Source organism: Borostomias antarcticus (genome assembly GCF_949987555.1).
Source record: "Borostomias antarcticus genome assembly, chromosome: 12".
NCBI lineage: Eukaryota > Metazoa > Chordata > Actinopteri > Stomiiformes > Stomiidae > Borostomias > Borostomias antarcticus.
In genome coordinates, this window is record NC_140245.1 from 20895602 (window position 1) to 20967690 (window position 72089).

Here is a 72089-nt window from a genome sequence, read left to right on the forward strand (position 1 = left end):
GGTGTCCGTTGGTGTTCTGACATCAAATTCGCCGCAAAGTATGAATCCTGTAGGGTTTTATTGATCATTTTATGAAATCCATTGACTTGTATTGAAGCGACCGTTGTAGATGTGTAGATCAATCCGCAGAGGGGATTCAGGAAGCAGAACTACTTCAAGCCATTGCACGAGATTGGAATCAGTTCAAGTGGAAGTTTACACATGTATGTGCTGCGACTAAATAGTTCTATGCTAAATATGAAAAAAAAGCCTTTCCAGATGAACTACAATCTTACTTTATGGCGAATTATGTCAGAACGCCAACTAACACTTCGGTGAGTTTCTTGTCTTTGAAATTGAGAGTTTAACATGTTTTTTGAATGATTTTTCACGGTGCCCACCCACATCCATTGTATGACCAAAAACGGTGGTAGAGCAATTATCAGACTTTCTCAAAAGTGCTAGTTTTGTCAACGTTTTGATCTGAACCATTGTATATGATCATACTGTAAGTAACCTTAAAACAGGGCTAAACATGCATTTTCCCTTTACTACTCCTTTAATGGCACTCTATCAAACAGTAGATTTAAACTGCGGTGTTCCACAGGGGAGCTGCCTTGGCCCGCTCCTTTATTCCATAGTCACAAATGATTTGCCATCTGCTATTAGGGAAGCATCCCTGACAATGTACACGGAGGATTCTACTCTTCATTATGCCGCTCCCACATGTTTTGAGCTCAACCAGGTTTTGACTAAGGAGCTTAGCATCATATACAATAGGATTAAGGTAAATAAACTTGTGCTGAACACATCTTAAAAGGTTACCATGATATTTGGCTGTAAGCATAAGCTAGCCCAAGATCCTAAGTCAAATCTTGTCATTGAGGGTGAAGTCATTCAACAAGTAAAGAAAATCAAGCTATTGGGACTCTGGCTTGACAGTACTCTGTCTTGGTCCGACCATATTGATATTGTTTGTAGAATGGGTGTAGCAGTAGCTGCGGTGAGAAAATGTGCAATTTGTTCCACCATCTTTGCGAAATCAAATTGTTTGCTCATTGGTTCTCTGTCATATGGATTATTGCTCAGGGGTGTGGTGGTCATCTGCCTCTAAATTTCTCAGGAAGTTACAAATAATACACAATAAGGTAGCTTGACTGTGCTGCTCATCTAGGGCTAATGTGGCTGAAATGCATGTGAAACTAAAATGACTGAGTGTGGAGAAAAGGTTGGCAGCCAATTTGCTTGTTTTCTTTCATAAGGTCATTCACACCCAGACACCTGAATTCATGTTTAAGACAATAAAATACTGTATTGTTCAAATACACACGCATGCTACCAGAGCGGCCAGCAGAGGGCAGATGACTACCTAGAGCAAACTCTTTGAAAAACACTGTCCGGGTTTCCCGATAAAGAACCTTCTTAAGGAACCCTTCTTAAGCAACCTTTTGTATGGGAGTTAAGAAGTATTTTGGAATTAAGTGCTTAACTCGTTCGGGAAACCCGGCCACTGTCTATTACAGGGCTGTGATGGCATGGAACAGTTTTCCAAGTGACATCCGTTTAATTAGTGGTAAGGCTTGTTTTAAAAAAAGACGGAGTATTTGAGTTACGTGCAGTCTGACTTCAGAAACTTGTTTTGTCAGGTTTGTTATTCATAGTCATTCTAGTCAAAAAGCTTGTGCAAAAACATTCAACATAACAGTTGCAAATTTGCTTTTTCAATTAAATCAAGTTAAAATTCCGTTTTCCCACCCCATTTGTCTTTGTATATAGGGAAATGTATACAGGGAAATGTTGCATTTTGCCTTTATTATTTTCGCAGAATGCACCAGAATGCTTGATTTACATGTGAAAATCACACAAAAAAATCTTCTGGGGGGGACCCCCCCAAACTTACAGCCCCACCTACTATTTTTTTCACCAGCCGCCACTGCATATAGCCCTGAATAGTATATTAACTTTGCGTTCAAGTTGTTTTCTTCTTATTTCAAGTAACACCATAGTAAAATGAATACTGCCTATTTGGTGGGGAAGGATTTTTTTTCACTCTGGGAGGCTCAGATGAAAAATGTATTTCTGTCAGAGGGAGGGTCAGGCCTTTTTATTCCCCAGCACTCTGAAGTCCTCCAGTCCAAATAACGAACAGTCCCTAATGGGTTAAGGGTTAAGATTGTTAACCCGATCCTGCGGCCGTTTTCAGTTAAATGTTTTTTAGTGTTTTGTTTTTTTAACCAGACAAACCATCAAGAACAATTTCTTATTTTCAATAGCGGCCTGGAAAAAGGCAAAGCCTCTTGAAATGGTTGTCACTTTATGTTTCAGGATGCCTCGAACCAAGATCAAAAGTGTCAGGCAAAAACAAGAAGCGGCCAGACAGCGGATGCGTGTGAAACGAGAACAGGAGACATCAGAGCAGAAGGAAGGGAGACTCAGCGCTATGAGGAGAAGATGGGCAGCAGAGGCAAAACGGGCAGAAACACCAGCAGCTCAGGATAACAGGTGGTGCTTGTAAGGTGTTGTGTGTGTGTGTGTGTGTGTGTGTGTGTGTGTGTGTGTGTGTGTGTGCTCAAAAATAAATAGCCTAACTATGACATACTTGGTACACATTTTCCTCCCAAGGTACCCTGGACCTATTTCGATTTTGGGGCGGATCCGAATTATGGGGCAGACCCACAAATACTTTTATCTCTTTCATTATGAATGTATAGTAGCCTAGTGTTGTCACGATACCAAAATTACAACTTCGATACGATACCTGCTAAAAATATCTCGATACTGATACTGAAACAATACCACGGCAAAAACAGGAAAAGTAGGCTAATGAAATAATACAATGTCAGGTGTAGCCTACTGATCTCAGTGTTTGCTGTCTGCTGAGGCGGAACAGGAATGGGAACTGTTTAAACATTTGTATTATTTTATTCATTAAATAAATTAAAAAAACTCTACTTTGTAAAATAATAAGTTTGGGATGCTACAATTCTAAACTGAGATTGTCTGCTCTGCTCCACTAGTCTGACACTCAGATGGAATTGCCATTCAGATTCAGGGGCGGGAGCCAGGCTACTGATCCTCTCCTTCACTCTGTCCACGTGCAGCAGAGTCGGTCGCAGCCTCGCAGCACAGAGCAACAGTGTTCATGTTGTGGCATTACGAGCTCCAGAGTTTACAGATTTCCTCATTGATGTTGTGAGGATCCCCAGCTATTAGCATTGGATTTAAATCTGAAATATTAACAAATGGGTGCTTTTGTTTTTGGAAATCATCCGCCACCGTCTAGAGTAACCAACTGAGCAGCCCTCAGGCCTTTCACTTTCCTACATGAACTTTCTTTGAAAACTACAAAAAATAGACAAGACTAAAAGAGGCTATAGGCTATACAACATTGATAAAATAGACTATGAGTTTCCTAATTATATGATTTATGTTAAGACTGATGACAGATTGCTTCCATACATAGCCGCGGGAGCCTATTTTGAGCAGGATGCTGCTGACCAAAGTCCAGCCCAATCTCTCTAAAATGCATGGTTGTGCAGCATTGTCAAAAATTAGGCCTATCTTTATTTCATTTTGTTAGGATATTCTATTTCATTTAAATGTTCTGCTATTCTAATCTGTTCTATCTGTTATTCTTTTATGCATTATAATAGTCAAAACGCAAAATTCAAAGACACAGCAGCAACATTATATAATTTAGACAAAGTGCAATCTCCATATACTAGACTTCGAAAAGATTAATTCTGATAGATAGATTTCCAGCAGCAGTCAGTCAGACAAGAAGAGTCACAGTAGACAGTTAACATTGACGACAGCAACAACAACAACAACAGCAGTACAAACACAAGTACAGTGCATAGACATACAATACCAAGACAGACAGGTGACAGGACACTTCTAGAACATCCACACTAGATGTGGAGTTTTTAATCACAGACTATACGATTTTGCAAAAACTGGGATCATGCAGACCGTTTGCAATATGACTAAAAACTTCAGATAATATTAAACATATTTGATTTTACCAGAACTTCAAGAGAAAAAGACTGATTTAAGACTCAGGATTGCCATCTCAAACGGGGAGCGCAATCAGACTAGCAAAACTCATGATTTTATTCAGACATTGGAAAATGCATTTATTTAAATCATTCTGATGGATGGACAAAATGAGAGGTTATTATGGAATATGACCCAGGGTAGACCAACTTGAGGTCGAGTGGAAGCGAGTTGAGTGGAAGTGCCTGGTCTAGCAGGCCTAGAACAAAAGAAACAACAATAATAATAATAATAATAATAATAATAACTTATGCTGAATTACGAATTAGGCCTACTAGTTAGTTACTCACTAAGCAATAGGATCACCCTAATTTGGAAATATAGGCCTGAGAACAGGCTGACCAAGATTGGTTAAAGGCAAGCAGCCCTACATAAATGCATTCGACGCAAATTATTTTCATAGATAACTGTCAGGGTCTGTTTACAACAGGCACACGCATGCTCGCAGTGTTGCGAATGGTGTTGCGATAGCGTTTCCATGTGACCCTGATATCTTCTGGCAACGCTGATAAAACGTTCCGTGTAACTTGGATGTCATTGTCGTTGTCATTGTCGTTCTCGAAACGGCGTTGTGTAACCCAGGCCTGAGAGAGACATACGCACACGGCCCCGACACACTACCTCGACGCAACTCGGAAATACGGCTCATTCTTAAAGTACTGGTACTAATAAAATGGGGTATTGTACCGTTTTTGATCGCGGTACCTTCCTAGTATCGGTATACCGTGCAACGCTAATGTATAGGGGTTATCAATACTTCCAACTGACCACCAGAGGGAAGCAACGACTAGCTCACCTCTCTCCATTGCATGGTTATTTTTTTCAGAAGGCAGCAGACAGTACTTACGTTGAGCTCGCGCAAGTTTTTGGAAAGTCGGTTTTTGACTGCAGTATTCTCAGAAGCGTGCACTCGGCAACCACATTCAGCAGATTTATCAGGTAAGACTTTCAACCACAGACTATATCGTGGTGCGGCCTCGTTTGGTACATAGATTGTAACAGTATCCCAATTAAGCAAATGGTTCAAAATGGCATAAGTTACTGGCGTTGTGCTGTGTTGCAAATAAAAAGCCACATTCGTTGTTGAATTCAAGCAGCCTCACAGAAGCATTTTTCAGGGGAGGTGCGAAATGAAACCAGTCCAGTCCTTATGTTTTTATTTAAAACTTTTTTTAACTGAAGCAAAAGGTACATTATGTTGTGACATTGTTGATAGACAAAGCTGTTTTTTCCCACTTTTGCAGTCATGGAAGGTAGCGTTGGCTGGTTAGCTACTAACATTATACAGTAGGTAAAAGAAAGACCAGCCCTCAGAGGAGAAAGACCGATATCAGAGATGAGTTCATTCTAGGGTTGCAAAGTGGCGGAACATTTCTGGGAAATCTTCGGAAATTTTCCATGGGAAGTTAAGCTCGAGATTTAAAAAAATAAATAAATTTTTTTAGCTTATAACAGCTTAACCCTATTTCAACTATTTATTTTATACTTATTTTAGGATTTTATCCCGTTTTCATCCAACTTGGTAGCCAACTGACCTTGACCTAGTGTCTAATTATGCCCTACTAACTGTTAAAGGACATGGCCAAGAATTTGGGAAATATGCTTGTTTTCCATCTTCCCTGGGGTTAGACAAGCAGTATGAAGCCTTTTCAATTCTGTGCGTGCAATATGGATTGGCGAGACCTGGACCAATTAGCCTAGCTTAGCGGCATTCACTGGTACCAGGTTAGGCCAATTAGGCTACTTTCCAAATGTCACAAAATAACCTGTGTTTTTACCACGTTGAGTGATACATTTTTAATTAAATATTTTCGTTTTCTAAGCAGAAATACTCTAGTTTTTTAGAACCAGGCGTAGGGATCACTCCAAGCGCGTAGCATTGTGACTAGCTAGGTATCGAGGTAAACAAACGTGCGTTCCAACAAGCGAAGTGGATATCATCAGCTCGCACATAGTTAGATGCTAGAATAGACTAGCTTGTATCTAGATAGACCGTCCATAACTTTAGAAATATGGTTCAGTGTGTTGTAAAGAGCTGTAATAACAGGCAGTCGAGGCCAGGGTATCACAGGTCGTTCCATAGGTTTCCAAAGGATCCGGATCGGGCGAAGCTATGGCTACTTGCTTTGAACATGGATCCCAACAGACCAAGGGATATAATCAACAAGCAGTGTATTTGCATAGATCATTTTGCACAAGATGACCAATACCAAAAAATGGATAGAAACCGAACTATGACAGTGTTTCTAACGGATACAGCCATCCCATCCATCGGCGAGAAGTGAAACGGCTGCGGTAAGTGTTAGGCTAATCGGCCTGACCTGGTACCAGTGAATACCGCTAAGCTAGGCTAATCGGTCCAGGACTCGCCACTCCATATTGCACGCACAGAGTTGAAAATGCTTCATACTGCTTGTCTAACCCCAGGGAAGATGGAAAACAAGCATATTTCCAAAAATCTTGGCCATGTCCTTCAAGGATTCTTCACACAACCCGGCCGGTCGGCAATACGAAGGGGACAGACAACTTCTCTATCTCAGCTCGCAACCATAATTCTGACACCAGACAGGGTTGCTGTTGTGTGACGAACTCTCAAGCCGAGATTAAACTAACCACCCTCAGGGAGCGGCGGCTCAATAGGCCACTCCCTCTGGGATCCGGCCATACTGGGATCTAACGGGACCACTGGTTCCCGATGAGCAGCTGCACCGGAACACAATGCATTAGACCGCTACACCACTACAGACCCCTATAAATGTAGCCTAGTTGGGGAAAAACATAAAATGCAATTCTAGATCTTGCAGCATGAACCTGATTTAATGCAAATTCAGTTGAATTTCAACCCTGTACTGTGCATTAATCCTCCCATCACATGCACAGCCTAGCATCCTGCACACTTAGGGGGCCGTAGAATCCATTAAAGTTCTACTCACAAATAGATTTTGCATTTTTTATTATTATTTGTATTAGAAATATTTGCCTGCATGTCTACTTATGACAAAACTGTTTAGCCTATATTTATATCTGTTTATGACAAGGTAAATACAGTTGGTATAAATAACCCCCAAATTCCCAGTTCAATTTGGAAACCCTTAGTAAAACTGCACACCGTTTTCAGATTGAACTCACCCCAGCCCTCAGAGGAGAACCAGCCCATAGAGGAGCAGACCGCAGACGAGGCTACATGACTGGAGTGAAAGGGGTTAGTTCTGGTTGGGATGAGTACATAATGAGATGTATTCCTATCCTTATGCTCTTGATAAACTTACATTTATTTTCTTTTTTGCACAGATGATATGATGACGCACCGTCCAACGAGCTGAAGAATCTGATGTTATTATTATTATTATTAGGCCTATTACTTTTCTTTTCTGATCCTATGTATAGTTTAATGAATATTTTAACTTAGGCCTATACTACTATATCGTTTAATGAGTTTTATTTGTGAAGTGAATGTTGCTGTTACATTAAATCAGTCAATTTAACACTCCTGGTTTTCGCTGGATTACATCTATTTTGTTTTATTTGTATATGTTGAGAAGCATGACTTCAGAAGGCTTTTACCCTTGGTTGTTAATAATAAATTACATCTAATCTAATTTGAGTTCCCAGAACCTCTCGCTGAGGTTATGCGTGGAGGCTGATTAGATAGATAGATAGATAGATAGTGACTGACCGATCGACCACACTGTCACTGACCACAACTTTCTCAAGTATTGCTATGATTTATACCGACCAACCGTCAAAAGCCAACCGACCGTCAAAAACCAACTTTCCGACCGACCAACTGACCGACCACAACTGTCACTGACCACAACTTTCTCTTCCACGTATTGCTATTATTTATGCTACTGGTACCTCTACAGAAAATTTCAGATGAATATTAAATGTCCAGGAATTGACATGCATACGACATAATCACAACCACAATTTTGCACACCGATCCGGTCCAGGCATAATATATACCAGGTTTCTACATGCACCCGGGACTGTACCTTGAAAACCAAATGCTAGTTTTCTCTTAATAATAATTTTTAATAATATAATAATTGTTGGCAGCTATAAGGCTCAAGTTGGCACCTCACCCCAGTGCAGTCTAGTTGTGGCTACAGTGTTGTTCTTTTGTAACCCGATGTGCTGGCTGTCATGAAATATGTTCCATTACCAATAGGCTCCAAATTCTGGGGGCCCATACCATTCAGTGACGCATAAAGTGGCTTAAATGCAGACCTAATATAGTCAGCTAGCTGCTGTTTTGACTTGTAGCCTTAAACAGTTTGTTTAAATGAGATCCCATCACTCGTTTGAATGTTGACCGATATCTTATCTGCTCTCCTCCGTTGTAGTCAGAGCTGTCTGTCCGAGGGAGCTGCCATGCCCGCCGACGCCAAGGACAGCCACCTCCAGTGCCATGCGTGTGAACTCCACTTCAAAAGCCACTCCTCCCACCTCGCCCACATCGCCGGCTGGCACCCGGACCGCGTCGACGACCTGCCCGTGGGTCGCCTGGGCAACGCCGTGTTCTACCAGCCCACGGCGAAACTGTTCCACTGTCACATCTGCTTCTTCACGGCGACCTCCTACCCCCAGATGTACGACCACCTGCTGGCCAACCACTGCTTCTCTGAGAAGGCTGAAGAGAAGGAGGGAGGGGAAGGAGAGGTGGAGGAGGTGGAGAAGCCGGAGGAGGGGAAAGATGGAGAGACTGAGGAGTCCAAGGCAGGAGGAGGAGAGGACGAGGAGGAGAAACCTTCTGGTTCCTCTAACATCTTCCTCAAGCGAAAGAGAAGCTTGACGGCGGCCTCCAAGGAGGAAGACAACGAGGACGACGAAGACTTGAAACCGCCCGCCGCCGGCGGCGCAGACCCCACACAGGAGGCGAAGGAGAAGGCGGTCCTGACCAAGTACACGCTGTACTCGGGGAACCGCTACGTCTGCCGCCTGTGTGGCTGGAAGTCCAAGATGAGGGGCTTCATCATGAGCCACGTCAGCCGATCACACAACGTGCCCAAGCCTTTCGCCTGCAAGCACTGCGACCGCGCCTACATCCTGGAGAGCCAGCTGCTGAGCCACGTGGGCCTGTGGCACAAGCAGGGCCTCTACCGCTGCCCCTTCTGCTTCTTCAGCTCCGACCTGCTGAGGGGCATGAGGCGCCACTCCAACAGGTGCAGCACCAGGCTGGACGAGGGTGAGGGCAGCGACGGGGGCGAGTGATGGAGGAGGGGGTGGGGGGGGTAGGGAGAGAGAGAGAGACAGACAGACAGACAGACAGACAGATAGATAGATAGATAGATAGATAGATAGATAGATAGATAGATAGATAGGGGAAGAGTGATAAAGGAGATAGAGGGGCATGCAGTGGGTTGTCCCAAGAAGCTTCGCCCCCCCCTCACCCCCACCCTCCCCCAGTGGCTCATGCTGCCATTTGGAGCTGTTGGTTTCGGGATCTGAAGCACATGTGCGTGTACCGCAAATTTGTCCTGGCTGAGTTAACCGGTGTTGACGTACATTATTTGGTCAGAGTGATTGAACTGAACACACACTATTTAATACTAAACGTAAGCGGCCTTATGGGCATTTCAGCTCCGGATACAGTTGATGGTAGTTCCACTACTTATTTACAGTGTACTATGTTATGTAATAACTGTTTTAAACGTGTGACAGGAGTTTTGTCTCATTCCCCACTCTTTTCCAGGGGGTTTTATGATGCAAATAAAATGATAGTAATTTGATGCATACTGTATTTTGACACATTTAACTTCAGTTCTCATTAAATTGATAGGTTGATATTAGTGCTATTTCCTGTGTGAATGATGCTGATTGGTTTTCAGACTGCAAAATTAGGGTGGTTCCTCACACCCTTTGGTTTGCTGTTATGACACCCAAAACTGTCCTTTTCAGGACAGCCACTTGAAATGTGTATTGTTGTTGTGAGCTCATGAGCTAACTGTCTATCCCGCTCTTATTGTGCTGGATTAGCATTGGAAGCATTGGAATTGATGTGTCCAGGCGACAAGACCTATCTTAATTTATCAGACATTATTTCATGTCATTTCAATTCACAGCTATTTCAGTGGCATGACTTCCGTCCTACCAGTCCTGAACAGAAACAAGCGAGCCAACGCACATAAGCCAGGCTGACCTGACCTGGTGTTTCACAATGAGTCTGGTTCACCAGGCTACACAATTGCTGTCTTAAGATGAGTTGTGTAATCTAGTCACTTATTTAGAAAGGAGATGCACTTGTGAGTTCTGGTGAGTAGTAGTACACTACCTTCCTACGTTAAATGCAATTATTCCAAGTCGCTCTGGATAAAAGCATCATCTAAAATACTGTAGTGTACTTAAGTCTGTTTGTAAAAAAAAAAAAGAAAGAAAAGAAGCCTACTGAGAATGCTGTAAAGGGTGCATATTTTTAGTTCTAAAGAAGTGTTATTTTGGCATTATACACTGGTTTCCCTGTCTAATTAATTAGTCATTAAATAAATAGCTAATCCATCAGATAAACATGACCAAGCTCAGTGTGGACCCGCTGATAGATAGCTTGATTTATGTAAAACACAATAATATATACAAGGTGGAGCACACCCAAAAATCTTTTAGAGGTGCAGACTGACGGAAAGAGAGTTGCACACATTTGTCTCCTCTCTGCTGTTTGTCACCAACATTTCGGCGTTTGCCTTCTTAAGGCCCTGAACAGCAGAGAGGAGACAAATGAGTGTGAAACTTTGTTTTTTGTTTTATGTAAAAGACAACCACAAACACGTTGCAATGACGCTGTAGCTCAGGGAGGGAGAATGTAAAAAAAAAAAACTTCCTGTATAACAATTATTTCCTGCATCTCCTAACCCCACTGCAGTGCAGTATCATCAGTCGATCTCAGAACAGTCTTAAGGTAAGTAACTTAATTTACATCATGAGTTGATTTGAAGGATCATTGTTTAATTGCATGTTTTACCTGAAGCAGTATTCCTCCTTTCTTTGAGTGCCCTCAACACGTGCGTGTTCAGTTGTGGGTTGTAAAAAATATACACATCAACAATAAACTATTGCAATCATGTAATGCTGGAGTGATTTGCACTTCCCCCTATTCCAGTGGACTACATTTCCTAATAATTGTATAATTATAATAATTATAGTTTTTGTTCATCTTCATCGAAAGTGTGAATAAAAAAGGAGTCTACTGTATTTACTTTACTGACAGAGGTCCAACGAGAGGGGCCTGATTCTTTTTTTGCTATTTCAGAAGGTTTCCACATGCGTGCATTTGACAGAGAGCTTGAAAGAGTAGAGCAAAACTGTTCTAAACCCCCTAGCAGAGAAACTATGTGGCCTCCTTATAGTTGCAATGAAAGTGAAAAACATGTTCCTCTTTTGTGAATTTCCCGAGTGTCAACAGGACAGAGCCCAGCAAAGTACCGACAGTAGTGGCTATTTTTCTGGTTCTCTCTCAGTAATATTTTAGGCCACCTCGGCTGCCCGAGTGAGTGAGTCGGCGAGGCTTACAGCTAACAACTTCACCTCATTGCTGCTGTACTCCCGTTGCAGACGACCAAGATGTACCGCAACAATTACCCAGCGGATCCAGCCGACAATGTCAGTAATGACACACTGGAGGCGTTGCTCAGCCCAGTGATGACTGTGGCCGTGCCCACCATATACCTGCTTGTGTTCGTGTGCAGTACCCCCTTCAACCTGCTGTCCCTGGTGACAATGTTGAGCAACCACTGCTACAAGAGTCACAACCCCACCAGTGTGTTTGCCATCAACCTGTCACTGGCACACCTTCTCTACAACGTCTTTCTGCCTCTGCAGGTGAGTACAGAGAACAGGTGACACTGCACCGAGGGAGGATACCACCACCCTCTATGAGTGTGTGGATAGTGACATCACCACCCTCTATGAGTGTGTGGATAGTGACAACACCACCCTCTATGAGTGTGTGGATAGTGACAACACCACCCTCTATGAGTGTGTGGATAGTGACAACACCACCCTCTATGAGTGTGTGGATAGTGACATCACCACCCTCTATGAGTGTGTGGATAGTGACACCACCACCCTCTATGAGTGTGTGGATAGTGACATCACCACCCTCTATGAGTGTGTGGATAGTGACATCACTATCCTCTATGAAGATGTCCATTGCTGTATTCCTTCTGGTGGGGACTATTGAATGGGTCGAAATGTCATGATGATGCTTTTGAAATGAGAAGAAAATGAATTTGTTTTTTACCCCCTTTACTTAATTTAGCTACCTCTTCTCAAGAGTTGGTTGAGTGCTGCCCCCTCTCCTAAATGCAGTGTTATAGCAGCCACATAATGTATTTCTCCAGAGCCAGAATGTCAGCTTTTAGTGCTGAATATAGCTTCACTTTTAACTAGCTCTTGTTGCACTTGCAGGCACTTCCTTCTTTTTTTTAAAGTATATTTCTCCAGTACAATATGATTATTTTATTAAATTGTCATTTTTACACTGTATTTTACTTGATTTCTTATCTCTATTGTCATGGAATTTTTAGAGAGAACTGGCCTCAACCCTTTCATATTTCAGCCTTTTGTTCTTAAGCCTATTGGTTCACTGATCAAAACTATTGGTTTTGATCAGATTAATTTCCACTACACTATATTTTATTGTGTTTTATCTTCCATCTTATTTTCCTGCTTTTTGTTAATTGTATGTCTATTTTTATATGAAGCACTCCGTACATGTACATTCTCTGTTGTAAAGCACTTTGAGGAGAATGTATTTGTATGAAAGAATGCTATACAAATAAATAATAAATAGATAAATAAATAGTTAATTATTAGGCTATTATTATTATTACTCTTATTATTATTAATAATAATAATTATTATTATTATTAATAATAATAATAGCCTAATAATTAACTATTTATTTATTATTATTATTATAACAATTATGATAATAATAACAGTAATAATACTAATAATAACAATAATAATAACAATTATTATTATTATTGTTATTGTTATTATTATTATTATTATAGCCCCTAATCCAGTTTTCTCCCCACGTGTATCTGCCAGGTCCTGTACCACAGCCAGGGCAACGACTGGCATTGGGGTGCTGTCTCCTGCGGAGTCGTCACCACCCTCAACTACTGCAACATGCACTGCTCCACCCTCACTACCTGCGCCATCGCGCTGGAGCGCTACTGCGGCGTGGTGCACCCGCTACGCACCAGACACTGGCGCACCGCCCGGCGAGCCACCGCCACCTGTGTCCTCATGTGGGTGCTGGTCCTGGTCGTCCAAACCCCTTTGCTCACGTCCGATCTCACTCTCCATGTCCGTGAGCTCAACATCACCACATGTTTTGACATAATCCCACGCAAACTGTTCGAATATCACGGCGTCTTCAGACCACATCTGTCTTATCTGTACTTTCTGTCGTCCCTGGTGTTGTTTTACCTGACACCGTTTATCGTTCTGGTCTATGCATACGTCGCCGTGGCCAGAGGCCTGTGCAGGTCGTCGAGAGAAACGACAGATGACTGTGAGACACAGGCGTTTTCAAGGCGACGGGCGCAGACTGTCATCGCCTTGGCCACTCTGTGCTTTGTGGTCTGTCAACTGCCGACCATCCTCATCTATACGCTTCACGTCGTGTTCACCTCCATGGGGTACTCGGGCCTGTACTCATACTATAAGCTAGCAGTAGCCATCAACAGCCTTAACTGCTGCTTCGATCCGTTTGTGTACTATTTTGCCTCGAGAGAGTTTCGCCAGACATTGAGGGAGGCGCTGAATAGATTGTGTGGTTGTTGTTGTCCCCTACAGGAAGGGGACGCGGGAAAAAGGAATTGGTCGTTATAAACAAGGAGGTTTACAGGGAATTGTAGCAATGATCAGTGGTCAGACTACAAAAAGGAACTGGAAGGAAAAAATATGCAAAATACTCAAATCAAATGCATTAAATTTGCTTTCTCCAATGTTTATTCATAAAGGAGGTCATGTACAGTAGGCTAATGTATTTGATTCCAAACTAGAAATGGTGGAGAGCACAGACCTCTGCCCATTAATGCATTTCGTGGCTCTGTGCGAGCAGACACCCCTCCACCGACTGAAAATCGGTCCGCTAGTTTTTGCGTAATCCTGCTAACAAACAAACAAACGAAGAAACGGCTCGTGGACCTGCCCTGTGATTTCGATCTGCTCCAGACTTTAATGGGTTCTAAGATGGCATGCTACACCCCTCCACCGAGTTTCATGAAAATCGGTTTGGTAGTTTTTGCGTAATCATAATCCAAAAAATGAGGGGAAGTGAATGGACAAGAAACGGCTTGTGGACCCACCCTGTGATTCGAAGCCACTTTAAAATGTAATGGGCTCTAATGCCGCGTTCCAGGCAACTCGTAACCCGTGTTTTTCCAACCTTCTAAATGTGAAAATGCACTGGAATGGCAGTCGAACCCGTAACCTCCCACCCGTGAACTTGTACCAGAGCGATGTACTCCCAGTTGGCTTTCTGACGTCACACAGCCCTCTAAACAAGATGGCAGCCCACATTGGTACAGCGACAAAGAAAAAAGTAAATTTGTACGTAAATTTGTACATCAAAAAATTACAAATTATTATGCACTACAATCTGCTATGTGTATGTAATGATGCCCAAATATGTTGATGACAAGAGATAACTAGTGCTAGCTAGCGCTAGCTAGCTAACGTTAAGGTAATCCTGAACTTCACCATGCAAACGGCGAAAAGTCGATGATGTCAATAAATACAATTATGTAAGGGACGACTTCTTAGCATAGCGAAATTAGGCATACAATCTTTAGCTTGCCAGCTCTGACAGTGTCAAATCTCAAGCTTTTGCCATATTGGCTTGTTTACATTTAAAATCTTGCTTCGTTTTAGATTTCTTGCTGCAACCCCGGAAGTGCAGTAGTTTATTTTATTTATTTGCACGCTCTTGTTTTTTTTTAGTTTGGCATGATTTCAAAAGTGCAGTTTTATAAATTATTGTAAAAAGTTTGTTTTTTTTTATTGTAAAAAAAAAAGTGATAAACTCCATATTGGATGGTTTTGAATGTTGCTACTTGAATGTTAATGCTGTCTCAAACAAACAAACAAAAAAAACGTTCAGCCCAAAAGCGCCCATGTGTAGCCTACTGTAGGCTACGAGCTCTCACGGCACCATGGATGTATGCACGGCACACACATTGTATAAAAACTACGCATGCTCTGTACACATGCTGTATATAGGCTACACGACACACAATTTTGTGTTCTGTATATTCTGTCATTTGCACTGTCCAGTCCTTGCAACCCTGTCTGATGTTGTCTACTCATCGGTGTTGCGCACCAACTGACCAGAAAAAAAGTATGTGTAAAAACTACCTGGGAATAAAACTGATTCAGATCCTGATTTTTCTTTCTTACTGAAAAGTGAGACCAGTGGTTCTATTAATACATTCATGAGTGGTATTCACCAAATGCTAGCTCAGCAATACACGCACGCGCAGAACCGCTATGTAGCATCGTTGGATCCGCCTAGAGTTCAGCGGATACGGAAACTGCTCTAACTATTCCGTCGCAGTTTAGAATTTAGCTAATCTCAAAAACAAAAATAACTAAAAGCATTTGGAGCTATAAAAGAAGAGGTAGTGTAGCCCTGTGCCACTGGGACTTTACAGAAGACTGCCAAAAGACATAATGGCTGGACCTGGACTGTATGACCTGGTCATTGCTAAGGTGAGGAAACGAATAGAAGAATGTGGAAAAGTGACTCGGCCCGGATATGAGTACGAAGAAGCTCCCAAGAAGAGGAGACTGTTGCAGAGAAGCGCGGTTGACACACCGACAGGTAAACCTAGCTACCGTATCTAGCTAGCTAACCTTTCATTATGTGCTAACACGATATTATGCCAGTCGTAGCTATTGATAACTAACGTATGTCAGTAAAATATGTCTGTTGTAGCCATGGCTGTATTAATAGAACGTAGGTCGTAGCTAAGCTAGCTAACGTAGAGATACATAATGTCCTTGTGGTCAGCACGGAGCTTTCAAAACCAGGGCTGGCCTACAGTAATCTAGTATTTGTTGTGAAACTTGTAAACAATTTGTGAAAATAACGTTACCACCATTAACTTGTAGCTACTGATGGGTTTCACAACTTAGGCTAAGTGGTTTGCCATTGTTTATTATTGTTTGCCATGTGCGGATAAACAATAGGCCTAATAAACTGATCTTGAGTCTTTTTCTCTTTTTAAATTATTATTATTATTATATCAACACCTTACATGTTATACAAAACAATCAATACCAACATCTTAGGTATGCAAATTAAACGCATTAACAAAACAACGCTAGGGGGGGATACGAATCTATACAAAAATGTTAAGCACTGTACAAGCAGTTATAGTCTTAATAGCTTTTTGTTTCACAGAATGTCGAATTGAATCAATATACAGTGTAAATTCTCTGCTAAAGACAGTAAAACGTGGCTTTTTACCTGTAAATTTACATTTATGCATATGGAACTTAGCCATTATGATGATAAGATTAATCATGCACTCAGTGTTTCCTGTTTGTTATTTTCCAGGAGACCAAAATATCTCGAGTCTTGAGGGTGAACAGAGGCAAATGTTATGTATCATTAGTCGTGATTGAATATCCAACGTCAAATGGCCTAATAACAAGCTAACTTCACTGCAGTATTATGCCAGCCATGACTAACTGAAATATCTTACTGCATCCTGAACTACATTTCTTTCTGATCTGCTCTCATTCAGACCACTGTGCGCCATTAGAGTCGGAGGAAGCATTATTTGGTGATGCTGAAACGCAGAGGATTGATGAGCCAGCAGTACTTCCTGACCACGACTACTCGACAGCACTGCAACCAAAGGTGCGCTCTACAAAAGAGGTGGCAGTAGTGGTGAAATATAAAATTATTTTGTAGCATTATTTGACAGAGGATATTGGTCTATCAAATCAGACTTTATTTGTGTAGCGCATTTCATACACAGAGGAAACACAATGCTCTTTATGGATTGCAAAGAGGTTAAAGACAGATCCTACCCCTACATTTTCCAGAGGGAAGCAAAAAAAACAGTTCACCCAGGGGCTGGGACCATAGGTGAGCTGCAAACCCTGTTCCCTGACCTCTCTCAACGAGACGATCAAGCAAGGAAAATTTGTAAAATCTATTGGCTAGGAACATCTACAGAGCACTGAACATAGGATTGGATTCTAGAAGTGCTTCATACAGCCATTACTACTCAAGCAACACCATCAGATGCCTGCTGGCTGTTGCACCCTGTGGGCTGATTATGTTCATATCAGATGCCTATGGAGGAAAATGCAGTGATCGATTCATAACACAAGACTCAGGATTCCTTCATCTCCTGCTTCCAGCCATCCATAATGGCTGACCATGTAACACAGCTCTGATGGGGAAACAACCAATGAAAGGTCAAAGTTGACATACCAGCATTTACCCGCAAAGGTGGTCAGCTCACCAACGAGACAGTGACGAACACAAGGAGGATATGACAAAACGTCAATTATATAAAGTCTAAAATCAAGACTTAAGTTGTGAATCATCACTTAACTCTTGATTATCATTAGGTGGCAACTGCTGTTCTTGGTTCGCTCTAATATGTCTTTCTTCCATCAGAGTGCAGCTGTGGTCCTTTTAGCAAAGAGACCTACTGACCCTACATCAACCTCCTGTATCTCATCTGCTGCACGTCAACCAGAAACGACAGAAGCTACCACTGCTTTGTCACTCCCAGAGTCTGGCCAGGTTTGTCTTTTCACTGTATGTAACATCTGATGTAATGTCACTGTATGTTAAGTTTCTACATGTTATTCTGCTGGTCTATTTAATGTACAGATGAAGGAGGTCTCTGAAGACACATCTGCTGCTGCGTGTCCCTCCTCACCTGCTATAATGCGGCGCAATAGAGTTGTTAATAGAGAATGTAGAGTAAGTGACACAAATATATTAAATATATTTAATACATGTAAATGTAACATCTATTCAGAATAGCATTATTAATCCATCATTCGCCAGCTGGGTCAGTCGGTACCATCTGGGGGATGATTATGTTCCTGGTTTGGTCCAATATGTCTTTCTTCCATCAGAGTGCAGCTGTGGTCCTTTTAGCAAAGAGACCTACTGACCCTACATCAACCTCCTCACCTGCTGCACGTCAACCAGAAACGACAGAAGCTACCACTGCTTTGTCGCTCCCAGAGTCTGTCCAGGTTCGTCTTAACTGTATGAAACATCTGATGTAGTCTCGCGATACCAGACTTTCGAGATCTCCGCCTCTGAAAGTCTGGAGACATCTCCATCATAAAATCTTCTCTAGAACAGCGCCGAAAACTGACGTTACCAATTAGAACCACTCCCTACATCTCCATTAGTGTGAAGGACCTGCGTTACCGGAAATGATGTCCTCCAAACAAACTGGAGTAGAGAATAAAAACAAAACATTCACCGCCCCGTTAGGAAGGACCGCCCTAAAGACGCTGTATTGGTTCTGCAGTGAAGTTTTTTTTCAATCTCTCAAATTGTTTCCACACACTTTTAGCAAAGAACTCTGAATGAATGTCTTCAATCTCTAGTTGAGTGCAGCGTTTAGAGACTGACTCGTGAGTCTACATCTGATGTAATGTCACTGTATGTGTTACGTTTCTACATGTTATTCTGCTGGTCTATTTAATGTACAGATGAAGAAGGTCTCTGAAGACACATCTGCTGCTGCGCGTCCCTCCTCACCTGCTATAATGCGGCAGAATAAGGGAAGAGTTGTTAATAGACAATCCAGGGTAAGTGACACAGATTCAAATACATGTTAATGTAATATCTATCCAGAATAGCATTATTAGTCCATCATTCGCCAGCTGGGTCAGTCGGTACCATCTGGGGGTTGATTATGTTCCTGGTTTGGTCTAATATGTCTTTCTTCCATCAGAGTGCAGCTGTGGTCATTTTAGCAAAGAGACCGACTGACCCTACATCAACCTCCTCACCTGCTGCACGTCAACCAGAAACGACAGAAGCTACCACTGCTTTGTCGCTCCCAGAGTCTGTCCAGGTTCGTCTTTACTGTATGAAACATCTGATGTAGTCTCGCGATACCAGACTTTCGAGATCTCCGCCTCTGAAAGTCTGGCGACATCTCCATCAAAAATCTTCTCTAGAACAGCGCCGAAAACTGACGTTACCAATTAGAACCGCTCCCTACATCTCCAGTAGTGTGAAGGACCTGCGTTCCCGGAAATGATGTCCTCCTAACAAACTGGAGTAGAGAATAATAAAAACAAAACATTCACAGCCCCGTTAGGAAGAACCGCCCTAAAGACGCTGGATTGGTTCTGCAATGCAGTTTTTATGCCTCCGCCAGGCAACAGCCAGGCCAGAGGCATTATGGTTTCGGGTTGTCCGTCCGTCCGTCCGTCCGTCCGATGTTTGTTAAAGCAATATCTCGGGCACGCATTGACGGAATTTCTTCCCCTTTGGTAGAAATGTTCATTGGTACTCAATGATGAACTGCTTAAATTGTGGGGGTCGAAGTTCAAGGTCACTGTGACCTCACAAAATATGTTTTTGGCCTGTTGAACAGAATATCTCAAGAAAGGCTTAATGGAATTTGTTCATATTTTGGTAAAATGTCCAGTTGGACTCAAGGATTAACTGATTACATTGTGGGGGTCAAAGGTCAAGGGTCACTGACCTCACAAAAGGTGTTTTTGGCCTGCTGAACACGATAGCTCAAGAACGGCTTGACAGAATTTGTATATATTTGGCCAAAATGTCCAGTTGGATTTAATTAGATTAATTGGATTAGATTTTGGTATTCAAATGTCAAAGGTCAAGGGCACCATGACATCACAAAAGGCACTTTTGAACGCTAATGCTAGCTATCTAACGATAATGCTAGCTAGCTAATGCTAATGCTAATTCTAACATTAATGCTAGCTTTAGCTAGCTAGTGTTAGCGTTAGCATTATAGTGAGCATTAGCTAGCTAGCTTTATCGTTAGGTTAGCAGTTAGTTAGGGTTAGGGTTAGTTAGGTTAAATGCAACTTGCATTTTTGGGCGGAGGCATTTAGCCGCGACGCGGTTTTTCTAGTTTTCAATCTCATTGTTTCCACACACTTTTAGCAAAGAACTCCGAATGAATGTCTTCAGTCTCTAGTTGAGTGCAGCATTTAGAGACTGTCTCGTGAGTCTACATCTGATGTAATGTCACTGTATGTGTTAAGTTTCTACATGTTATTCTGCTGGTCTATTTAATGTGCAGATGAAGAAGGTCTCTGAAGACACATCTGCTGCTGCGCGTCCCTCCTCACCTGCTATAATGCAGCTCAATAAGGGAAGAGTTGTTAGTAGAGAATCCAAGGTAAGTGACACAGATTAAAATACATGTTAATGTAATATCTATCCAGAATAGCATTATTAGTCCATAATTCGCCTGCTGGGTCAGTCGGTACCATCTGGGGGTTGATTATGTTCCTGGTTTGGTCTAATATGTCTTTCTTCCATCAGAGTGCAGCTGTGGTCATTTTAGCAAAGAGACCTACTGACCCTACATCAACCTCCTCACCTGCTGCACGTCAACCAGAAACGACAGAAGCTACCACTGCTTTGTCACTCCCAGAGTCTATCCAGGTTCGTCTTTACTGTATGAAACATCTGATGTAGTCTCGCAATACCAGACATTCGCCTCTGAAAGTCTGGAGACTTCTCCATCAAAAATCTTCTCTAGAACATCGCCGAAAATGTACGTTACCAATTAGAACCACTCCATCTCCAGTAGTGTGATGGACCTGCATTACCGGAAATTATGTCCTCCAAACAAACTGGAGTAGAGAATAAAAACAAAGCATTCACCACCCCATTAGGAACGACCGCCCTGAAGAAGCTGGATTGGTTCTGCAAAGCAGTTTTTATGCCTCCGCCAGGCAACAGCCTGGTCAGAGGCATTATGGTTTCGGGTTGTCCGTACCGTCCGTCCGATGTTTGTTAAAGCAATATCTCGGGCACGCATTGACGGAATTTTTTCCCCTTTGGTAGAAATGTTCGTTGGCACTCAATGATGAACTGCTTAGATCGTGGGGGTCAAAGTTCAAGGTCACTGTGACCTCACAAAATATGTTTTAGATCGATGAACACTATCTCAAGAAAGGCTTGATATAATTTGTACATATTTGGCCAAAATGTCCAGTTGGACTTAATTAGATTAATTGGATTAGATTTTGGTTGTCAAAGGTCAAGGTCACCATGACATCACAAAAGGCACCTTTGAACGCTAATGCTAGCTAGCTAACGATAATGCTAGCTAGCTAACGATAATTCTAACACTAATGCTAGCTTTAGCTGAGGAGGCATTTAGCCGCTATGCGTTTTTTCTAGTTTTTCAATCTCATTGTTTCCACACACTTTTAGCAAAGAGCTCCGAATGAATGTCTTCAGTCTCTAGTTGAGTGCAGCATTTAGAGACTGACTCGTGAGTCTACATCGGATGTCATGTCACTGTATGTGTTACGTTTCTACATGTCATTCTGCTGGTCTATTTAATGTGCAGATGAAGAAGGTCTCTGAAGACACATCTGCTGCTGCGCGTCCCTCCCCACCTGCTATAATGCAGCTGAATAAGGGAAGAGTTGTTAATAGAGAATCCAAGGTAAGTGACACAGATTCAAATACATGTTAATGTAATATCTATCCAGAATAGCATTATTAGTCCATCATTCGCCAGCTGGGTCAGTCGGTACCATCTGGGGGTTGATTATGTTCCTGGTTTGGTCTAATATGTCTTTCTTCCATCAGAGTGCAGCTGTGGTCATTTTAGCAAAGAGACCGACTGACCCTACATCAACCTCCTCACCTGCTGCACGTCAACCAGAAACGACAGAAGCTACCACTGCTTTGTCACTCCCAGAGTCTGTCCAGGTTCGTCTTTACTGTATGAAACATCTGATGTAGTCTCGCGATACCAGACTTTCGAGATCTCCGCCTCTGAAAGTCTGGCGACATCTCCATCAAAAATCTTCTCTAAAGAACAGCGCCGAAAACTGATGTTACCAATTAGAACCACTCCCTACATCTCCAGTAGTGTGAAGGACCTGCGTTACCGGAAATTATGTCCTCCAAACAAACTGGAGTAGAGAATAAAAACAAAACATTCACCGCCCTGTGAGGAAGGACCGCCCTAAAGACGCTGGATTGGTTCTGCAATGCAGTTTAATATGTCTTTAATCTAATATGTCTTTCTTTCATCAGAGTGCAGTTGTGGTCCTTTTAGCAAAGAGACCGACTGACCCTACATCAACCTCCTCACCTGCTGCACGTCAACCAGAAACGACAGAAGCTACCACTGCTTTGTCACTCCCAGAGTCTGTCCAGGTTTGTCTTTTTACTGTATGTAACATCTGATGTCACTCTGTGTTACGTTTCTACATGTTACTCTGCTGGTCTATTTAATGAACAGATGAAGAAGGTCTCTGAAGACACATCTGCTGCTGCGTGTCCCTCCTCACCTGCTATAATGCAGCTGAATAAGGGAAGAGTTGTTAATAGAGAATCCAAGGTAAGTGACACAGATTCAAATATATTCAATACATGTAAATGTAATATGTAAATTACTGGATACTTACTGTATGTAACATCTGATGTAATGTCACTGTATGTGTTAAGCTTCTACATGCTATTCTGCTGGTCTATTTAATTTACAGATGAAGGTCTCTGAAGACACCTCTCCGTCCTCCTCACCTGCTATAATGCAACGGAGAAATAAGAGGCCAGTTCAGAAGCTAGTCCTGGGACTGGGACATTACAGAAGACTGCCAAGAGACATCATGGCTGTACCTGGGCTTTATGACCTGGTGATTGCAGAGGTGATGAAACAAATAAAGGACGAATGTGCGAAAGTGACGCGTCTCTCATTCGACTCTGTCTTGCGTCAAACGTCCCTCCAGTCGCTGAAGAAGTTCTGCTGGGACGACCTGGTGGAGGAGTGGAGGATCAGCGCACCCACGTTTCTCAAGTTCCTGCAGTGCGCTTCGTCGGTACGCTTGGACGGGCCCTCGCCTAGCGACACCTCACAAGGGAAGTGTAAGAAACGTATCGCCGCTATGGCCGGAGCCATGATCCTTCACGCACGTTCACGACGCATGCGCGCGCCCATGGTGCGCAACTCGCTACTCCTACGACATAAAGGGGCCTCGAAACGTTGCCTTCAGCAGTTTCGGAGCCAAGGGATTTGTGTGTCGCAGAAACAGACACGGTTGAAAGTTAAAGAAATGGGTGAAAGCTACGATAAAGAACTCCCCCAATGGCAAAAAGACACCTTGGAAGCACTAATTCCAGAACAGGACGCGGATGCCATTGATGACCAGCCACACGGGCATGAAGGCACTGCCAGCAGGAAGAGGAAGGCAGAATCTCTCCAGAGCTTTGGTAGTGACCATGCAAATTCAGAAGATGGAGGAGAGGAGGACAGACCCATGAGTGCCTCTGCAGGACAGTCTGACAGTCCCACACCAGTGCCTGAGCTCATCCCATCAACTGCTGATGTACAGGTATGGCCTAGATTTGAGATTGTTTTAGATTAAATATGAATGATTGAAATAAATTAATGTAAATGTGAATTAATCCGACGAAATCACCCCTCGGCTAAATCACAAACATCTGGTGGAGCCCTCCAGTGCATGGGAGGCCTATTCATCATTGTTGAGCCACCTTATGCAAGGTCACTGCAGTTTAGATCAAATCATATCAAGGCTTGGAGCAAATTATAAATTGAAATGGCAATCTGTTAACGTGGCCCGGCACTACATAGTTCACTGTTCAAGACTTGACATTGAGATTTTTGAGGCATCTTCAGCTTACTGCTTTTAATGGAATGTAAGGTGTTTTCAAAAGCCACATTTCGGTAGTTTGAGAGTTTTTATTGTTCTGTTCCGAACACCCAATAAGGGAATGAGAATATAGAGATTCTCATTTGATTGTACATCCCTTTTCCTCACCAGTCTCCCATAGTGCAACTGAACGTCGGTGGTCATGTGTTCAGCACAACACTGAGCACCCTACGCAAACAGCGCGGCTCCAGACTGTCAGACATGTTCAGCGGTCAGCCCAGGCTACCCACCGACTCTGAAGGACGACACTTCATTGACAGAGACGGAACACACTTTGGAGCCATCCTGGAGTTCCTCCGCACCGACCGCCTGCCTGCAGCGGACATCTTAGAGGTAGATACGTACACAGCACCATTACTAACTGCTACACCTACCACTCATTCTAGCTATAACCTAGACTCACTTTCTGTCTCTATTCTGTGTGTGTGGCTACAGGTCCACAAGGAGGCAGTCCACTATGGCATCAAGCCTTTAGTCAGACGGCTGGAGGAGACACCACAGTTCTTTGGGGAGAGGGTGGGAAGGAAGCAGTTCGTCTCCAGAGTGCCAAACTATAAAAAGAACATTGAGGTAAGATGGTGGCCACTCCTCTCTGTTTTCTGGCACGCAGACAGTAGACCGACACAACCGCCTCCGTCTACAAGGCAGTTATCTTATTATATCCTACACCAGATCCCCAAACTTGGTCCTGTGTCCTACAGGGTTTTAGGATATTGTTAATTATCAATGTTATAACTATTAAGAATATGAAAGAAAATGCCTTGGTTCTTCGTCATCAACAGAGCTTGAGTATTATTTAAGGTCTTATAGAATATAAAGTGGTTTCACACAGGAGGTCAAAGTGACCACTGTCAGATTCCAGAAAAACCATCAAGACCTAGGCGTGAGTCCCAGCTTTATAGAGCTGTCAAATGAGCTGTTTTACATTTAAAAGACAGACAGACCTTTCAACAGTATCAGATGACAAGAGGGAAACAGTCCCATCTGTGGTAGAGGGGGGTGAAAAACCCAGTCAACATGACACCATTAGTCCACACAAGGGAAACCAGGTGTCTTTAGACAGAGAAAAGACACAGGATGATAGCCAGGTCATGTCTGACCAGAGAATAGAGATATGATAGCTAGGGCATGTCTTGATACATTTGAATTGAATTTGAAATTGAAAACTTGATTCAATTTGTGACATTTTGGATGAGAAATGTATTTCCTGCCCTGTTGCTGCGTCAGGTGCTGATTAGAGCTGCCAGAGCGGGGGCAACTGGCGTGCGCCATTCCACAATCACCATCTGCGTGCTGCGGACGGAGGGCGACGCCGGTCTCCACGGCCACACCGTCAGCTGCCCGGAGTCTGCGGTGACCTTCGGCCCCTGGGAGGCCGGTCCCACCACAGCAGACCTGCTGGACTGTATCAAGATGGACGTGGAGGCCCAAGGCTACAGAGTCTGTATCGAGCCTCACAGCACAGACAAGGACTCCCTCTCCAGGAACTTCAACTGCTTCTACAAGCTTCTATTCACCTGGTGGTGACATGCAACTGAATAGGCCAGGTGGCAGGCGGCTTGCAACTCTTTGGTGGTGGAGGAGATACAGCATCTCCTCCACAGTATTAACTTCCCTCACTGTACAGATTATGTTAAATTGCAAAGAAATTGTATGTCAATTGACGAAAAAAGAGAACCCAAGTACTACTGTATGTAAGGACTATTTTGTGAGTCAGAAATGTTGAGGCCCAGACTAGTCTTCAGCTCGTGTTTGCAGGTTCAAAGCGGAACCGAAGATGTGATGTGGTCTCAAATGCATTTTGAGATGGAGTCAAGTACCGGGCACAAGGTAGCGGCCACAAGATGTCAAGGACTCTTTAGATACAACCATAGTTTGGAACAGGAAACGCTGTTTTTGTCAACAGTCTCTGGCCCCAACCCCTAAAGAGCAATCGCTACAAAATTAATTTTGACATTTCCATGCAACCATTTAATGTTCAATTCTACAATCTCCAAGGCTAATGAATAAAAAGTGCTTTATAATTTATATTTTATTTATTTCAGCCCACATGGGCTTACAAGACATCCAGACAAACGATACATCTATTTAGTGATGTGCTGTGTTAAGGACTAAAGTCCATTAAAGGTGCAATATTAAATTGACCTGTTTTAATCATTAACATTACTTTAAAACAGATGCAGAGTAAAACTAAGCATTAACACAATCACATGGGTAGAGGCTATACAGTGAACACAAGGAGAGGTAAGTTTCTTACATAAAGATAGTTTATTTCCCAAACTTTCAATATAACGAGCAATATACACCCTCTCTGATGAACAATTCAGGTTTTTCCTCATCCAACCAAACTAGTTCAGGGTGTTTACAAAACAAGGCATTCCTCAGATCATATGGGTGGGTTTTCCATTTCATTGGTGTAGCACTACATACGGTTACTTTTTTTCTCTGTAGCCATTCTGAATATCTAACCACTTCCTGTCGGAATGGAGTCCTGGAGTTTGTTCAGCCCCAACGAAATGTAGCAAAACATTTATTGAAACTGATTGGGTTAAAGCACAAACCGTAGCCAAATGTTATGGTACATACGTACGTACTACAGCTGCCTCTAGAAAGTACATACTTTGCAGACAGTACGCATACAATTGAGACATACCAATTTGTCATATAATTATAACATTGCGCCACAGGATTGTGGGTCAGAATAGACCGAAAAGTGCTGGCTTGCAAAATGCAAAATACGACCAGATTACAATACGTTTTACATAATGATCTGAAGAGGATGCCATGAAACGATTAGATGTGTTAATCCTGCCCGACATGGCCGTCAGGAGACCTGTCCCTTCTCTCTTCCTCTGCACCTGTATTATTCTACACCGGGACTTCGGTAGATAAAACATGATCGTCGAGGGCCGTGAATGTAATCGAATGCCGTTGAAAAAGCGTTTCCTGTATGTTGTCCAATGAGGCCGTCTCCTCCCACCCGGCACCCAGAATCCCTCTGATGGTCGAGTCTTCTACCTCCAGGTTCTCAATATCTGAACCAGTGGTCGCTACAGTTATCTGCCCGCTCACTACCCTGGTCAGACTAGAAAAGTGATAATTCCTAGAGCATTTCTCACAGGCCACTGCGTTGATGAAAGACCTCTCCATCTTCAAAAGGTGCTTGGCCGGACACGTGTATTTCTCTGACAGTGTACAGCCGACGATTCTCCCCGTCAATGTCTCTGGTCGTGTCGCGTCATGTGGTGTGGCAGATCTCCCACGGCTGGAGACTCTGCAGACAGAACTGTCTTTGGTTGTGTTCAGGTGAACGTTATCACGATAGTAGCCGACAGAGACGTGCGTTACTCTGAACCACCCCCCTACCTCCACCGGATCCCACTTGGGGTTCCGATCCCACACTGTCATGGTGGCGTCAGTGGTCAGGTCAGCAACGGAGTACTCTGCCATCGGAAGGTATGTGTCATCTCTGGTCAAGCAGTGGCCATGTTTCAACATCTGAACCACCTCCACGGTCACGTTCACCTTCAAGGACAGAAAGACAAAAACGCCTGTTCAAGGAGAGCAGCAGTTCCAGAGTTGTGCAGCAGGGGGACCTACTGAGGCAAGCACTCACCCTACGGGCCAATTAGAGGCTTAAGTTTTATCATGTTATTGAACATCAATGACATTTTTAGTTGAATTTCAACATTCACACAAACATTGTTTATCACATTTGAAGCTAGTTTTCAAATATGGAGTTTAAATTACCCTTTTGCCTTCAAAGTTTTCCTTGTTCTCTAGGTCAGCAAGGGCTGCATCTCTGGTCCTCAGGTTGTGATCTGTCATGACGCTGAAGGAAAGTGAGCCTGGAGGCAGGAAGGTGAACTTGGAGAAGTTCGTAAACAACATCTTGCCGTTGTTGTTTTTGAAGGGCTCCACTTTCTCAAGCTTGACTGGGGTCCTGTGAAAACAGAAAAATTAAAATAGAGGAACCACATTGAGGAACCACATTGGACATAAGAGTTTGAAGGCAGGCATGAAATTTACTTTTTTGTCGATCAGCCAGCGTGGTGGAACAAAGATTCTCCAGAAATCAATCTCATGTGCTGCATAAAGAAACAGTAGCCGCCGCACTGCGTCCTCACTCATGTCTGCTCAACTGAATCCGTTTCATTTATAACGTTTCGACCAACAACCTTCTTCAGGTATATGTGCTGAAGACATGATTTAACATTCACAAAAAGTACACAGCTTACTGCTTCCTCTCCGCTTCGGCAAAGCGTTCTTGGAGTTTCGGCAGGAAAAACATCACCCTACAGCTCTCCTTTTCCTGCTGTAGGACAGCTTCAAAGTACTTCTTCCTTGGCCCGCGTTTCACCGCGGAAACATCATGGATGTACCCAGTTAATCCCTCTAGACGTAGGTTTGAACCTGTTGGACAGAGAAAATGTCACTATGTCAATATTTGGCACTGACAGATAAGTAAAGGAAAGATGCTTGGAGGATGTCAGAAGGTGTCGTACTTGAGCTGATTCCTGAGGATGGCTCCAGAGCTGGGGATGGGGCAGGGGTAGAGGAGGATGGGGCAGGGGTAGAGGATAGGGCAGGGGTAGAGGAGGATGGGGAACAGGGTGCATTGAGGCTGTCCCAGTCCAACTCGCTCAGCCGGGGGAACTGTTCTCTGATGTCTTGGTTGTCCCGCAGCAGGGCCAGGAACTGACCACAATGGTTCTCTCCCTTATATCTCACCGTGTCTATCAGTTTGGTGATAATGGTCTCTCGAGACAGTTTGTCATTGTTCTACAGAAAGGACAGAAGAAAGGTGATGTCATAACGATGTCATAAAGATTCAGCTGTCTATAAAAATAAAAAGATTAAATTCTCACACGTGAGTGCTTCCTGCCTATGCAGTTCAGTCCAGAATCACGCATATACATTATATGCCTTATCTACTAAGATCCCAAATAAAGAGTGCAAAATTGCATTGGCAGTCCTTCAGATTGCACGTTTAGTTGGAACGCATTTTGCAGGTGATCTATCAAGGATAATTGCGTGAATGACAACAGGTGCAAAAGTGTGAAGACAGCCCTATTTAAATGAGCGGTTTTGTGTGTTTTCACCCACAATTGCACCATGGCAGAGGAGCGAAAACGCAAAAGCAGTAGGCTTAACTATTATTTAGTTTTGCAACAACACGCAAGGTGCACTCAATGATGTTCCTCGTGCGGATATGGGCCGCATTGTATCTGCGCTCCCCGGGAGTATTTGGGTACAGAACTGGAGTCAAGAGGAAGGGCTGTAGGGGATACACACTATCACCTAAAAAGGAACATGAGATATGAACTGAGATGATGCTGATGATGAACGAGGTTCGGTTAACGATTAAACGTTAACCGAACCTAAAAGGAAACACTAATCAGCAGAACATGGGCCTATGATGAGACTGGATTTCCTCCTCCCTCGGCTCACACACACCCATTCATTTATCCCTCCCACACCTGGGGAAAAAGCATTGCATATAGGCCTATTTGACTGCCTATAAAAGTTGAACAGGCCTACCGTTGCCTATGTGAAGCCTGACTGATGAACAAAAAGTTTTGCAAAACAAAATAATAGTTAAGCCTACAGCAGCACAAACATAAAAATAATAAAATGATTCCCTCTAGCATGAGACCTTGGCTCAGTGGTAACGTTATGTGTTAACGAACCACACGACACAGGAAATAACCCAGATCTCCTGTGTGGGAAAATAATTACCCTAAAATGAATAAATACAAAACTAGCACATAGTAGACTTTGTAACCTTATAGATCCCTTATAGAATATTTGATAAGTCACTGAGCGTGTGCTACAATTATGTATTTGCATTTTCTCCTCTCCTCCCATATTTTGCCCACTAGGGTAGGCACCCCCCTTATTACATTCATTTCGGCCAAAAGTACTAATTGGATAGAGCGTGCAAATTTGCGCACTTGAAGGACACAATCCTCCATGCACACCATTCATAGATCACCTGGCACATTTATTTGCGGGTATTAAGGCCTTTGCACACGTTTACGCAAAACTTTAGTAGATAAAGATAGATAAGGCCCCATGTGTGTCTGTGCGAGTTTGTTCGACCATAGTTGGCTATAAGCATACCAGTTTGTTGTAGTCTCGATCTTTCACTATTTCCTTTTGCTGCACATGATTAAGGATGAATTCAACCTCACAGGACAGCACTTCAACTAGAACCGTCTTGTTGTTCAGCAGAAATCTTTTGTGCCAATTACTCTTCCTCTTTGGAGAGTGATGTGCAGAAGCCTTGGTTGGTTTTCTGGTTCCTTCAGCCTGTATCCAAATGGCATTTGGTTGTTTTGCGTCATTCAGACCCCGTTTTCCATTGGCCTGAGGTGTGTTGTGGTTCATGGCGATGAAAGATGCTTGGATAAACCGTGACACCTGACAGGTTCAATGAAAGACAGGTTAGATGTCTGTTGTGTGTCAGCTGAAAAAAACATACATAACAGCACAATTGTTTCTAGGTAGGTAGAATATGATTTGAACTGAACGTCATTTCAGTCTCAAATTCATGAACAGGGCCACAAAGTCCCCCCTTTCAAGTGGATGGAGGAGAACATCTCATACATAGTGACCTTATCCTGAACACCATGCAAACACTAAGCCTACATATTCCACCTGGCCATAATTACTTTTACAAGCAAACCAGCACTGACATTAACACCTGTATCAGGGCTCAGTCAATATTTAATATATGAGCCCTGTAAGGATCTGCACATTAGCTTAGATTAGTGCACTATAGTCGCATACGTCCAAACAAAGGCATAACTCACCAAAGTATCAGTGTCCAAGGCTTGCTATGGGGTCACGTCGATTAGCACCAGGGTCTCCTGTATCATAACACACAACAATAAACATACTAATGTAAGCTCTCAAAGCTCTGCTTTTCTCAGTATGCGCGTATGTCACATTTGCTTATTATATGAATGCATATAACGGCCTGCTACACCTCTAATGACCTGTTGTACCCCCCCCCCCCCCCCGCACGCACGCACGCACGCACGCACGCACAAACACACACACGGCCTGCCGCCTTACACCTGGACTGTACATAATATGCAATATAGCTGAGGTCTGATACAGGTCTGTACTGACATATATAATTCATGCAACGTTATTCGAGCCACCCCCAGTAGCTCAGCTATCTCCTGCAGCATCTGTCCACTTCAGTAGCTAGCTTTACTAGCTAGCTAACTAACTAACTAAAGTCTAACGTAGCCATGCATGCCAGACAGTCAGGAGTTGCCAGCTAACGTTAGCTAGCTGATACAGGTTACTACTAGCTAAGTAGCTAATGTTAGGTGATACAGGTTAACTAGCACTAACTAGGCTGGCTGACGTCTTCAGAACGGGTAAGTGTAATATTTTGTAATCGCAAGTTATGCTGTCTTGAACAGTAAACGAGTCTCGCCCAACTAATCTGTTAACGTTAAAATACAGTTTCAGATAGCAGCAATGATTGATTGTGAAGTGCTGTGTGAAGCTAGATAAACAGAGAAGCGTGCTGCAATTAGCTTACAACATTAGCGTGCTGCAATAGCTAGCGTTAGCAAGCCTTGCGCACCAACTAACTTACTCAATTTAATGCATGTATGGATATTCACACGAAACCTATCGCAACATAATTGTTTACGTTATCTATTTTACAATGTTCCGGCTACAAACTTTAGTAGCGGGCTAGTTAGCTATATCGATGCATTTCGTAACAGACTAACGTTAGTTAATTATCAAGATAGCTATTATGCAGCATCTGTCTAGAGAGGTTAACATGGCTGACCTAAGCTAGCGACCCTTTCATTCTGTTCACTAAAGTGTAAATCATGGACCAATAGTTAGTCAGATGTACATCGCGTTAGATATATATAACGTTACGTTTATGCACTACACTACCCTAGTAACTATATTCTGGCCGTTGCAGTCATAAACATGAAAACTGCTTTACCGTAGTGGCAAATAGTGAATTGCCAATGTTTTGATTGTGCTGCCGTCGTCTCTTTGCTCATGGGTTTCTTTTGGATTCGTTTTGTTCGCGCCTTCGCGGGTCTGTGGGCGGGTCTGACTCGGTGGGCGGGTCTGACTCGGTGGGCGGGTCTGACTCGGTGGGCGGAGTCCAAAGTTGTAGTTTAAACATTTCTCGACAGATGGCGCTGCTGCTGTAATTATAAATGTGCAGTATTACAAATGATGATGCAGTCATTGATAAGCACACAAGCCCATATACAAATCTTTGGTTTGACAAAATAGCCAATGTCTTCTGGAGAGGCCATAAAGGAACCAAACTCATGGCTGGATATGGGACTTTTTTTGTGGTAGACAGATTTTGTGTCTTTTTGAGGCCAATTTCCCTTATATTGCCATCGATCCAAATCCAATTCCAAATGTATTTATAGAGCATATTTAAAATGACAACAATCGACCAAAGTGCTGTACAAAGGTTGGTCCTAGGTAAACACATCTCTCATCAAAACAAGGAAATTACAGCAAACAATACAAACATTGAACAAAGCTTGAGCATAGCCTGGTTAAAACGCCAGGGAGAAAATGAGTTTTTTGGGAGGATTTAAAAAAGGGTCTGGGAGGATCTAATATGAAGGGGCAGGCTATTCCATAGCCTGGGGGCAGCCGCTGCAAAGGCCCTGTCGTCTCTAGACTTAAGTCTAGTGGATGGATGGGCATCAAAAACATTTCATTCAACTTTAGTCTACTATCATAGAGTCTGCCTGTCCTGCAAGTCCACAACCTCTTGTTTTTATAAAGTAGGGCCACTTGGCTGACTGTCATACTGCCTCTTTATTTAAGGCCTACAGTATGTGTCTGGAGGAATAAACTACACTCTTTTCCCTTGTGCAAGCTGTGATATCATGGATCTAGATAGCATTGGTGAGTATGATTTAAGGGAAAATAGTTCTGTTCTTTCTCTTGTGATATAATGTGGATTCTTCTGTACCTTATGCTTTGCTCTTTGGTCAATGTAAATAGCCCCAAAGCACTCTCCTTTAATGTCCAGAAAACCACATGGAGGTCTGGCAGATGGACTAGATAGACAGATCCCTACATGACCATACTTGAACCTATAGACTATTTTCAAACCTGGAAACACTCAGATCTACAGTAGGCCTACTAGTACTTTCTTTCTTTCTTTCTTTCTTTCTTTCTTTCTTTCTTTCTTTCTTTCTTTCTTTCTTTCTTTCTTTCTTTCTTTCTTTCTTTCTATTCACCTATCTGTTGATCTATCTGTCCATCTAGCCTTTCTAGCTATTCCATTTCTTATTTTTTTCTTCTTAGTTTATTTTATTTTTATTTATTTATTTATTTATTTATTTACAGTATATCACAATGTTGTACATTGCACTGTATTTTGTTTGCACTGTTTTTTGTACTGATTTGCACTGTCCTGCACCCAAAATTCTACTGTAATTCCTAGCATGTGTAAACCATGTACATGGCTAATAAACATATATTGAATCTTGATTTCAAAATTAGTAAATTGTATTGATTCATATTACCTAATGGTGCAGGTGGCTGGAGGTAGGATTTCTCCCTTGGGGTTTATCAAATAGTATATATAGAAATCTACTGTTTTGTTTTGTATTGTAAATGTTATATGTACAGTGTGTGTGTGTGTGTGTGTGTGCGTGTGTGTGTGTTTGTGTGTGTGTGTGTGTATGTGTGTGTGTTTTATTTATTGTTGAACTTAAATGAGATAAAGGAGATCCTAACAAACAAACAAACAAACAATTAAAATATATTCTGAATACTATACTATTTGAACTAGGACTATTTAGCACCATTCAAGCTATCTAAATATTTTTGACTGATTCAGTACGCGGACATTACATTTTCTGGTTATAATATTCTCTTGTAATTCATATCAGTTTGCTACAGTGTGTGAATAAATGTATTGTAAACCCTGTTCTATGCTCTGTAGTGTGCAGTACTAACCCTGGTGTTGAACATGTGTGCTCTCTGCAGAAGGGTTGAATGAAGTTCGCCCAGCCGTTTACCGCGCTGCGTTGAAGCTCCGCTCACTGCAGAAACTTTGTCACAGTGAGTCATGCGGCCAACCACCTTGGTGTGTGTGTGTGTTTGTGTGTGAGCATCATGTAGTAGGTGTTGCACTGACTCTTTTAGTGTGTCTTTATAATGCCAACATATATCTTTGACACAGTGTGTGTGTGTGTGTGCGTGTGTGTGTGCGCACATGTATGTGTGTGTGCGTGTGTGTACGTGTGTATGTGTGTGTGCGTGCGGGTGTGTGGATGTGTGTGTGCGTGCGTGCATGATTGTGTGTGTGTGCATGTGTGTGTGCGTTTGTGTGTGCGTGCATGTGTGTGTGTGTGTGTGTGTGCGTGTGTGTGTGTGCCTGTGTTGCAGTGCATGTGGTGACTCTCAGAGAGCTCCTCCCTGCCCTGCGCCTGCTGTCGGGAGCCGGGGATCCACAGGCAGGACTCAGCGGAGAGGAAGTGATTCTGTGTATAAACAGGATGTTCCAAAGTGTGTCACAGGAACTACCAGGTCAGGTAGCGTCTGAGGCACCTGAACAAACCTGCAGACTACTTTATAGACTGTACGACAGGTGAGCACACACACACACACACACACACACACACACACACACACAGAGACACACACGCACACACACACACACACACACACACACACACACACACACACACACAGGTTTTCTGTTGGCCTGAGATAGCCTAAAGTGTGTATGTGCGTCTTTCAGGGAGCAGACCGGCTCTGTTTCCCGAAGAGCTGTTGAAGCTGCCCTCATCGCCCTGTCAGCTGATACACTCTCAGCCAAGCACCAGGGTGAGTAACACACACACACACACACACACACACCTGTCAAGTTTAGAATGCGGTTTTCCCTCTGTTTGTAGCTCTGGTGGGTCTGGCAGTGAGATGCAGCAGAAGAGAGAGTGGCTTCGTAAGCAGGAGTGGCCTTCGAGCATTACTGCAAGACCTAAGCCAGGTTAGACACACACACACACACACACAAACACACATGGGGTGTGAAAAGTGCCACGTAGGTTGCTTGTTCAAAGCTTCAAATATGTATGAGTGTATGTTTGTTTGTTTGTTTGTTTGTATGTATGTATGTATGTATATACATAAACACATACTGTACAGTTAGGTCCATAAATATTTGGACATTGACACAATGTTCATCATTTTGTACACCACTACAATGGATTTGAAATGAAACAATCAAGATGAGCTTTAAGCGCAGACTTTCACCTTTAATTTGAGGGTATTTACACCCAAATCAGGTGAACAGTGTTGGAATTACCCCTCTTTCTAAGGGACCAAAAGTAATTGGACAAAGAAACATAATCATAAATCAAATGGTCATTTTTTATATTTGGTTGCAAATCTTTGCAGTCAATGACAGCCTGAAGTCTGGAGCCCATAGACATCACCAGACGCCAGGTTTCGTCCCTGGTGATGCTCTGCCAGACTTCTACTGCAACTGTCTTCAGTTCCTGCTTGTTCTTTGAGCAAAACCTTCAGTTTTGTCTTAAGCAAGTGAAATGCATGCTCAATTGGATTCAGGTCAGGTGATTGACTTGGCCATTGCAGAACATTCTACTTCAGTGCCTTGAAAAACTCTGGTTGCTTCGTTATGTTTCGGGTCATTATCTATCTCCACTATGAAGCAACATCCAGTGAGCTGTGTGTGTGTGTGTGTGTGTATTAGGTACCAGCAGTAATACAGGAAAGTCAGGTGTGTGTGTGTGTTAGGTACCAGTCGTAGTACAGGAGACTCAGTTGTGTGTGTGTGTGTGTGTTAGGTACCAGCAGTAGTACAGGAGAGTCAGGTGTGTGTGTGTGTGTGTGTATTAGGTACCAGCGGTAGTCCAGGAGACTCAGGTGTGTGTGTGTGTGTGTGTTAGGTACCAGTCGTAGTACAGGAGACTCAGGTGTGTGTGTGTGTGTGTGTGTGTGTGTGCGTGTGTGTGTGTGTATATATGTGTGTGTGTGTGTGTGTGTTAGGTCCCAGCGGTAGTCCAGGAGACTCAGGTGTTTGGCTCAGTGGAGGTGGCGGTGAGGTCATGCTTCAGTGGGGTGAGTGAGTTCATGTACTGTATATAGATGATTCACAATCTATGTTGGTGTGTTTTATGTGGTTTAATGTGTGTGTGTGTGTGTGTGTTTGTGTGTGTGTGTACATGTATATGTGTGTGTGTGTGTGTGTGTTTGTGCCTGTGTGTGTGTGTGTGTGTGTGCCTGTGTGTGTGTGGGTGTGTGTGTGTGTGCCTGTGTGTGTCTGTGTGAGTGAGTGTGTGTGTGTGTGTGTGTGAAGGTGCTGAGCCCGTGTGTGTGTGAGGACCAGGTGGTCTCCTGGCTGCAGATGGAGCCATGTCTGCTTCTCTGGCTCTCCACCCTGTTCCGCCTGTCAGTCAGCGAGAACGTCACACACTCTGTACGCTGCAAAGCCTGCAAGGCCTTCCCCATCACTGGACTGAGGTGTGTGTGTGTGTGTGCGTGTGTGTATGCGCGCGTGTGTGTGTACGGACACCTCACAATCTCATGGTCTATGTATCTTTCTGTCTAAGTCTGGCTGTTGCTATGAGTGTGTTGGTGTGTTGCTATGAGTGTGTTGGTGTGTTGCTGTGAGTGTGTTGGTGTGTTGCTATGAGTGTGTTGATGTGAGTGTGTTGGTGGTTGTGTGTAGCTCAGGTTCTTGCTACCCTAACTGTAAGTAGTTGTAACTGTGTGTTATCCTAGTTATAACTGTGTGTTATACTAGTTATAACTGTGTATTATACTAGTTATAACTGTGTATTATCCTAGTTATAACTGTGTGATACACCGTGTCCTAACTACACGCGATGCGAGCGAGCGTCAGCGACAAAATGCATTCCATTGCTTTGTTTTCTATTGTTATGTCCTAACTGGATGCGAGCGACGCAGCGCGAAGCGGCGCACGTTTTAACTGCCGTTTTGACGCTCGCCCTGTTCCTATTTTCCTCCTATAGACATGACGTAACAGAACAGGAAATTTTACGGTTTCAGTTAGGACAGCAAGCATGCGATGTCGCGTTCTGTTGCTTGCGTCGCGAGCAGTTAGGACATGGTGTTATACTAGTTATAACTGTGTTATACTAGTTATAACTGTGTGTTATACTAGTTATAACTGTGTGTTATACTAGTTATAACTGTGTATTATAATAGTTATAACTGTGTATTATACCAGTTATAACTGTGTATTATACTAGTTATAACTGTGTGTTATACTAGTTATAACTGTGTGCTTGCAGGTATCGGTGCATGAAGTGTGTGAATCTCCACCTGTGCCAGACCTGCTTCCTGACTGAGAGACCCACCACAAAGCACAAGAGCTCACACCCAGTGCTGGAGCACTGCTCTCAGGTGCTCACACACACACACACACACACACACACACACACACACACACACTTGAATGACAACTCTACTTTGCCTTCAGCCCTCCTGGAGAGAATCCTTGGCCTCATTTGCATACAGTGCCCGCCATGCCCTGTTGCCACGGCGATACACTCGCAGGGAGGCTCAAAGGCGGAGCCTACTCAGAGTGGCGTCGAGGGCGGAGTCAACCAGGTAGGGAACGATCACAGTTGAGATGGTCTTGTTTGAATGGTCCAATCACAGACGCAGAAAGGAAGCACATCATGTACACTATGGATAAAAGTATTGGGACACCTACACATTACACCTACAGGAGCTTTTATGACATGCCATTCTAATGTGGAGTTGGTCCCCCCTTTGCAGCTAATAACAGCTTCCACTCTTCTGGGAAGGCTTTCTACAAGATTTTGGAGTGTTTCTGTGGGAATTTTTGCCCATTCATCCAGAAGAGCATTTGTGAGGTCAGACACTGATGTTGGACAAGAGGGCCTAGCTCGCAATCTACGTTCTAGTTCATCCCAGGTTGAGGTCAGGGCTCTGTGTGGGCCAGTCAAGTTCTTCAACCTCACCCAACCATGCCTTTATGGACCTTGCTTTGGGCACTGGGGACCAGTCATGCTTGAACAGAAAAGAGCCTTCCCCAAACTGTTCCCAGAAAAACAGAAAAAACTACCCCAGACCATTATCCCAATGATGATTAAGATGTGTGTCCCAATACTTTTGTCTATTTAGTGTATATATTCCTCATCACTTATGTATGTATTTTTATGACGACCATTTCTGCTTCTGCTGTTTCAGTGTAGCCTCCCCTGACTCCTCCCCATCGCGGTCAGCTGGCCAGCCTGCCTGTGACCGGCCCGCCTCCAGCGACGGTGCTCCACAGCCCGGAGCTCACCCCCCCATCCCCGTCCCTAACCTGCCCCCCCTCTCTCCTCCGCCCCCCTCCCCTGCTGTCAAGCTCCAGTCAAAAGCCTTACAGACGGAGGAGGAGCCAGCACAACCCCAGGTGACCTCTTCAGTCCCCTTTCATTGGTTGAACCTAATGTCAAAGAGTGGCTTGTCAGGAAGCGAAACCACAAACGTCTTGTTGTGTGTGTCGTTGTTGTTGTTGTTGTTCCATAGAGAAGGGCTTCAGTGCTCCTGAAGGATGTGAGGGATCTTCAAAGGGACAATTGGTGAGTTTCAACAAGTATTATAGCACCTCTGACCTAAACCACAAACATGAACAATTATAGAATGAGACTGTGTGTGTGTGTGTGTGTGTGTGTGTGTGTGTGTGTGTGTGTGTGTGTGTGTCCAGGTTGCTGGAGAGAGAGCTCCAGGTGTGGAGGGCAGCCGTCCAATCAGAGCAGGGCTCTCTGGAGGACCGCTGCTGTGAGATGGAGGCCAATATGGCAGCTCTGAAACAGCACAACCTGAGACTGCAGGACATGCTCACTAAGGTACTCACACACACACACACACACACACACACACACAAATACCTGTAGGCTACATGTGCACAGACACAAACACACTAAGGGCTGATTCATACTCTACGCAAGCTATGCTGACGTGACTGTGACCGTGAGCTCTACGCAAGCGCTTGAGTAATAATAATAATAATAATAATATTATTGTCATTAATAATAATAAATATAATAATTATAATTATAATTATTAATAAATAAATAAATGCCACTCAAAGTGCTTTACAACAGAGAATGTACATAAAAATAGACATAAAATGAACAAAAAACTGGAAAGATTTTTTTTTAATGCACGACACACATTGCTACGCAAGGATGCCTCAAACACACCTAGCGTAGTCTTACATAGCCTAGCGTAGCTGGTGCTAGCATAGCTTGCGCAGAGTATGAGCCCACCCTAACCCCCCCCCCCCACACACACACACACACACACACACACACGTCTCCACCTTGCTGAAAACTGTTTTCCCACATTTCCTTCTCTCCTCCTTACCAGGCTCTAAGCATGACAGAGACACGTCAACACGCCAAGATCACGCCACGCGCCACCCACACGCCAGAGAGGGGCGGGGTTTCGCCCACAGCTGAGTCCTGGTGCTCGGGAGGAGGAGAGAAGGAGGAGCACATGGAGGAAGAGGAAGAGGAGGGACTTGTTGATGAGGAGAGTGAGGGCGGTGAAGAGAGAGACGCGGAGAGAGTGGCGGATGATGAGATAGAGACAGAAGAGAGGGGAGAGGATGCAGAGGGAGATGAGAGGCTTGAGGCCGGGACAGAAACTCATTCTCCCACAATTCCAAGCAGCTTGACCCCAGATCCCCGTCAGAACCCTGCAGAGACCCTCGAAGAGGGGGAGTCAGTGGGAGATGGACGCCATGCTAATCCAATGGGAGAGCTATGCTTCCTTGAAGAACAGCATTCTGGGATGCATGAGTCAGTGGAAGAGCAGCTGTCTGATGTGGTGCAGCAGCTGAAGAGTATTCTGTCACTACCCCCAGACACGGGTGAGTTTACGCACAGTGTGTGTGTGTGTGTGTGTGTGTGTGTGTGCGCGTCTGACCGGACCATCATCTGGACTGGTTTCACAGACACAGATTAGATTAGACTCAAAAACACATGGATTGAGTTTGTATAATAGTGTTTGAGCCATCTTTTGTGTAGCTACTAAATGTGTTTAAAGTGCAGTATGTGTAGGTACTGTATTGTGTGTAAGGTAGGTATGGATCTCAAGAGCGTGTTTGATTCTTTTGCAGTGGAAGGGCTGGAAGGGGGGCTGTTGAAGACTGCAGAGGAAGTGGGAGACTCAGTGAGTCATCTGGTCGCAGCAGTGAGCATGAACACACACACTCTCAGACAAGCATCCTGACCCCACCTGTAACTATTCCTAAATTAAAGTTACTGGTACTATTCGATTTCTGTGTGATGATTATTCATTTCTTCTCCATAGTAACTCAGAAAAGTCAACGCACCCAAAACTCAATTCTAAGTAGCTTAATATAGCCTACTCCATCTTTGACTTCCTGGAAACGGTAGGTCACGTGCAATTATGACACCAGGTACCTTAGATTTTAGGCCAATAATCTCACGACCTCCACCCTGTCAATCAAAACGTCAACTACTCTGCAGCCTCAAGTGTTGAATATCACGCCCGCTCAATAACGTTCCAATGAAATTCATCTAAACGTATGTCCCGCCCTTGCAGCCCATTTCAGGCGGAAATATGTCAAAGTACGGAAGCAAGATCTTCTCCAACTTCCCTTAAGGTGTATCTTTAAGATTCAAATCTAAGACCTGCTACTGCTATGTGGCTAACAGCTGCTAACAGCGTTGATGGGATTGGTTGTGGTCATGTTCACGGATGTTCATGTCTCCTGCTTGAACCGTTACTGTATATTGACAGAAGTCAGTTTCAAACATCCCCAATGAAAGTGTGTTTTATAATAAAACAACAGCCACAATAAATTAAGCACAAATACTTTATATTAATAAAATAAATGATAAATGAAAGGAAAGAAAAAAACAATTGGAAAAAAAATGGATAAGGAGAACTACAGTAAGGGCAGGGAATGTAAGGAGTTAATTTTGTGCCAAAATTATTTTTGTGCATGAAGGTACATTTTTGAGTGCATGGCCCCTGACCTGCTGGTTCCACATGTCTGCTCTGTGTTCCTGGTGTCTCAAAGCTCTACCTCTGCTAGCAGGGGGACCAAGCTGCAGAAAACATGGCTGACCTCCACAAGAGGTATCTTCACAGTTGACAGGAAATCACGAAATCTCATCAACGGAAGTTGGTGTTCCTCGTGTCGTTTTTGTGTGAATCTGCATTGCGCATGTAAAATCTATACTAGAAAGTACATTTCCTGCAGAAAAAGTGAGGTGGGCTAGCTGACCGCAGCCAAACTTACAAATTACTGCAAGTATAACTACTAAGAACTATAAATATAAAAACTACTATACATATTACTGCTACTAACTACTTAATACAACTAACTACTTAATACAACTTCTGATAGTACTACTATAATGACTAACTACTATATAAAAACTACTACTATAAATACTACTGCTAGTACTACTATAGCTACTAATACAACTATTGCTAGCACTACTATAACTACTAACTACTATTAATATAAAAACTACGATAAACTACTATAAATACTGCTAGTACTATTATAACTACGAATACAACTACTGATAGTACTACTATAAATAGAAACTACTCCAAACTACTAATGCTTGTACTACTACTAATACTACTTCTGATGGTACTAACTACTATAAATATAAAAACGACTATAAATACTCCTGCTAATACTACTACTACTCTAAAAACTACTATAAATACTACTGCTAATATATATATTAAACTCAGCTATTATGTTAAAATCAAATGTTGGGTTGTTTTGATTAAATGTGTATTTATTATTTTTTTATTTATTAAATTGTTATTTTGGATATTTAGCCTTATTTGTGGTCTGTCTACCATGAACCCGAAACATAGAGACCATCATTTCACTGACCGTTACAGTATTGAGCTAGCTGCAGTTTCTATGAAGGCTCTCAATGGGCTACAACAGGGGTGGCCAACCCGCGGCTCGCGAGCCGCATGCGGCTCTTTGCCCGTCAATGTGCGGCTCCTCCATCCATCCTCCCAAAAAAGTTGGCTTGCGGCTCTTCCATCCTTTCATTAAAAAATAAATTCATTCATTCCATAAGAACGTTTCTCTCTCTAGTTTCGCTGTGCATTTCTTCCCGCCCATTTTAGTTTATTGCAGATTTGTCATAAAATCATGATTGTTTCGCTAGTGAGGAAGTCGCGTGAGAACCACTTCAAACCAATCATATAGGTAGCAAATCACCTTGGTAACAAAATTATTCGGTGCGTTTACATGGACGGTTTGAATCGGTTTCAAATAGGTTTGGAAGACCAAACCGATTGAAAATATGTCATATAAACACCTCAATCCGACTGAAATGCCCCAACCCGATTGAAATTCCAATCGCTTTCAAGAAGGTAGTTTAAACCTTTTCGAAACCGTTTGGTCCGTCATGTATACCTTGAAACGGATTGATGCTGCGTTCTGCGTTCATTTTGCGCATGCTCAAGACTTGACTAATCAAGGCACGCTCGACAGTTCCGTAGTCAGCTGTTTGTAACCATCGTAACGCAATCACTCACGGCTGCGTGCGCGTTCGAAACATTTGTTTCGTTGTCACATGTAAACATCCAACCAGTTTACTTTGTATCCCATGTATACGCTCAAGCTGAAATCAGCTTGAAATCAACCAGATTGAAAAATATTTGTCATGTAAACGCACCTATTGTAAACAAAATAATTTGCTTTGCGTGGGTCATTCTCTTTTACGACAAAAGCTAACGTAGCCTAGGCTACTGTACACAACCAAAGAATGTCTGGAAAGAAATGCGCAGCTAAAAGAAAATATGAAGATGAACACAGGACATTTTTTACCCGAGTGGGGAGAGTAATTTTTTCTTCATAGAACGTAATGGTAAGCCATTCTGTCTGATATGCCAGACATCATTGGGACATTTCAAAGCCTCAAATCTCGATCCCAGTCCAGCCCAGTCCAGCCTAACCCAGTCCAGTCCAGCCTAACCCAGTCCAGTCCAGCCTAACCCAGTCCAGCCCAGCCTAACCCAGCCCAGTCCAGCCTAACCCAGTCCAGCCGAGCCTAACCCAGTTCAGCCTAACCCAGCCCAGTCCAGTCCAGTCCAGTCCAGCCTAACCCAGTCCAGCCCAGCCTAACCCAGCCCAGTCCAGCCTAACCCAGTCCAGTCCAGCCTAACCCAGCCCAGTCCAGCCCAGCCCAGTCCAGCCCAGCCCAGTCCAGCCTAACCCAGCCCAGTCCAGCCTAACCCAGCCCAGTCCAAAATATATTATGTCAGAAAATATCTTGTTGTATGTATTAATTTTAAATAAATTAACTTTAAATGTATATTTAATGGACAATAATGTTTTTCTTCTTATTTTAGACTGGGGTGCCTTGGGATTTTAAGTACTTATGAAGGGTGCGGTGACTGAAAAAAGGTTGAGAAACGCTGGTATATATGGTGTGGCTCTGGGTGGTACCACAGTCATTTTTGTGGCTCTTAGTCTCTGACTGGTTGGCCACCCCTGGGCTACAATATCAGGCAATGGGGCATACATGAATGCATTGAAAAACTACGATGAGTGTGTTTTTTTGAGACGGGAAGCACAGGGTGTAGTCTTACTGACCTCAATATGCTCTCTTGTGAAATGTATCGCAATACGAATATGTTTAGGTGTTTGGCATGATTTGCACATAGTCCTCTGTGGGCAGAGTGAAAACAAGCCCCAGGGGAGTGTTTATGTCCAAGCCATGCCAAACATGTAAAAATATTAGGATTGCAGTACATTTCACAGGAGAGCATATTGAGGTCAGTAAGATTACACCTTGTGCTTCCCGTCTCAGAGAGCCAACATAAAAACTCCAGCTAGCTCAATATTAGAAAGATCTGTGAAATGATGGTCTCTATGTTTCAGGGTCATGGTAGAGAGACCACAATTAGGGATAAATGTCCAAAGAAGCACACTAACCCATTAAATAAAGAAAACTCTTCTCTACTTAAAGTCCAGGTTAACCCAGTTCAATTTTTTGTTATGAGCTTCACACACCACAGGAAAACATGTCATTAACCACCCTGCCAAATCTGAGTGATTAAAAATGTCGCTAAGTATATAAAATAAGGCTTCAAAATCGGTTGAAAATCAGCAGCATTCTCTGGTCTGAGACCGTGGGGGCGTGTCTGCTGAAGGCACCGAAGCCACACCCAATTGCGTGGGGAGGGGGTGTGGAGGGAAGAACCTGTCAAATAGTACCGTTCTCTGGTCTGCATAGTCACACTGGCACGCCGTCTCTTTTGTGGTAGGAAGGCACAGCTTTGTGAAAACAGGAGAGAGGAGTTGAAATTACACTTGTCTAATGAATCAAATGCACAGATGCTTCCTCCTAACCTACCTCCTGACAAACACAGGTAAAACTGTAGCTACTCTATACCAACGCGCCAGTGTTACTGCCCTTAGATGCAAAATACAAAAACAGGCAACGAGGAATGTATGAGTCTGTCCCTATTTTCTCCCTGCCACCTCCGGACCCATTCCTATCCCTCCCAGGCGATCCTGTCGTCCCTTGGGATCAATGGAAAAAGTTGTTTAAAATGTACCTTTTAGTCACTGGCTTGAACAGCGCTGATAGCGCGAAGAAGCGTACTACCGGAGTTGATAATCGGGACAGATTATCCACTCTCGTTGGCAATGTTATGTGTGAGAATAACGAGCACTCGGCTTCAACTTTCCCTCTCATATCCAACAGAACTGGAATGTTCAGCCAGTAGCCGCCGAGCACCGCTTCACTGGGAGAGGGTGCGTCTTTCTCCAGCTGCAGCTGGTCTACCTAACCAACCCCCTCGCTCCCGCCTCCCGGTCTCCCGCTGGACAAATATACTGTAACCATTACCGGTGAACCCATACGCACATCAGGTGCCACAAATATGGCAGGCAGTTTCTGTATAGTTAACGCTTAGCATAATATATCATCCGTAACGTTATTTGGTGGGTGGTCGCCTGGTCGGTGCTGCTAGCTGTTAGCTAGACTAAGGTTATATACACACTCCCATCTGAAACAAGCTACATAGCTAATGTTAGCTATAATTCCTCCTAAGATTACATAATTCATCATAGCTGACATTACCACATACATGTCAAGACATATTTTGTATATTAACGTAGCAGTGTATTTTCCTATTGCTTACGTTACCTAGCTAACGTTATAACGTTAATAAGCTATAAGCACACAAGGCAGCGGTGTCGGCACCAAAGGTTGATGCGACAGGAGGAGAATGGAGGCCGGGGAGGGAGATGGTTGGCTCCGCCGAATTCACCAGGACCAGTCGTGAGTCCGTGAAACCCAAAAGCCTCATATTATAATTGCAGAAGCTTTCGGGAGTGAAATGTTTGCTGCAGAGGCGGGCGCTAGCGGTGACAGACTCTGTAACACCATGGCTCTTCAAAAATGCTAACCATTTGCTTCTTATTTCAGCTTTACTCGGGAGTGAAAGAAGCAGACCTTATCATCCCATTCCTGCTGGCATCCAGGAAGGATGCATTTTCGTTTAGTTTTATGCATAGGCATTGCTAACTAAGAAAAACTAGCTAATTCTAGACTGTTGGATAAAACTAGCTAATTCTAGACTCAAGATTGAGCAGGAGAACCGAAGATTCAAATCCGTTCTAGCTTTATATAGTGTTAGGGCGGGGATATGCTAAGAACACCGCTCTACGTCATCCGGTACCGTTTTAAGCCCGCCCAGAAAATCCAGAAATCAAAACTGGTCAAAAACACAAAACTGGTCTAACTTCACAATTCAGTACTACACATGGTTCATCCCATTTTTACATGTTATCAGCAATGCATCACTAACACATAGAATGTGTTTTCAAGCAAATCTCGGATTTTGGTTAACTGGGACTTTAATCAAAACAGCCCGACTGCAATTTCATTGATATTTAAAATGATTTAGCAAAATGTATCAAAACGCGCACATCTGTTTTGCCAATATACTCTTATACACGTATGTGTGTGTGTGGCATATGCACATGTTTATTTTAACATAATAGCTGGGTTAATTTAGATTTTACATACACAATACAGATGTTCACACAAAAATGACAAGAAGAAGACCAGCTTCCGCTGCTGAGGTGACATGATGTCCTGTCAACTGCGGAGGTGCCTCTTGTGGAGGTCAGCCATGTTTTCTGCAGCTCGGTCCCTCTCGCTAGCATAGGCCAAGCTTTGAGACACACTATGGAACATGCAGAACAAAAATGTGTGGAGCCAGCAGGTCAGGCACCATGCATTCAAAAATATCCCTTCATTTTGGCACAATAATAAGACCATAAAAGAGAAGGTGAAGTGATGTTGGGGTCGGGAGGGTTAGACTGAGATAGAGAGAAGATGGAGAGATGTGTAGTGGAGGGTAAGACTGAGATATAGAGCAGATGAAGTGTGTGCTGCTGTCTGTCTGCTCCGTTATCAGCCATGCCTCAACAAAACTCCTAGATTCGCCTGGCCAAGATCCAGTCTGGGAGATGCACACGCACGCATGCACAAACACACACACACAGACACATGCACACACAGAGACACATACACACACACACACACACACACATACATACACACAGATATGACCAAATTCAACACACAGTGATGTAGCCTAGAAACAGGCTTTCATTGAAACAGGCTTTCTATCATGACTGCAATGGGCCCAGCATTGCAACTACGGTTGAAAAACAGATCTGACATCGATCAATTACCCATTGTTCCTGATTTATCAGCTAAATACATGGCTAACGTTACACAAACACATGGCTAAATCAGCCAATTACATTCAGACTGACCACTCGCCTGAGTGGGAACAAACGTTTGGTATCTAGTTAGCTTGCTGGAACTGTATCCATGTATGTTAGTGTATGCCTACACCATGTTAGTCGGTATAAGAGTGGAGGAACACAACAGAAGTAGAAGCAGAAGAACCTTCCCATCCTCACAGGCATCCAGCCCGCTGACCTCCGCCGCACAGGAACCACAGCACGTCTCGCCTGCCGAACCTCCTGCTCCACGACAGGCTCACTGCAACAGCAGAGCCTCCCCGGCGTCTCGAGTCGAGACACCCTTTTGTGCCTGCCGCACGGGTTCTCCTGCAGCAATGCAGGCATCAGCGAGGTAGGATGGGCGGACCACATCTGGTGTGCGGAGTGGGAGGCAAATACCTCCAGACTCTGTGATTTCATCCCAGCCGCCGGTCCTTCCCCTCCCGGGATGGACTTATCCAGACCGGTGTGGGTGAGGCTTAATCGCCTCCGGACCGGCATTGGACGCTTCCGCTCATCGATGCACAGATGGGGCCTTTGCACATGTCTGCATTGTGATGTTGAAGATGTTTTAGGAAATATTAACTTTCATGAAATTATCTACATGTCACCATAGACACAGCCTACGCTTTCTTCCATGACTGGGTCATTTGACACTAGCATAGCAAAGAGTTCAGAAGAGCATAGCCGTCCATAAAGAGTTTCAGATGCTTGGTCGGAGATCTGTGATAAGGTATTGCGAGATTAGCTAACTTGCATCAAATACATTTTGTTTGTTTTTTGGTAGCAATTCTGTGGGGTAATAGGGTTGAAATGTTTCAACATAGAGTGACTTTTTTGTGTGTTGGCTGTAACCCGACACACCATGAAGGGGATACACGGTAGGTGAAAACATTGTTTTTCGAGATTTTGTGCTAGTTTGCTTCCATAACATATTTCATTCAGCTTCTAAAAATAAATTTTCTGCCGCGAAACGGTTGTTTTCATCAATCTGTCTTGATGAATCGCTAGTTGTGCTTATATAGAGCGTAGGCCTGTTGTGTTGTTATTCACATGCCTCTGTAATATGATCTTTAGAAACGTCTTTAGACACGAAATAGCTTCCTCACTTGCTCCAGCACGCATGCCCACAGCGTGCTGGAGCAACGATTGCGCGCTGTGCGCATTAGTGCTGGAGCAAGTGAGGAAGCTATTTCGTTTCGAAAGACGTTTCTAAAGATCATGGCATGTGAAAACCACAACAGTTATGCTCTATGTAAGCACAACTAGCGATTCATCAAGACAGATTGATGAAAACAACCGTTTCGCGGCAGAAAATTGATTTTTAGAAGCTGCATTCTCGTTGCCCCCACCACCGCCATTACATGGATATACTGGCTCGCGCTGGATTTTAAATTTCTTCTACAGGCCTCCGAACTACACCAAAGTGATCTCGGTGAGTCAAACGTCTTATAATATGTCGTAAATAAGGTCCAGGTTGTCAAAAACGAGCATTGTCCTTTAATGTACCTAACAAACTGGGGGAGTTGCTGGTGATACCTATTAAGGCTTTTTTTTTTCCTATTCACCTGGGGTGTCTCCCCTGAAGAGGGAATGCCGAGTTATGCCTTTGTCCTTCTGTCGGGTTAGTGACCTGCATGGTCCCATAACATCAAAACAAAAAGACTCCACAGACTTCCCAGGTCAGTGGTGGCCGAGTGGATAGTGCGCTGCCTATCACCGCGAAGGTTGTGAGTTCAATCCTTGGTGCGGACATACTAAGGTACCATGACATATTTTGTCACTGGATGTTATACTAAGGTACCATGACATATTTTGTCACTGGATGTTATAGAAGTTATGTAACGAGCGTGGGTCATATTTGTTAATTATAGACCCTTTTACAGCCTAGTCAGCACAAGTATGCGCGCGCATTCTTGAAACAGTAGCAGAGGAAGACAGACGAAATCGCCATTATTCAGGGTACGGACTGGACTGAGGACATCATAAGAAATGCCCGCGTTTGCGATGCCCATTTTATATCAGGTAAGTTATTTTGACTACCTGGTTTCACTGGAATGTCTGGTTGAAATGGAGCCCTTCTCAGTCCTGTTGTCGCATTCTGCTCGCTCATGCCAGACAACAGTCCTTTGCTGGTCCATTCACTTTGCCGTCAAAATAAATCGGTGTCGGCCTAGTTAGGAGAGGCGCTCATATTTACAAGTGTCAGATAAACATGAAACTTCACTTACCTAAGCATAAGGGTCTATTTAAACAAATGCTGGGTTGAAGCTTCAAAGCACCGCCACCACCACAGAAGAAGACTACCTCGGAAAAATAATTTAATTAGGTGGGCTAGCTTGCATAAGCTAGCCCAACTTGTGATATTCCCACTATTTCTTTCTTTCTTTCTTTATTATTATTCTCCCCACTTTTTTGAACCTTAACTAGTTCTTCATACTTTGTGCTAGAAACTTCATTCAAACTTTAAAATGTTCATGACGTTCAGCTCTTGAACGGATCCATTCAGATTTTTGATATTTTTTATAGTTTTTTTAGAAATTAAACTTTTAAAACTATTTTTTGTCCCATTGAAACTGCTTGAAACTGCTTTTGGAATGTTCAGAAACTTTGTTTTTAGAGTGGTGGCAGCAGTTGCTTTGAAAATATTCACCCATTTTGTAAACTGCTGGCACTCCTACAGTTTTGAAAGCTCACACACATATTATACATAAAAATGTTCACACAACTGTGCTGATTTGTACAATGTAAGTATCTAAGCAGTGTGACTTATACTTTTCGCTGTATGATGATTTGTTCGGCAACTGCGCTCCTCATTGAAACGTATGGCAACGCACTCTAGCTTTTGAGCTGCTAATTTTGCATTTTTACTCTTTTTCTAACTTGTCGCTATGCCTACAGTTTTAACAGCTTATACACAAATTATATATCGAAACGTTCCAATAACTGTTCTGATTCGTACAATGTAAGTATCTAAGCCATGTGACTTATAGTTTTCTCTGTATGACGATTTGTTCGGCAACTGTGCTCTCCATTGAAACGTATGGGCCCACACTCTACCTTTTGAGCTGCTAATTTTGCATTTTTACCCTTTTTCTAACTCGTCGCCATGCCTACAGTTTTTAAGCTACACGGACATATCATAGCCTAAAATGTTCAGCATTTTCTCAGGATTCCTACGGTGTCAATATCTAGGCTGTGACCTTTATACTTTTTGAGAGAGAGCTGTCTGAAGCCAACATGCCTTTCCATTGAAGTGAATGAGAGGATGCTCACAGTGTCAGTTGGGATTTGAATTTGGGGACACGTGAAGGCTCTCTGTACAGGCACCCTTTTATGACTACTGTGGAAGCATTCATATTCATTCATTCATTCATTCCTTCCTTCCTTCCTTTCCTTCCTTCCATCCATCCTTCTTTCCTTCTGTCCTTCCTTCCTTTCTTTTTTCCTTCCTTCCTTCCTTCCTTCCATTCTTCCTTCCTTCCTTCCATTCTTCCTTCCTTCTTTCTTTATTTCCTTCCTTCCTTCCATTCTTCCTTCTTTCTTTATTTCCTTCCTTCCATCCTTCCTTCCTTCCTTCCTTCCTTTCTTCTGTCCTTCCTTCCTTCCATCCTTACTTCCTTCCGTCCTTCTTTCCTTCCATTCTTCCTTCCTTCTTTCCAGCCTTCCTTCTTTCCAGCCTTCCTTCCATCCTTCCATCCTTCCTTCCATCCTTCCTTCTTTCTTCCATGCTTCTTTCTTTTTTCCATCCATCCATCTTTCTTTCTTTCATCCATCCTTCTTTCCTTCTCTTTCTTCCATCCATCCATCCGTCTTTCTTTCTTCCTTCCATCTTTCCTTCCTTCTGTTCTTCCTTCCATCCTTCTGTTCTTCCATCCATCCTTCCTTCTTTCCTTCCTTCTGTCCTTCCTTCTTTCTTTCTCTCTTTCTTTCTTTCTTTCTTCCATCCTTTCTTTCTTTCTTTCTTTCTTCCATCCATCTTTCTTTCTTTCTTCCATCCATCCATCCATCCATCCATCCTTTCTTTCTTTCTTTCTTTCTTTCTTTCTTTCTTTCTTTCTTTCTTTCTTTCATCAGCTATTGAACTCAATAAAACTATGAGTTATGATGAGTGGTCTAATCTATTTTTGAGTGTAGTACTAGCAGTACTTATAACAAACACCTACTGCTTCTCACTGCTACTGCTTCTAACCTCAAGTTCCATACAACACCTCCACAGCTACTGCTCCGCCCCGGGTGGGATATAGACACATGGTCTCCAATGAGGGGTGCATGGGGATGGCCTGGCAATCACTGACCTGCCCCCCACAACCTCTGACCTGAGGGGGCGGAGTCTCGCCACCATCCACGCCACGGCCCCACAACTCAGCCCCTGAGTGGGCTAGAGACACATGGTCTTCACCGGTGCGGGTGGGTAGGTGGCCCGGAGAGGGGTACACTGTCCTCGACCAGCTCTGACCTGAGGGGGCGGAGTCAAGGTCAAGGTCAACTTTATTTATAAAGCACGTTTAAAATCAACCGAAGTGTCACCAAAGTGCTGTACAATATATAAAATAAACTAAAACAAAAAACAGAATAAAGTGCACATAATCACAGAACAATAAAAGGACAGGACACAAAACAGGACAGGGGATGTAGGCTATCAGGCCTCAAAAGCCAGTGAGAACAAGTGCGTTTTAAGCTGAGACTTAAAGAGCCCTAGGTTCTGTGCATGTCTAATGTGTGGAGGGAGGCTGTTCCAGAGCTTTGGGCCAGCCACCGCAAAAGTGGTGTGGAGTCTCACCACCATGCCACTATCTACGCCAAGGGCCCCACAACTCAGCCCCTGATTGGGCTAGAGACACATGGTCTTCACCGGTGTGGGCGGGTAGGTGGTCCAGAGAGGGGTACACTGTCCTTGACCAGCTCTGACCTGAGGGGGCGGAGTCTCACCACCATGCCACTGTCCACGCCACAGACCCCATAACTCAGCCCCTGAGTGGGCTAGAGACGCACGGTCTTCGCCGGTGGGTGCATGGAGATTGCCTGGTCCATAGTAGTTCTAGCAGTAGCTGTTACATACAGCTGCAGCAGCTAGCCCACCTCACATTTTCTCCAGGAAATGTACTTTCTAGTTTACCATTAATGTTATGGAAGCTGCTTCTAGTTGTTGTGAGCCCATGAGCTTACTGGCTATCCCGCTTTCATTGTGCTGGATTAGCTTTGGAAGCATTGGAACTGATGTGTCCAGGTGACAAGACCTATCTTTATTTATCAGACATTACCATCCTACTGTACCAGTCCCGCACAAAAACAAGCCAGCCAAAACACATAAGGCAGGCTGGACTTGGCCTGGTTTTAGTGTTCCCCGTTATTTCAATTAAATTAAATTAATGGTGCATACAGATTTACAGACTAGGCTAAGCCAAACCGTTAACAACATCAGGTAGCCCTATTGATTGACACTGGTGACGCAAACTGCATGACTATTATGACGTCATAATAGTGGACATTCCATGATCATGATCTACTACTCCAACCTAACATGCACACATTATGATCATGTTACTGCATGGGTATAATGACGTCATAATACTGGACATTCCATGATCATGGTCTAACTTGACATGCACACATTATGATCATATTACCTCCCAGGTCTACAGCTCATGGTAGGTTCTGTATGTATTTGAATAAGACATCAGTAAATCAGAAAGAAAAACATACTAGTGATATGAGGAAATGACTGGGATGAATAATAACAGACTACTAAAGAAAATATGAAATTGCAGAAATACTTAATTGTACACTCCTTTAGTCTACCTTGAATTAAAATGTTTGATGATCAGCCTTAGTGTGAAATGTCAAATGACAGATCTAACATGGCATCAGAATGTTCTAGTGAAAATCATGTCTGTTTTAATGAATGTAGAATAGTTCAGGATGAAGAGAAAGCGCAGAGCTCAATTAAAGGACGATGGAGAAGGTCCATCTAAAAAGCCTCGGATAACAGAGACAGAGGCTCACCCTGACTGGCCCGTAGTTAAGAAGCTGAAGGAACTTGGACACTGTATCGGGCGGAGGTTGATTAAAATCAAAGCGAGTCTGAACGAAGAAGAACTTGCATGTCTAGATTAAAACAAATGTAAAGCAAATATGTATTATGAGTCAGAGGAGTTAATTTGTTTAATAGTATTGAAAAGGAAATTAAAATGTGTAATATGCTACGCTAATTACATGACTAACAAATATAAAACCGAACAAATATAAAACTGAAGTATCAACACTAACGTGTATATTTATTTTTGTTTTAATTAAAACAAACATTAAAATATACCTGTGCAGACCAGAGCAATGGCCATGATCCAGCACAGGCTTCCACAGTGTCCCCTCAGGGAGAACCAGACCATCCTGCCTCCCCTCAGGGAGAACCAGACCATCCTGCCTCCTCTCAGGGAGAACCAGGCCAAGAGAGGTCAAAAGAGGGCCAGGGAGGAGGAGAAGAAACCCCTCAAATGTTCCAAAAAGAGAAAGAGAGGCCCTGCCCCCACAAACCAGAGCTCAGATACCAGCTCCTCTAACCAGCCATCCCAGGCCCAGCGCAACCCGCCATGCACAGGTAGGACCTCAACCATCCATCACCCTCACATGTTGAGAGACTCATCCATCCTGGTCCATCCATGAGTAGATGATCAATGTGAGGTAAAATGACAGTGGTTGAAGGGGAGATTGAGTGAACCTGGGAGGTGTCTTGCAGACGGGTTCACCTCCCGCTACTCTGTGGGGAAGCTGCTGGGCGAAGGCGGGTTTGGATCCGTCTACGCAGGAACGCGCACGGCAGACGGCAGACGGCAAACAGGTTCACCCTCTCCTCCTCCTCTGCATTTCTGCTCACCCCCCCCTGCCCCAAACACACCACACCACGGCTTTTGTGTTTAAACTAGGTGTCCAAGTGTCAAAACCATTTGCTAAATAAGAACATATTTAGTCCCTTTGCAAAGAAGTTGTTTCATGAATTAACATGCCTGGAAATACTGTACATCTAGTATGTCCTGGCCTGAATAAAGAAGTCAGCAGAAATGTAAAAGATTCCCTACTGGGTAACTGGTCAGTATGGCCCATTAGAATTGGGCTGAATATTCAAATATGTGCCCCTCCTCCTCCCCTCGACCAGGTGGCCATTAAATACGTCCCTAAGCAGAGATCAGAGCGCTACATCAGAATCGTAAGTATGGTCACTGTACAGTATATTTACAGTACAGCACCATAACAAGAACCAGTTGGCAATTTAAATTCTTCTCCAAGCATATATATGCTGGAGTTCCACCTACAGAAGTAGGTTCCACCCATACATCTTCAAATGCACACTGTAGCTTCTAAGGGATCAATCCATAAGTAGACCCCCACCCACCTCCCACCACCTCACCCCTCACCTGGTCCACCACCTCTCAACCGTCCCTCCACCTCCCCCCTCACCTGTCACCCATACCCCCCCCCCCCCCATAGCCTGGAGCATCACGCAGACTGCCCCTCGAGGTGGCCCTCATGCAGATCGTGAGCGAGCCTCCCAGCTGCGAGAACGTGCTGGAGCTCATTGAGTGGTTCGAGCAGCCCATGATGTTCATCCTGATCCTGGAGAGGCCGATCCCATGCATGGACCTGTCTGAGTACACCAAGCAGACAGGGGGCCGGGTGGACGAACACCTCGCCAAGACCATCATGAAGCAGGTGGTGCTGGCGGTGCGTCACTGCCGTGACCACCGTGTCCTCCACCGGGACGTAAAACACGAGAACCTCCTCATTAACATCGACACCATGAAGGTCAAGCTCATCGACTTTGGCTGTGGGGATCGGCTGAAGAATGGACTCTACCGAGAGTTTTGGGGTGAGGGAAGCAGGAGACTGAACGGTGTTGGACTGATGCACCATGGACATAGGGATATGGCATAATCACTCTCTCTCTCTGTCTCTCTCTTTCAGGCACTGAGTTCTTCTACCCACCTGACTGGGTTCTGAATGGAAAATACCACGGCCGCGAAGCCACTGTCTGGTCCCTGGGAGTCCTGCTTTTTAACCTGGTGTGTGGCGATCTGCCATTCAAGACTGAGTATGAGATTGTGGCTGGACGCCTGAGCTTCCAGAAAGGGGTGTCCAAATGTAAGAGTTGCTTGAAGGGGAGCTTAGATGTCTCTTTTTGAACAGTATGGAACAGCGTAAACTAAGCAAATGCCAAGCTTACGTTGTATCAATACAGAGAGTATATCATAGAACTGAAAAGCGGGCAATGTTGGTTTCAAACATCATCTCTCTAATGTCTGATCCTGTAGCTTGCAAGGAACTGATTAGGTGGTGCCTGGCTCCAAACCCAGTCAGGAGGCCAGACTTGGAGCAGATACTCCTACATGACTGGCTCTCAGATGTGTCAAGCCCATAGATTTAGGTACAATACCGTCAAGGTAATATAGATAGGAATGGTAGAGGTGTGTAGGCAGGGCTGAAAATTAACTTTTTGGCTCACCTGCCAAGGGGACTGGTAGATGAAAAAATCCACCGGCCAAGTATATTTTTTACCGGCCAAAATAATAAATTGCCTTTTTTGTCACATTATACATCTGTTTCAGTACTTTTCATTCAGATAATAGTATTATGTTGAATACATGCTTAAGGAAGAGGCCAAAGTAAAATTTAAAATAAAGTAGTTTAATTCGATGCCTAGAAACATTGCAATTCATATAAATTCAAATATTAATTTCCATTCACTTCCACGGTGTAGAATTATCCATAACTAGCTAACCCTACACAAATATGAGATATAAATGATCCAAGCCTTAACCTCATGGTCTTTATGTGTTTATGAACAAAATACATATACTGTAACATATTCACAGCCTGTCATCATGTAAAGTTAAACCTGAGCTGGATGCAGGGGCGTAGGTTTGATTTGAGCTTTGGTAGGGACACAATTGTTGTTGTTTCACGTGGTCTGGATTGAGTCTGGGTGGTGGCCGAATCAGATTAATTTCCGTCGCCACTGATTGGGCAATGTGACAACAAATTACAAGGTTTATCCACAAAACCTAAATCTGTTGAGTCAGACTATAATCTCACCTGTAACTCTGATGCATCTACTGCCTGCCTCTCCAGGTCCTTTCTGCTGCTTTGACCAAAAAAATTCTAATGTCCATTTTTGTATTATTTTTTCTGGTCATAAAAGGGAAATGATTGACAATATCAACTTGCAGACATTAAACACTCTTTCCCGTGTAGCCTACTGTGTAGCATATGAAATATGAACATAATTACGCTGGACTTGGACTGAATTGAATAAACAAACCAGACGTCTCGTCTCGTTTGTTTAGCCTGTTATGCAATTCAGTGTGCGAGTGAACCTAGCTAGTCATTGCTCAAACCTAGGAGTTTGCAACGGTTATACCAAAACTGATTAATTACTAGCTAAAGACAACTGTTATGACAACATTACAGCACCTTATCTCTGCCTCAGCAAACGTTTACGAGACCTAACGTTATAGCTAATACGTACAGCTCTGACTAGCTGCACCACCATCTAGCACTAACATTACAGTTTACATAGGCATTTAGTAGGACGCAAACTAAACTATTATCATTGATACAACTCTGTACAGAAAAATAATTGTCGGTCAACATATTGTATTCCCTATTGTTCAATAACTTAAATCTGACTTCTGCTTAATCAAAATTCCCGCTGTTGCCGACAGTCGATGCTCGATGTGCTGTGAGCTGCGCGCTGAGCTCGCGAGGCAGGCACTCGCTGGGTCACAGAGGCGAGGGAGGGAAAGTAGGCTACTGTACGTTGTTGATTGGAAAGCTTGCTGAACGCAGCTGTCAACCTGGCCTTAATTCCCAACCGTTTTGCTTTCGCAAGTTGTGAATGGTAATTAAAAACTACAGTTTTCACTCTGTATTAGGGACAATTCGTGTTTCCGTGGCTTTGGTATGGACATGTCCATAGCGTCCATACCTAAAACTACGCCTATGGCTGGATGACCAGTGAAGTCAGTCAATCAATCAATCAATCAAAGCTTTATTTATATAGCGCATTTCATACCGAGAGGCAACACAATGCGCTTTACAGAGAACAAGGGAGGTGGGCAGACATCCCACCCCTACATATTCCAGTCAAGGAGGAACCAGTACCGTCTTCAGAGTTTATAAGCTACATGACAAGCGATCAAAGACATCCCTTCTGAGAAACAGTGGCTTGGTATGCTATGGAAGCCCAGAGACAGGATGGTACACATCTACTGTAGGTGTCGACTGTAGTAGCGCGCGTCCTCTGAGGTAAATGGGAAAGATTTTCTGTGTCACAAGTCTCTCCTAGTGCGCGAGGCTCCGCAACAGTCATGTGACTGGAAACTTTATTTGGTGCAGCGGGGGAGCAACACACAACAAACAGAACGCCGGTCTATGGCATGGATGTGGCGACATCGCACGCATAATTTATTACATGACTCTATTGGAACAAACATTTACCCGCCAGCGTGGCGGATAGCCTCCGAAATGTAGTCGCCAAATCAAATTTTTTTTGTGTTAATTTTCAGCCCTGCCAGCGGTGAAATTCCACGATCCTCGCTAATAACCAATTCGATACCAAAGTAGAAAAAATATATCCCATGTACTTCAACATACACCCTCCAGTCAATACAGTGAAAGGAAAGTTATGAGATTTCAGTTAGCAAATATAGCTAATAACTAAGAAAACAGGCTAGACAGGGAGGCTTTCATCAAAATAAACAGACCTGAGTACCTCTAATAATGCTCCATGAGATGGACAAGCCATCAGCGGTGTATGTTCAGGTGCAGTAACGTTACCTACGGCTCTCACGGGCTGGCTAGATATGAATATTCAATGTCTCTCCTAAAATGGGAGAGACATAACAACCCCCATCAGGCCAAAATTAAAAATATTATTTTTATTGCCAAAAATGAAGTCAACGACGCAAATTCAGCCGAGGAACGTACGTCAGGGCCGGGGGGTCAGCAGAGGTTAATCAGTCACGCATGACGCAGCACCAGCTGACTGTAGCTGTCATAGCATTGGTCAGCTCACTAGAGCGCATGTATTTAAGCTGTCAAAACATGTCATTGTTCGCGCTTGCTTTACTGCTGTCGTGCATTGCATGCTCGCTATTGCTAGCACTTGCTTTACTGCTGTTCATACATTGCATGCTCGCTATTGCTGCTCATGCCCTTCGCTCGTTCTTTGCTGTTCGGCTGTGTTTCCGTGTTTTTTGCTTGCCTTACCTGTCTGCCCGCGATGTCTTCTCCGGTCCATGGTTTCGGGGATTCGTTCGGCGGGGTCGGTGGTCGGCCTGATTCCGACGTTGATTCCCTCCCGGACGTGGGCCCGTCCGGGGGCGCGTCCGCAGGCGTCCGCCGGAGCCGTCGGCTAGCCGGCCGGCCCTCGCTCTTTCCCGGCGCGGAGGGCTGGCCTCTGACTACTGTGCTGGAGGTACTATTCCGTAATGGTGTCTCCGTTCCCGGGGGTGCTTCCAGGGAGCAGCTGCTCGCGCTTTTGTTCACGGTCGATGACCCCGCCCCCGCCTCCGTGCCCAGGAAGGCCGCTCAGAAGAGGAAGAACTCCCGGGATCCGGAGGATTATCCCGTGTTGTCCTCGGATTCTCCGCCTGCGCCTTTGAGAGGGTCCGCACCGGTGCCGCCGACCGCTGTTCCCGCTGGCCCGGCTGGGCCCGCGGCCGATCCGGTGCTGTCAGCTTTACTGGCTATCCAGCATTCGCTGACTTCGATGGATTCTCGGATCCTGGCCCTGGAATCCCGCCCGTTGCCGGCGGCTCGTCCCGCGCTGCCTGCTGCTGCCGTTGCTGCCCCGCTCGTGTTTCCGCTGCCCGTGACTGCTGCCTCGGCGAGTGCCGGTCCCGTGGCCGACCAGGGTTTTTTCCTTCCCCTGAGATCGCTGGGGACTGCTGTTCCCGTTGCCGTGGGTGTCCCGTTCTTCCCTCCGGCTGCCGCCGTGTCTCCCTCGCTGCGCAGCCAGATCCTCGCAGGTAACGACATCAATTTAGTGAGGATCCTTCTTATCTCCGAGACTGTCGACAGGCGGGTGGTCGATTGCGGGGACGTGTCCGTGACTCTAAAGGACAGTGACCCCCGGTTGTCTCGGTCCCTCACGTTCCCCGAGTTCGTCGTCGCTTTCGGGGTTTACAGGGATATTTTGTGCGAGGTGTACCCTGATCGGCGGGCGGAGCTCGACACGTATATATCCGTGTTGGCCGATTTGTGCATGTGTTATGGGGGTACGCTGTTTTACGAGTACCATCGCTCGTTCTCCTCTAAAGCTGCGATGTTTCTTCAGCGCTTCAACCAGCGTCTGGACTGGTCCGTGCTGGACTTGGCGCTGGTTAGCCGCCATTTTACTAGCCGCCCGGCCCTCTCGTGCGCTGTTTGCGGATCTTTTTCGCATGCCCCCTCGATGTGCCCCAGGTCCGTGCCCACGTCCGCTGATGGGTCGAAAGCGTCGGCGCAGGTAGTGCCTCGCCCGGCAGTAACGCCGTTGTGCCACAATTTTAATGAGAATGTATGCTCATATCCTAATTGTCGGTACATGCATTGTTGCAGTTACTGCGGGGACGGGCATCCGAAGTCCGTGTGCCCGCGGCGGGCTCGTCCCGGGCGGGCTGCTCCGAAACGGCCGAAACGGGAATAAAACCTTCCACTCCCATCAACGTCCCCGAGCTGGGGAGGGCGTTGTCCAAGCATCCAAATCGTTGTTTTGTCGGTTATTTGCTGTCTGGACTGGTGCATGGTTTTATGGCGGGGTTAGCCTGGCTGCCTGTTGTTTCCCACACATGTAACAATCTGTTGTCTGCTGTTCAGGAGCCTGGGGTGGTGGACGCGCTGCTGGAGAAGGAGGTCAGGAAGGGCTTCATGATCGGTCCGTATAGCTCGTCTCCGTTTTCTATCGCGCGCTTTAGTCCAATCGGCGTTGCGACTCGTAAGTACTCGGGTAAAAAGCGGTTGATTATCGACCTTTCTGCCCCCCACGACGACGTGGTTCCCAGCATTAACAGCCTAATACCCCTGCCTTCTTTTTCCCTCTGCTACGCGTCGGTCGATCACGCGATCAAGCTGATTACAGCGGCCGGTCGAGGTGCGTGGCTGTCTAAGGCGGACATCACGGACGCGTTCAAAGTGATGCCCCTCCATCCGTCGCAGTGGCATTTGTTCGGCGTCCGGTGGCGCGGCCTGATGTATTTTTCGGTTCGGCTGGCTTTTGGCTGTCGGAGCAGCCCCAAGATTTTCGACTCGCTCGCTGAGGCGTTGTGCTGGATCCTACTAAATAACTGCCGTCTACCGTTCGTTGTCCACCTGCTGGACGATTTTTTGGTTGTCGATTATCCCTCTGCCGACCCGGGCCACTGCATCACGGCCCTGCGTGGCGTTTTCTCCCAGCTGGGCGTCCCTCTGTCCGACGAGAAGACTATCGGCCCACTCACGCAGCTCGAGTTTCTCGGCATCCTCCTGGATAGCGTGAAAATGCAAGCATCTCTGCCCCTCGATAAGCTGGATCGGGTTCGGTGCGTCATGCGTGAGGCGCGCGAGCGTTTTATTTTCACTAAGCGGGAGTTGCTCTCACTGCTCGGGCATCTGAACTTTGCGATGCGCGTCATCCCGCAGGGCCGCTCGTTCGTTTCCCGGCTGCTCGAGCTGGCCCGGTCCGTCGTGCGGTTGCAGGACCCGGTCTGCTTAGACGAGGGCTGTCGTTCGGACCTCCGGTTTTGGTCCCAGTTATGCGACGGTTGGAACGGCGTTTCATTTTTCTATAACGACGGCTATGACTCTTCGGCATCCCTCCGGCTGTTTACTGACGCTGCGCCTTCGGTGGGTTTTGGGGGTATATTCGGAATTAATTGGTTTTCCAGCGCTTGGCCTGCCGAACTGACCTCACAATCTAACCAAGCCAGCTCCACGGCGCTCATGGAGCTGTATCCCATAGTAGTCGCGACAATATTGTGGGGACCTCAGTGGTCTAGGAAACGAATTTTATTCTTTTGCGACAACGAGGCCACAGTAACCATAATTAACAATGGCCGTTCGAACGTTCCGTTCATTAACAAATTCATGCGCCGCCTCACATGGCTGTCCGTGCAGGGGAACTTCGTTTTCCGCGCCGTGCACATCCCCGGCCTCGACAATCAAATCGCTGACTCGCTGTCCCGGTTTAATTTACAGAAATTCCGCGGTTTATGCCCGGATGCGGCCCCGTCCGGCCTGGTCTGCCCTCCTTTTCGGCAGACGGTCCTGGACTGAATGCAGCCCTGATGCCCCTCCTGTCATCCGCCTCCCGATACATGAGGGCCGGTCTAGCCAAGACCACATTAAAACAATACGACTCTGCATGGTCTCACTTCACTACGTTCTGCTCCACATTCAATGCAAACGTAATGCCTGTGAATATTTCTATAATATCAGCATTTATAGTTCATTGTGTCGAGTCTAGGCGGCTGCGGCCTCAGTCGGTTAAGAGTGTTGTTGCAGGTGTTCAATTTCACATGCGATGCCTGGACCCCTCCACCGTTTCTCTGCTGGGGAACCCATCCATCCAGCTCCTTCTTCAGGGCATCGCGAAAGAGCATCCCCAAGGCAAAGATAAACGTCTTCCCTTCACTCCTTCACTCGTTCATAGGTTAATCGCACGGTTGAGGCAGGGGTGTTTTGATAGTCACTCAGATTTAATGTTGGAAACAGTCATTCTCACGGCTTTCTATGGGTTCCTGAGGGTCGGTGAATATTCTACACGCACATCGTCATTCGACCCGGCGCACGACCTCACTCGGGCAGATGTCACGTTGCACGCGCGCTATTTCGTCCTGCACCTGAAGCATTCAAAGGCGGACAGAGCTGGTGCCGGCGTGACCGTTTATTTATCGGCCAATAACACCCTGTTTTGTCCTCTGTCCTCTATGAGCTCCTACCTGACGAGCAGACCCCAGGCCGGTGAGGAGGAGCCCCTCTTCATAGCAAGAGAGGCAAAGCCCATGACCGGAGCCTGGTTTGCCGCCAGACTCCGCACCCTCTGCCAGGCGTGCGGGCTCCCCCCGGACCGGTACACCGCACACTCCCTCCGTATAGGAGCGGCTACCACCGCCGCCGCCATCGCCCCGGTGTCTACCCTGAAGTCCATGGGCCGATGGTCCTCATCCGCTTATGAACGCTACCTACGGCCTGGAGTCCAGGACATTCTGGATGCCCAGAGAGCTATGAGTGGACTGTGACATTGGGTTGGGGGGGTTACTGCGTATTCAGGTGGTCATGTGGTTGGTGCACAATTAAATGTTGTCTGGCTCATGTCAGAGTGCTCTCCGTCAACCCTTCTGCGCATGCGGGCCGCGGAGTTGCTGGTGTGTTCTTTGGGGGGTAGTTTGCAGGTATTCCACCAGCGTCGGCCGGTGGATGCCAGAGTAGCCGCTAGCTGGTCTCTGTGGCTTTCCGTGGCGGGCGCCATGGAAGCAGAGACACGAGGCTGTATCTCCCGCGGAACCCACGGGCGTCGGCCCGTGGGGACCAGGGACTATAATGTACAGCAGTCCTCCTGTGGCACTCTTTGACGGTCTTAGTGGGCTGAGTTACCTCCGAGCGTCTTCCCGATCGCAGCCCACTCTGATCGTCATTGAGGCAGGGGGCTAGATGCCATTCCCCCTTCCTGGCTCTCTGGGCCAAGGGCTTGGCCCAGAGGGGGGGAACACCTAGATTGCCTCCCCCTGCTAACGCGCTCCACGCGGTGGAAGGCAGGGGGCCCCCCCGGACAGAGCACACCGCCAAAAATTCATATGCATGTATTATGCCGCTTGTATAATAAATGTTCAAATTTGACAAAAGTGATCTCGTCTGAAATGAAGTCAACGACGCAAATTCAGCCGAGGAACGTACGTCAGGGCCGGGGGGTCAGCAGAGGTTAATCAGTCACGCATGACGCAGCACCAGCTGACTGTAGCTGTCATAGCATTGGTCAGCTCACTAGAGCGCATGTATTTAAGCTGTCAAAACATGTCATTGTTCGCGCTTGCTTTACTGCTGTCGTGCATTGCATGCTCGCCCCACCTCCTCCCCTGCTCCTCCTGCGTATGTCGATGTCGTCTGTTGTCATCGTCGCTCTCTGTCCGGGGTAGTTTGCAGGTATTCCACCAGCGTCGGCCGGTGGATGCCAGAGTAGCCGCTAGCTGGTCTCTGTGGCTTTCCGTGGCGGGCGCCATGGAAGCAGAGACACGAGGCTGTATCTCCCGCGGAACCCACGGGCGTCGGCCCGTGGGGACCAGGGACTATAATGTTCAGCAGTCCTCCTGTGGCACTCTTTGACGGTCTTAGTGGGCTGAGTTACCTCCGAGCGTCTTCCCGATCGCAGCCCACTCTGATCGTCATTGAGGCAGGGGGCTAGATGCCATTCCCCCTTCCTGGCTCTCTGGGCCAAGGGCTTGGCCCAGAGGGGGGGAACACCTAGATTGCCTCCCCCTGCTAACGCGCTCCACGCGGTGGAAGGCAGGGGGCCCCCCCGGACAGAGCACACCGCCAAAAATTCATATGCATGTATTATGCCGCTTGTATAATAAATGTTCAAATTTGACAAAAGTGATCTCGTCTGAACTGGAAGACTTTAATATCGCTAACGTTTTAGCATAAGTTAATGGAGTTTAAAGGTGCTCTGTTCGATTTACTGCACTTTTTGTAAAAAAAATAAAATCATATAAATGCAATACATAGTCCAGGAGAGTCATAACTATCTGTACAGAAAATATAGCCTGTGGAGCAAATGCAGAATTTCTTTTTATTATGAGAGAAGCCGGCCCGGCGCTGTGCCCCACCCCCTGAACGGCACCGTATATAAGAGAGGGGCAGCGTCATCTTTATTGACGTTTGAGACATGTCCGTTGCTGAATATGGCTGAGAGAACTTATACTCCGGGAGCAAAGACACCACGGTCTTCGGCTAAAAAAAGAGTCAGAGAAAAGAAGATCACATACACAAATAAATATTGGACTGGCTTTTACTATCTGGAGAAAGGTTGGAGTTACTTTGGGCATCAAAAGCGACTCAGAGCTCGCCTTTCTTCTCCTCGATGCGTAAGTAACTAAATTCAGGTTCATAAGCAACGTTAGCCAGCCTAGTGCCCCTTAAATGTTAGCTACCATATATTTCTGTATTATACCGACTAACATGGTGTAGGCATACACTAACATACATGGATACAGTTCCAGCAAGCTAACTAGATACCAAACGTTTGCTCGCACTCAGGCGAGTGGTCAGTCTGAATGTAATCTGCTGATTTAGCCATGTGTTTGTGTAACGTTAGCCATGTATTTAGCTGATAAATCAGGAACAATAGTTAATTGATCGATGTCGGACCTGTTTTTCAACCGTAGTTGCAATGCTGGGCCCACTGCAGTCATGATAGTGAAGGCAGCAAAAAAAGTTCTCTCGTCGTGACTCGTGAGCTGAGCTCGCTTCCTTGTCAACACAATAATTCCCCAAATGACGAGAAAAAGTAGCTAGATTTGTCGCTAGTCGCTTTTCATGAAATAAGTAGCCAGGGGGGTCTGGAAAGTCGCTAAATCTAGCGACAAAGTCGCTAAGTTGGCATCACTGTATACAGTAGCCCAGAGATGGTTAGCATTGGCAGGGCTATTTCAGTTTGAAAAAAGACGTTGTGATGTTTGAGCACGAGTTGTCGTGATGGACTTCGTTTTGGTGTGGAATTATTGTTTACGTTTTGATAGGAACAATTAAATGGTCCCAAGTGTTGCAAATTATTGGTAGACTACCCCTACCAGTGGCGATTGCTCCTATAAGCCAGGGTAAGCATGGCTTACCCATACAAATCCAAATAAAACTTGATTTTTGCACCTTCTTTCAGTGAAAGAAGGCACAAAAATCGACTTTCAGACTGTTTTTGACTTAAATGCGTCTTGTATTCTGCCATATGGCTTCATTTTCATCCGTGTTTAGCATTTTGGTAGTGCTCTGTCGCCCCCTACAGTCCTCATGAAAATACAGTCCACATTACGGCACTCGCTGGGTCACAGAGGCGAGGGAGGGAAAGTAGGCTACTGTACGTTGTTGATTGGATAGCTTGCTGAACGCAGCTGTCAACCGGGCCTTAATTCCCAACCATTTTGCTTTCGCAAGTTGTGAATGGTAATTAAAAACTACAGTTTTCACTCTGTATTAGGGACAATTCGTGTTTCCGTGGCTTTGGTATGGACATGTCCATAGCGTCCATACCTAAAACTACGCCTATGGCTGGATGACCAGTGAAGTCAGTCAAGGAGGAACCAGTACCGTCTTCAGAGTTTATAAGTTACATGACAAGCGATCAAAGACATCCCTTCTGAGAAACAGTGGCTTGGTATGCTATGGAAGCCCAGAGACAGGATGGTACACATCTACTGTAGGTGTCGACTGTAGTAGCGCGCGTCCTCTGAGGTAAATGGGAAAGATTTTCTGTGCGCGAGTAGCCTCGCGTCACAAGTCTCTCCTAGTGCGCGAGGCTCCGCAACAGTCATGTGACTGGAAACTTTATTTGGTGCAGCACGGGAGCAACACACAACCAACAGAACGCCGGTCTATGGCATGGATGTGGCGACATAGCACGCATAATTTATTACATGACTCTATTGGTACAAACATTTACCCGCCAGCGTGGCGGATAGCCTCCGAAATTTAGTCGCCAAATCTTTTTTTTGTGTTAATTTTCAGCCCTGCCAACGGTGAAATTCCACGATCCTCGCTAATAACCAATTCGATACCAAAGTTGAAAAAATATATCCCATGTACTTCAACATACACTACTTTTTTTTTTAAAACACCCTCCAGTCAATACAGTGAAAGGAAAGTTATGAGATTTCAGTTAGCAAATATAGCTAATAACTAAGAAAACAGGCTAGACAGGGAGGCTTTCATCAAAATAAACAGACCTGAGTACCTCTAATAATGCTCCATGAGATGGACAAGCCATCAGCGGTGTATGTTCAGGTGCAGTAACGTTACCTACGGCTCTCACGGGCTGGCTAGATATGAATATTCAATGTCTCTCCTAAAATGGGAGAGACATAACAACCCCCATCAGGCCAAAATTAAAAATATTATTTTTATTGCCAAAACTGGAAGACTTTAATATCGCTAACGTTTTAGCATAAGTTAATGGAGTTTAAAGGTGCTCTGTTCGATTTACTGCACTTTTTGTAAAAAAAAAAAAAAAAAAACATATAAATGCAATACATAGTCCAGGGGAGTCATAACTATCTGTACAGAAAATATAGCCTGTGGAGCAAATGCAGAATTTCTTTTTATTATGAGAGAAGCCGGCCCGGCGCTGTGCCCCACCCCCTGAACGGCACCGTATATAAGAGAGGGGCAGTGTCATCTTTATTGATGTTTGAGACATGTCCGTTGCTGAATATGGCTGAGAGAACTTATACTCCGGGAGCAAAGACACCACGGTCTTCGGCTAAAAAAAGAGTCAGAGAAAAGAAGATCACATACACAAATAAATATTGGACTGGCTTTTACTATCTGGAGAGAGGTTGGAGTTACTTTGGGCATCAAAAGCGACTCGGAGCTCTCCTTTCTTCTCCTCGACGTGTAATGAACTAAATTCAGGTTCATAAGCAACGTTAGCCAGCTTAGTGCCCCTTAAATGTTAGCTACCATGTATTTCTGTATTATACCGACTAACATGGTGTAGGCATACACTAACATACATGGATACAGTTCCAGCAAGCTAACTAGATACTGTGATCGTAAAATAACTGATCTAGTCAAAAAGGATTTACCAAGATTCGTTCAAAAGGTTAAGTCTGGTTTATTGTGAAAATTCCTGAAAACGCAACAAGGGTGGTTTATTCAGCGAAGTGCCCGTTTGGTCTTCTGCTGTGCCTTATATGCAGTCAAACCACAGGTAAGGTCCTTCCAGGATGTGGCTACTGCATTGTACATCATATGAAATGGCAGGCGTGACCAAGAGAACAGACATGTGACATGAGAAAAAGGGCGGCAATTGGGGACAAAGGATGGTTATTCTGTTGTAGACAGATGGCCTCTCTGGAAGCCATTTTGTATGTTAGCACAGCTATGTGAATATTTGGGGGAGGTGATGAATTACAAGAGAAGTGAGAGGACAAAGGTTTAAGGTGTTTGGATGTAAATTCCTGAACAATACCAAACGTTTGCTCCCACCATGAATGTATTAATAGAACTGGATACAGCCACTCCATTCACTGACCACTATCAACAATGAAGCCCTATTGAACTGCGCCATCTTGGCAAATTTGTAGTCATTTGACTATTTCCGGTGACTTTTGTACTTGCGCAGTTGTGCTTTTCTGTCCGACGCGCGTCCACGAAAAAGTTCACCTTTATATGAAATGTAGACGCACGTTCCCGGCTCTCTCGGCTCTCCCCGCTTTGATTTAGCAATGAAAACCGGCTTGCATATTAACCTGTTTTTGTCAAATATATCCATTGGAGAAATAATTTTTTTCATCCAGGCATTTTAGTTTTAACAGGTTCAATATAACTGAACATGTTTTGTTTGCTAGTAGATGGTATTCATTCCGTTCGCGATAACGTTATTGCAGCCAGGCTAAATTCCTCCAGGGAGCGTGACCGGCGAGTTGAAGAGCTTCACTCCCCGCCAGCAGGAGCTTTGGCCGCTGCTACCGCATCTCGGATAACCCGCTGAGTTCGTGGCTGCTATTTCACACTCGCCCTTGATCAATCGAATCTTATCTCCGTATAAATACACAATAAGCCTATATCGCCTTATTCACCACAAAATATGTTTCAATCTGAGGTTATTTTCATAGATAGATTTTGCCTCATTTTTGATAATTTACTGCCATGCAGGCCGTCTGCGCTGTCCCCAGCACCACCTTAACAGAGGAAGTTTGAAATGTCTAAATATTCCCAAGCATGTATTTCCATTCGTAAATCACATTAGCTGACCTGCCCGGACAACTGCATCTCATCCGATAAACATAGCCTATGAACAATACATCCATGATGGCAAGCCAGAAACGCAGACACAAGTTCAAGTACCACAAATAAAGGTAGCCTATTAATTCTAACATCAACGGGGTCCCGGCTAAGTCTTTTAATACCATCCATCGTCATCCGCTTATCCGGGGTCGAGTCGCGGAGGCAGCAGTTCCAGCAGGGAGCCCCAGACATCCCTTTCCCTAGCAGCATCAACCAGTTCTGCCTGGGGAATCTTTAGCCGTTCATAGGCCAGTGCGGATGTTTAATCAAATGTGTTAATGAAAATGACCACAAAAAAGGAGAGTAGTCAAAGCACACCGCTCAAAAAGGGCTTAATACATACAACAAACTGATCAGGCTAATCATTTTTTAATGGAAATGACCACAAGACAACCTCCTGTGCATAGTTGAAATGGTAGTGGGATACGGTGATAAACTGGAGTGATCATTTGACAGCAGTTATTAGCCTTTTCCAGGAATGGACAGAAATGGGATATTTTTAGAATAACAGGAATGTATTCACATACAATGGAAAGGAGTTGATGTGTAGCATAAAGATGAAACGATACACTGAGTTTGGGTGTTTTCAGTCAACGTTGGCGTTGACCGCTTCTAGCTATCGAATGGCCGACTGGTGTAAGATGGATAGCCTAATGTTAGAGAGATAAATGTAGGCTATGGTTATGTTAATAAAGCTAACAATGATGTTGTAACATGCATGCAGCACTGCCGATCTGAACGATTGATTCATTATTACCATGGATCGGTATTGGGATTGATCAAGGGCGAGTGTGAAATAGCAGCCACGAACTCAGCGGGTTATCCGAGATGCGGTAGCAGCGGCCAAAGCTCCTGCTGGCGGGGAGTGAAGCTTTTCAACTCGCCGGTCACTGGCTCCCTGGAGGAATTTAGCCTGGCTGCAATAACGTTATCGCGAACGGAATGAATACCATCTACTAGCAAACAAAACATGTTCAGTTATATTTAACCTGTTAAAACTAAGATGCCTGGATGAAAAAATAATTTCTCCAATATATATATTTACAAAAACAGGTTAATATGCAAGCCGGTTTTCATTGCTAAATCAAAGCGGGGAGAGCCGAGAACGTGCGTCTACATTTCACATAAAGGTGAACTTTTTCGTGGACGCGCGTCGGACAGAAAAGCTCAACTGCGCAAGTACAAAAGTCACCGGAAATAGCCAAATGACTACAAATCTAGCCAAGATGGCGCGGTTCAATAGGCCTTCACTTTAGATTTCGAATCCTGGGGGCTTGGCTCCCACTCAGGCGAGTGGTCAGTCTGAATGTAATCTGCTGATTTAGCCATGTGTTTGTGTAACGTTAGCCATGTATTTAGCTGATAAATCAGGAACAATGGGTAATTGATCGATGTCGGACCTGTTTTTCAACCGAAGTTGCAATGCTGGACCCACTGCAGTCATGATAGTGAAGGCAGCAAAAAAAAGTTCTCTCGTCGTGACTCGTGAGCTCAGCTCGCTTCCTTGTCAACACAATAATTCCCCAAATGACGAGAAAAAGTAGCTAGATTTGTCGCTAGTCGCTTTTCATGAAATAAGTCGCTAGGGGGGTCTGGAAAGTCGCTAAATCTAGCGACAAAGTCGCTAAGTTGGCATCACTGTATACAGTAGCCCAGAGATGGTTAGCATTGGCAGGGCTATTTCAGTTTGAAAAAAGACGTAATGTTTGAGCACGAGTTGTCGTGATGGACTTCGTTTTGGTGTGGAATTATTGTTTACGTTTTGATAGGAACAATTAAATGGTCCCAAGTGTTGCAAATTATTGGTAGACTACCCCTACCAGTGGCGATTGCTCCTATAAGCCAGGGTAAGCATGGCTTACCCATACAAATCCAAATAAAACTTGATTTTTGCACCTTCTTTCAGTGAAAGAAGGCACAAAAATCGACTTTCAGACTGTTTTTGACTTGAATGCGTCTTGTATTCTGCCATATGGCTTCATTTTCATCCGTGTTTAGCATTTTGGTAGTGCTGTCGCCCCGCCCCCTACAGTCCTCATGAAAATACAGTCCACGTTACGGTCCGTTGACACTGGTCTTACTAGCTCGTTATCCACTTAACATTGTAGGCCAGGTAAAATGATTCTAGCTTACGTTAGTCAAGAGCAAATCAAATCAAGACCAAATAAAGACCTGGAGCGGTGGGCTAATACACCTAGTAGGCTAGTAGCCGAAACACTGATTAGTGAAGTAGGGGAGTAGGCTATTGAGTGCTGTGCCCTAAGGGGGTGTATTTTATCGTCCTGTCATTCTCTTCGTGGTGCTTGGCCATTGTTGTCATATAATGGCTCTGTAGTTTATTTAGTGTGTCCCTAAAAGCTTGGTTGCTTCGGCCTAAATATTTTTTATTCGCTCGCTCTCAAATTATTGGCCTTTGTTGATGTTTTAAAAAAAAACATCAGTAGGACCCACCAGACGCCACTGACCCCTACTGTATGTGCGTAGTTTCTCTCCCTATCTGCATGTGTGTGTACGGGGTGTGTGGGCGGGGGGTGGGGCGTTTGGGGGGCATTGGGAGTAATAACAATGTCGGAGAAGACCCTGTGCAAAACCCCACTCTACGCTACTGCAGGGCCGTTGCTAGGAATTCTTGGCCCCCTTAAAGAATATTGGTGTGGGCCCCTACCCCTCCGACTTTTCGTCACCACTTTTTTCGACCCCCTTTTTTTTTTCTTTAAAAAAAATTATGTATCATTTGGTATTTATTTTTCTGTTTTTCTATGTTATTTTTCCAATTATCCTCTCCATAGACATTTACTTGTGTACTTCCTGTGCTTGGACTGTCTCTGTCTGTAGCAGTTTCATGACTGGAACTACTATGAGCCTCTTCACTCCCTTCACTCTGTTTCTAACTGGCTAGGACCTGGCTCTGTAGACAGTAAGAACAGAACAGTGTATTCTTAAGACTTGGGAATAAATCTATGTAGCACTGTAGAGTTTACAGGAAGCTGGCTAGGCGGCTGTTGATTGGCTAATAAACACCTCTCTTATTTCAAGAGCAAATACCCTATAAAATAACAAAAATGAACTGAACAAATCAGCATTTAAACTGAAATCAACTCTATATGAATTTCTATGAATTAACAGCACTATTTATTTATTTATTTATTAACCATGAATTTATTTATGTAATGTAACTGTTTCATATGTAGGCTTAAAGGAGTCTTAACCTGGATTACATCTACATGTTGCTATTCAGTACAGTAGTTCAGTAATAAGTTTAACTAGCCAACCAGTGTCTACCTCATTCACTCACGATCTAAAGCATCTTCTGGGGGTGGGTGTCAGACAAGGCCACAGCTAATGCTGATTCTGTGAGTAGCAGGACATAAAGGTTTTTAAAAAAATAAATCAACTCTATATGAATTTCTAGTTTAGTAATAAGTTTAATAGCCAACCAGTGTCTACCAGTCACTCACTCACCATCTAAAGCATCTTATGGGGGCTGGGAGTGGGTGTCTAGATCAGAGGGGGCCACAGCTGATTCTGTGAGCAGCACATAAAGGTTTTAAAAAGACATGTCAACAGGACCGGCTAGCTAGCATAGCACATTATAATTTAAGCATTCATGAGAATGGAAACATGTGTCCTGGCTGCTGCTACTGGATTTTTATGTATTTATTTGGACAGGAAGTATTTGCAAGTGTGCCAACTGGCAAGCTAGCTAACAGTAGCTAGGGGTAGGCTGGCTAGCGAAAGCTAGCTTACTAGAACTGTAGTATCTGTCTAGTTAATGGTAGCTAACGTTATCTAGCAGCTAGCTTACCAGAACAGTAGTTGGCTGGTTGCTAGCACTGTAGCTACTAGCTGTCTAGTTAACAGTAGCTAACGTTATCTAGCAGCTAGCTTACCAGAACAGTAGTTAGCTGGTTGCTAGCACTGTAGCTAGCTGTCTAGTTAATGGTAGCTAACGTTAGCTAGCAGCTAGCTAACCAGATCGAGTTGTTACCAGAACATAAGCTTACTAGCTAACGTTAGCTACCTAGCTTAGCACTTTCTTCACACACTAGGCCAACGGCTCTCGTTGTCATGGTTAATGTGAGACCGCAGGAGACTGACCGACCGTCTTAACATAGCTACTTTCACCTTTCTTGTGGAAAAAAATGCTTATGGGCTCCCGCTCTGCTGCCTTTTCTCCTGGCCTCTCTCTCCACTCTTTTCTGGTGCCCGGATTTATGTATGGGCTTGATGTTTATGATTTAACGTTAGGCTGTTAGTGCTAGTGTTTGGCAGCCAGCGGGTACAGTGACGTTAATGTCAAAAGAGGTGAGACTTGCCAGCA

At 44.5% G+C, this 72089-nt stretch overlaps 4 protein-coding genes across 4 annotated transcripts; all 4 read left to right on the forward strand.

Annotated features, from left to right (window-relative positions):
- Positions 1 to 2305: 2305 nt before the first annotated feature.
- LOC311315784 (uncharacterized protein) lies at positions 2306 to 9249 on the forward strand (the record flags this gene model as incomplete). Its single annotated transcript, XM_084446483.1, has 2 exons — positions 2306 to 2481; positions 8382 to 9249. The coding sequence occupies 2 exons, from the start codon at positions 2306 to 2308 to the stop codon at positions 9247 to 9249; spliced, it is 1044 nt and encodes a 347-aa protein (XP_084302609.1).
- A 2343-nt stretch (positions 9250 to 11592) lies between these two features.
- On the forward strand, positions 11593 to 13875 carry LOC311315785 (S-geranylgeranyl-glutathione receptor P2RY8-like; the record flags this gene model as incomplete). The annotated part of the gene is made up of 2 exons (XM_084446484.1): positions 11593 to 11850; positions 13087 to 13875. The coding sequence occupies 2 exons, from the start codon at positions 11593 to 11595 to the stop codon at positions 13873 to 13875; spliced, it is 1047 nt and encodes a 348-aa protein (XP_084302610.1).
- A 1816-nt stretch (positions 13876 to 15691) lies between these two features.
- Positions 15692 to 25871, forward strand: LOC311316145 (uncharacterized protein). The gene is made up of 17 exons (XM_084446931.1): positions 15692 to 15868; positions 16797 to 16912; positions 17684 to 17812; positions 17903 to 17995; positions 18154 to 18276; positions 18745 to 18843; positions 18990 to 19112; positions 20322 to 20420; positions 20567 to 20689; positions 21606 to 21704; positions 21851 to 21973; positions 22304 to 22426; positions 22512 to 22610; positions 22756 to 23601; positions 24052 to 24273; positions 24376 to 24510; positions 25168 to 25871. Exons 1-17 carry the CDS (start codon positions 15718 to 15720, stop codon positions 25465 to 25467), a joined length of 3003 nt encoding a protein of 1000 aa, XP_084303057.1. The 5' UTR covers positions 15692 to 15717; the 3' UTR covers positions 25468 to 25871.
- A 6972-nt stretch (positions 25872 to 32843) lies between these two features.
- LOC311315786 (dystrotelin-like) lies at positions 32844 to 54939 on the forward strand (the record flags this gene model as incomplete). The annotated part of the gene is made up of 15 exons (XM_084446485.1): positions 32844 to 32862; positions 33955 to 34029; positions 34357 to 34558; positions 34712 to 34797; positions 34869 to 34960; positions 35983 to 36054; positions 36293 to 36456; positions 37251 to 37362; positions 37439 to 37543; positions 38336 to 38383; positions 38500 to 38552; positions 38678 to 38819; positions 53916 to 53966; positions 54248 to 54626; positions 54722 to 54939. The coding sequence occupies 15 exons, from the start codon at positions 32844 to 32846 to the stop codon at positions 54937 to 54939; spliced, it is 1818 nt and encodes a 605-aa protein (XP_084302611.1).
- Between the last annotated feature and the right edge of the window lie 17150 nt (positions 54940 to 72089).

Coding starts and splice junctions, on each gene's coding strand:
- LOC311316145 (XM_084446931.1), top strand. CDS start 15,718: ATGGCTGGACCTGGACTGTATGACCTGGTCATTGCTAAGGTGAGGAAA. Junction 17,813..17,902: donor CACTCCCAGAGTCTGGCCAG/GTTTGTCTTTTC, acceptor TTTAATGTACAG/ATGAAGGAGGTCTCTGAAGA. Junction 18,277..18,744: donor CGCTCCCAGAGTCTGTCCAG/GTTCGTCTTAAC, acceptor TTTAATGTACAG/ATGAAGAAGGTCTCTGAAGA.